This window comes from Sphaeramia orbicularis, chromosome 18 (assembly GCF_902148855.1).
Source record: "Sphaeramia orbicularis chromosome 18, fSphaOr1.1, whole genome shotgun sequence".
NCBI classification, from domain to species: domain Eukaryota; kingdom Metazoa; phylum Chordata; class Actinopteri; order Kurtiformes; family Apogonidae; genus Sphaeramia; species Sphaeramia orbicularis.
Window position 1 is genome coordinate 34,817,421 of NC_043974.1, and position 72,089 is coordinate 34,889,509.

A 72,089-nucleotide genomic window follows, 5' to 3' on the forward strand; every position below is an offset into this window, starting at 1 on the left:
AAAAAAAAGAAAACAGTGCTGTACAGAAGTATAAATAAAAAATAAATAAATAAAATATAAGAATAGATTAAAAAAAACATAGAAGTGTACAAAAAAAGAAAACAGTGCTGTGCAGAAGAAAAGATAAAACCTAAATAAAATAAAATAAAATACAAGAACAGATTAAAAGACATAGAACTGTACAAAAAAAAAAGAAAACAGTGCTGTACAGAAGAAAAGATAAAACCTAAATAAAATAAAATAAAATACAAGAACAGATTAAAAGACATAGAACTGTACAAAAAAAAAAGAAAACAGTGCTGTACAGAAGAATAAATAAAACCTAAATAAAATAAAATAAAATACAAGAACAGATTAAAAGACATAAAACTGTACAAAAAAAGAAAACACAAATAAAATACAAGAACAGATTAAAAGACACAGAACTGTACAAAAAAAAAAGAAAACAGTGCTGTACAGAAGTATAAATAAAAAATAAATAAATAAAATATAAGAATAGATTAAAAAAAACATAGAAGTGTACAAAAAAAGAAAACAGTGCTGTGCAGAAGAAAAGATAAAACCTAAATAAAATAAAATAAAATACAAGAATAGATTAAAAGACACAGGACAACAAAAAGGAACTTTAATTAACCATTCAACCACAGTGCAAACTATATTAATGTAAATATTTTTAAAATAACTTTATTTTTAGCGCACTGACCTGCACTTCTGGTGGGTTACTTCGTTAGCATTAGCCACATTAGCTGAAGGCCTTAAAAATGTTCAGCCTATGCTTTTATTTTTGTGGTGGCCGTAATTTTAAAGCAAGAGACCTTTTGGGTAAACAGCGCCCCCTTAACTGAAAAGATGGATGATGTTGTTTTTTTCTTGTAGTAGATAATTTTTTGGGCTGTTGTCTTTTTTTCTTATACTGTATAATTTTTTGGGCAGTTCTCTTTTTTTCTTATAGTGTATAATTTTTTGGGCTGTTGTCTTTTTTTCTTATAGTGTATAATTTTTTGGGCTGTTGTCTTTTTTTCTTATAGTGTATAATTTTTTGGGCTGTTGTCTTTTTTTCTTATAGTGTATAATTTTTTGGGCTGTTCCCTTTTTTTTCTTATAGAGGATAATTTTTTGGGCTGTTCTCATTTTATTCTTATAGTGGATAATTTTTTGGGCTGTTCTCTTTTTTTTCTTATAGTAGATCATTTTTTGGGCTGTTCTCTTTCTTTTTCTTATAGTGGATAATTTTTTGGGCTGTTCTCTTTTTTTCTTATAGTGTATAATTTTTTGGGCTGTTGTCTTTTTTTTTTTATTGTGGATAATTTTTTGGGCTGTTCTCTTTTTATTCTTATAGTGGATAATTTTTTTGAGCTGTTCTCTTTCTTTTTCTTATAGTGTATAATTTTTTGGGCAGTTGTCTTTTTTTTCATAGAGTATAATTTTTTGGGCTGTTGACTTTTTTTCTTATACTGTATAATTTTTTGGGCAGTTCTCTTTTTTTTCTTATAGTGTATAATTTTTTGGGCTGTTCTCCTTTTTTCTCATAGTGGGTAATTTTTTGGGCTGTTCTCTTTTTTTTCTTATAGTGTATAATTTTTTGGGCTGTTACACCTCTGGGCCACCGTATTAATCAGTGTGTTTTAGTAATAAAATAAAAAAACAGACTTGAAGTTTTTAACATATTTATCATCAGAAACAACAATAAATGTCCATAATGAAACTTTTTGAGATTACAAAAGTAAACTTTCAAGTATTTTACAAGTGCTCAAACATGCTTTTTGCTCCTGACCATTCAGTATTCATATTAAAACTTCATATTTATGTTGTTTCTGAGTGTTTTTTGGCGTGTGTTTAAGTCTCTTTCTACTTGTAACAGTCATATTGTGTCAGAAAAGTCAGGACCTGAGTTTTCTGATGCTGTTTGAATTCTGTGGATGCGGAATTACACTACTTACAGTAATTAAAGTAATCTGTATGTGGTAAAACACAGGTGTCAAACATGCGGCCCGGGGGCCAAATCCGGCCCGCCAAAGGTCCAATTTGGCCCCAGGGATGAATTTGTGAAATACAAAAATTACACTGACGATATTAACAATCAAGGAAGTTAGAATCATTTTAGGTCAATTCAATCTCAAGTGGGTCAGAACCAGTAAAATCCTATCAGAATAACTCATAATTAATGAAAACTACAAATTTGTCTCTTTTTTAGTGTAAACAAAAAAAAAAAAAAAGTAAAATGACACAAAAATATTTACATTTACAGACTAGCCTTTTACGAAAAATGTGAAAAATCTGAAATTTCTTAAGTTTTCTTAAGAATTTTCAGGTTCTTATTTGTTCACGTTATGTTCAAGTACGGTTCATAGATGTAAACATTTGCATTACGGAATTTGACTTTTTTTTCACTCAAAAGTAAAATTACACAAAAATATTTACATTTACAGACTAGCCTTTTACAAAAAATGTGAAAAATCTGAAATTTCTTAACAGAAATATGAGGAATTTTAAATAACATTCTGCCTGTTACTAAATGTTTTGTGTATTTGTAGATCCACTGTGATCTGTACGTTATAATGAACATGTATAAGGAGTAATATTGTTCAAATTGCACTAATTTTTCTTAAGAATTTTCAGGTTCTTATTTGTTCGTGGTACGTTCAAGAACGGTTCGTAGATGTAAACATTTGCATTACAGAATTTGACTTTTTTTTCACTCAAAAGTAAAATGACACAAAAATATTTACATTTACAGACTAGCCTTTTACAAAAAATGTGAATAACCTGAAATTTCTTAAGAGAAGTATGAAGAATTTTAATAATATTCTGCCTTTTATTAAATGTTGCGTGTATTTGTAGATCCACTGTGATTTGTACATTATAATGAACATGTATAAATGGTAAACTAAGGCGTAATATTGTTCAAATTGCACTGACTTTTCTTAAGAATTTTCAGGTTGTTCATATGTGTTCGTGTAACTTTCAAGTACAGTTCATAGATGTAAACATTTTCATTACAGAATTGGACTTTTTTCACTCAAAAATAGAGAAAAAACTTTGGAATGGACATTATTTATAAGTTCTTATCCTATTATTTATATTATTTTACTGGTCCGGCCCATTTTAGATCATATTAGGCTGAATGTGGAACTGAACTAAAATGACTTTGACACCCCTGCTGTAAAATGTAGCGCCGGTGATACTGTTGTTGTTAAAGGGTTAAGTGGAAGCCTACAGAGCTGAAGTGCAGAACTACAGCCTAAGAGGGTAAAGCAGAATGAAAGGTTGCAGAAAGGGGGTGGGGGGTGGGGGGGGTTAGGCGACGACCAGCAGGTTCTCCTATGATGAAATATTGATGTCGTTGACTTTGATTCTGCAATAGCTACTTTTGATCCAGATCTGTCACGGCAGAAGAGACACCCCCCCTCCCCCTCCTCCCCCTCCTCCCTTCCCTTGGTCTCTTCCTAATTCTTCCTCAGGTGGAGCTCTGGTCTTTCACTTTGGAAAAATGCCATCCACCCTCCTCTGGCTTTGATCACATGTGTACACTTTGAAGAACGTATAGAGATCAATGCGGTGTGTACCGAGGCAGGCGGACGCTGTAGGTCTACAACTCAATATGTTGCGGCGGAGGCTGGAGGAGCGCCAGTTTGTCAGGTGTTGACTTTTATTTATCACGACTGCTGCTCCTGAAATTGACGACTGAATCAACACAGTCTGGGGGAAGTCAGCGCCGACTTCTTTGCTTTTTTTTTTTTTTTTTTTTTTTGTAGTCGGCCTGATCACAATCAAGGCGTACAAGTATATTTGCATCAGTTATTAATCAGTTTTGCTAAAATATACCCCCAAAAATATTCCCAAAATGTTTCTTTGGCCATCTTATAACTAGATCTTGCAATCCTCCAAATTTGAAGAAAATCGGATAAAAACTGATAAAACGGCGACTCGTTGAGCGCAAAAACGTGCACAATTTTATTGTTATAAGAGAGCAAAATTATTGTACATATTCCATGCGTTTCCATGACAACTTTTCTTCCTGGTTTAACCCTTTCATGTGTAACAGAGTTAAGGTATATAGTGTAGGATTCCACTTGCCATTGCTGACTTTTGTTGTGCTAATTCCAATTTTATTTTGGGGACATGAACCCCACACCCCTTCAAACTGGGGTCGTGCACCCCAGGAGATAGCAGCAGTTTTGTCGTTCTTTCCTGGTGAGTGCACGCATGTTGGTCCTGTCTTTATTTTACATTTGTTGGTTTTCTTTATGTCATATTTGGGTGGGTGTTGTGTGCCGTTGTGTTGGTGTCATGATTGGCTTTCGGTTGAGTTTTTTTTTTTTTTAATTGCAATGTTCTTTGTGTGTGTTCGTGGAGTTAGCTAACTGTGATTTTTATTTATTTATTTTTTTTTATTTTTAGCCCAAGATGGACTGCGGGTTTTTCATTTGATGTATGTTTTTTTTTTTTTTTGTATGTGTGCCAGGTATGTATTTTGTTTGTATTTACAATGTTGGTTAAAAAAAACAGCGGCAGTTTGGTCGTTCTTTCCTGCCCAAGACGGACCGTGGGTTTTTCATTTGACGTATGTTTTTTTTTTTTGTATGTGTGTCAGAATAAACTGGTGAACAAGGAAAAAAAAGGATTGTGTGGAAAGAACTCTTTGGCAACGCATGTGTACAGCCGCTACACATGCATACTGGTCACTCCAGTGGACAGCAATTCTACAGCTGTTCTCTCATACATTCATGGATTTTGTTGCTCTTTTTGTTGTTTTTTTGTTTGTTTGTTTGTTTTTTACACATAGGTTTATTAAAGTTTTTAGACACTACATATCTTTTATGACATGAATTGGTCACATTATGTAGATCTCTCCTGAGGATAAACCCCCAGAATCACAAGCCCATAGTTTTCACACAATTTATCAGTAAATACATGTTTCTGTGCGTCAAAAATTAAACGTGTGGTGTCCAGCTGGGTGGACATTTTTGCAACTTCATGAAAAATAGGTTCATAAGATTTATTATTATTATTATTATTATTATTATTATTATTTTTGTAATGTATTTTTTACATTAAAATTATTCATTTTTTTTTAAATTTTTTTTTTCCCCCAAAAGAAAATTTTCAATCGCATTGTTTTTTTCATGCCTAAAGAGGAATAAAACCACTCAGGAAAAAAAATTGATTAAGGTTCTCATAATTCGTGCATGAAACGGTTAATCTGAATAAACATTAGATCCTATTTCAGATGCCCATGTAAACACCTTATTCCAGTTGAAAAAGAAAAGTTCGGATTAAAATTAAACCCGATTAAAGTCACTGGTTTAATCCACTTTTAATTCCGAACTAAATTCTTCCTGGGACATGTAAACCCTTTATTCCGTTTGGACTTTATTCCTGCCATTCTGCACATGCTCGTTGTCTTGTCCTGTCACGATGACGCACACATTCTGCGCTGGCGGAAGAATATCCAATGCAGTCTAGTCTTACCAAACCGTTCCAGTGGGCTGTTCTGATGGGATCTACCAGCCTGGAAAACCCTGAAGGAAGAGTTCACCACTTGTTTTTTTATTAATTCATTTGTCATGCACTAATGCGTTCGATAAGTGGGCAAATCAGTTTGCACTGCAGTGCACCGATTGCCTTGTTCTCGCAGCCCTTCCGTTAGCTTAGCTTAGCCTAGCTTAGCATAATCACTTCATTCCTATGGTCAGACGTAGCCAGGCTTTTGTAGGTGATTTGTAGTATTTTATGAGTGATTTTGTGAAATTCAGTTCTCCCTAATCATTCCTTTAGTCCAGTGGGGTCAATATTATTATTATTATTATTATTATTATTATTATTATTATTATTATTATTATTATTATTATTTTATTATTATTATTATTATTATTATTATTGCCATTATTATTATTATTACATTATTATTATCATCATCATCATCATCATCATCATTATTATTATTATTACTATTATTATTATTATTACTATTATTATTATTATTATTATTATTATTATTGTTATTGCCATTATATTATTATTGTTATTATTATTATTATCGTTATCATTATTATTATTATTATTATCATCATCATCATCATCATCATTATTATTATTATTATTGCTGCCATTATTATTATTATATTATTATCATCATCATCATTATCGTTATCATTATCATTATCGTTATTATTATTATTGCCATTATTATTATTATTATATTATCATCATCATTATCATTATTATCATCATCATCATCATCATTATTATTATTATTATTATCTAAGTTTGGGCTGAGTGAGTAAATATAAACTGCTGAGAAAAGCACCAGTGTTTTTGTTTTCCAGCCTAAATTAAAGTCTGCTATTTGTTTTGAAAAGCAAATTGCTGTGAGAAATGGGCTCCTCATTGTTTATCCTGCTGCTTTGGAGAATACACTATAATACACTAACCCCCCCCCCCATTCCCCCTCCCCCTTTTCTGATAACCTGTATTATGTAACGCAGAAATAATGACCCAGCCTGGTCACGTTATATGTTTGAAATGCAAAGCAGCGCCACCCAGACGGTGTTTGGTTAATAATTGCCATAATTGTATAAGTATGTGGAAAGTGCTACACAAAATGCACCAATGACTATTATCAGGTTGATAACGTATAATTACTTACAAACTCTGTGCTCATTAAGCAGCTCCTGTGGAGAAACTGAGCCCGATATAACCCCCCAGAATCCCCCCCTCCCTTCGCCCACCGCATCCCGCTGCTCTCCCTTTTCTTTCTCCCTCTCCGTACATTTCCCACAATCCCCTGTTTCTTCATCCCAGTCGTGCTTTTCATTCCATCTGTTCCACACCTTCTTCTGTTTCAGTCACTCTTCCGTCACTCGTCCGTCCACACGTCTCTCTCCCCTTCCTGGTTCGTTTGTGTTCTTCCTCCCTCCTCTTCCTCTCTTTCTCTTTCCCTACATGACGTTGTTTCTCTCTCTCTGACAGATTAACCATCCCCTTTGCATCTCTTCTCATCTATCATCCTAACAGAGGCTAGAAAAGGGGAAAAAACAACACTTTGTACAAAGAAAAACAGCCACTAAGAGCAAAGAAATCTTCATCTGCGGCTTTTGTTTCAGACGTTAACACTAAACAAGTTGTTTTTGAACCCAGCAAAACCTAAAAATATTATTACCCCCCCCCCCCCCCCCCCCTCCTCCCAAAGGGGAGGCAAGGGGTATTGTTTTGGTTCGGATTGTTTGTTTATTTGTTTGTTAACACTCTAGCAGCAAAACTATTGGTTGAATTCATATCAGATTGGGTTTATAGATTGCCAGTGACCCAGAATAGATCTCATTACATTTTGGGAAAAGTACGTCAAAATGAAAAAAATTTAAGAATTTTCAAAAAAAAAAAAAAATTTTCCCCCATTTTCTTATAATGGGCGAAATTTCAAATGTCTATAAAAACATCAATTTTGTTTCAATTTACTTCAAACTTGGCACATATATAAAGGCAACTGACATGAAAAACAGCCACTAAGAGCAAAGAAATCTTCATCTGCGGCTTTTGTTTCAGACGTTAACACTAAACAAGTTGTTTTTTGCGCCTAAATTGAACCCAGAAAAACCTAAAAATATTAGTGTCCTGTCTCCCCGCCCCCCCCCCCCCCCGAAGGGAAAACAAAGGGTATTGTTTTTGTTCAAGTTTTTTAACACTTTAGCAGCAAAACTATAGATTGAATTCATACCAAATTGCGTTTATAGATTGCCAGTGACTCAGAATAGAGCTCATTACATTTTGGGAAAAGTACGTCAAAATTAAAATTTTTTATGAATTTTCAAAAAAAAAAAAAAAAAAATGTCCCCATTTTCTTATAATGGGCGAAATTTCAAATGTCTATAAAAACATCAATTTTGTTTCAATTTAGTTCAAACTTGGCACATATATAGAGGCAGCTGACATGAAAAACAGCCACAAAGAGCAAAGAAATCTTCATGTGCGGCTTTTGTTTCAGACGTTAACACTAAACAAGTTGTCTTTGCGGCCAAATTGAACCCAGAAAAACCTAAAAATATTACCTCCCCCCCCCCCCCCCCCCGAAGGGGAGACAAGGGGTATTGTTTTTTTGGTTCAAGTTTGTTAACACTTTAGCAGCAAAACTATTGGCTGAATTCATACCAAATTGGGTTTATAGATTGCCAGTGACCCAGAATAGATCTCATTACATTTTGGGAAAAGTATGTCAAAATGAAAAAAATTTAAGAATTTTCAAAAAAAAAAAAATTTTTCCCCCATTTTCTTATAATGGGCGAAATTTCAAATGTCTATAAAAACATCAATTTTGTTTCAATTTACTTCAAACTTGGCACATATATAAAGGCAACTGACATGAAAAACAGCCACTAAGAGCAAAGAAATCTTCATCTGCGGCTTTTGTTTCAGACGTTAACACTAAACAAGTTGTTTTTGCGCCTAAATTGAACCCAGAAAAACCTAAAAATATTAGTGTCCTGTCTCCCCGCCCCCCCCCCCCCCCGAAGGGAAAACAAAGGGTATTGTTTTGTTCAAGTTTTTTAACACTTTAGCAGCAAAACTATAGATTGAATTCATACCAAATTGCGTTTATAGATTGCCAGTGACTCAGAATAGAGCTCATTACATTTTGGGAAAAGTACGTCAAAATTAAAATTTTTTATGAATTTTCAAAAAAAAAAAAAAAAAAAATGTCCCCATTTTCTTATAATGGGCGAAATTTCAAATGTCTATAAAAACATCAATTTTGTTTCAATTTAGTTCAAACTTGGCACATATATAGAGGCAGCTGACATGAAAAACAGCCACAAAGAGCAAAGAAATCTTCATGTGCGGCTTTTGTTTCAGACGTTAACACTAAACAAGTTGTCTTTGCGGCCAAATTGAACCCAGAAAAACCTAAAAATATTACCTCCCCCCCCCCCCCCCCCCGAAGGGGAGACAAGGGGTATTGTTTTTTTGGTTCAAGTTTGTTAACACTTTAGCAGCAAAACTATTGGCTGAATTCATACCAAATTGGGTTTATAGATTGCCAGTGACCCAGAATAGATCTCATTACGTTTTGGGAAAAGTAGGTCAAAGTTACAATTTTTTATGAATTTCAAAAAAAAAAATTCCCATTTACTTATAATGGGCGAAATTTCAAATGTCTATAAAATAATTAATTTTTTTTCAATTTACTTCAAACTTGGCACATATATTTTTAAATCTCTTCTTAAAATCCACTTGGTCAAGGTTAAAATATTTAGGAATCATAAAAAACTTCTTTTTTTTCCCCATTTACTGTATTTATAATGGGAAAAATTTCACGTCTGTAGCAACAAAACTATTGGTTGAATTCATACCAAATTGGGTTTATAGATTACCAATGACCGAGAATAGAACTCATTACATTTTGGGAAAAGTAGGTCAAAGTTCAAATTTTTTTTATGAATTTTAAAAATATTTTTCTACTCCCATTTCCTTACAATGGGTGAAATTTCACATGACTATAAAAACTTGTAAAAATTTGTTTCAGTTTACATCAAACTTGGCACATATACAGAAACAACTGACATGATGACATCAGCTGGATTGATGTCAAGTACGTGTGAGGGGCGGAGTTTGTTGCACTTGGCACCACTTGTTCACATTTTATTGTTTTTTTCCACATTAAATCATGAAGAAAATTTTGATTAATAATTTACAAGTTCTTATGTTCTTACTTTATGTGAGATCATATTGGGCTAAATGCCTCCCCCCTGAAGGGGAGGCAAGGGATATTATTTTTGGTTCCCTTCGTTTGTTTGTTTGTTTATTAACACTCTAGCAGCCAAACTATTGGCTGAATTCATACCAAATTGGGTTTATAGACTGCCAGTGACCAAGAATAGACCTGACTACATTTTGGGAAAAGTAGGTCAAACTTGAAATTATTTATGAATTTTTTGTTTTTCATAATTTTATTCATTAAGAAGGTTTTCAACAGAAAGAAAAAAAATAAAATAAAATAAGAACATTTAAAGATCAATTTTGTTTCAATTTACTCCAAAGTTGGCACATATATAGAGGCAACTGATGTGCTGACATCAGCACATTTATAGACATGATGACATCAGCTGGATCGATGCCAAAATAAGATACAATATGTGCGAGGGGCGGGGTTTGTTGTGCCTGGAACCACTACATTATATGAATGAATGAATGAATGAATGAATGAATGAATGAACTGTTTGTTTTGGTTTTTCACATTAATTATTGCACACAGCACAACAATTATAACTAGAAAAGCACTCGGAGAGCACAGACCTCCACCAAGGCACATCAGCCCCCCCCCCATTTAATCATTTGTTCCTTTTGCCAGTATCAACATTTTCTGAAAATTATATCAACTCCCCCCCGTTACCACCTACATTTTATAATTTGTTCCTTGTGCCAATATTTCCTGAAAATTTCACCAAAATCTGCCCCCCCCCCCGCCCAATCACCACCAAAATTTAGTCATTTTTTTCCTTGTGCCAGTATCAAAATTTCCTGAAAATTTTATCCAAATATTTCCATAACTTTTTAAGTTTTCTTGCTAACAGAAAAACAAACAAACAAACCCAGATGAAAACATAACCTCCGCCGTTCCTTGTCGGAGGTAACAAACACAAACACCAAAAAAGGAATAGGCTAGAGGCAAAAGCCTATTTTTTGCTTCTCTTTTCCCCTCTGATCCACTGCTGACATTAAATTAAACGTGTACAGCATCGAGCATTCTCATTATAACATACAACAAATTATTATTTATTATTATTTATAATGTACTGTTATAATTTTGGGTCCATCTTATTGTTTTTTTGGGGTCTTGAGAATGTATTAGGTGATAAAAATCAGTCACAGTTTGCAGTAAATACAGAAGAAAAACCCAGATAAACGGTTTAAGGCAGGGGTGTCAAACTCATATTAGTTCAGGGGCCACATAAAGCCCAATATGACCTGCAGTGGGCCAGATCATTAAAATAATAACATAATAATACATAAATAATATCAATTCCAAAATTTGTATGTCTAATTTCTATGTTTTAGAGTGAAGAAAAGTGAGATTATATTATCAAAATTTCTACATCTACAAACTATCTTTTAAAAAGTATAGAAAAACATGAACCATGACCAAAATGAAATTTATGAAGAAAAAAAGTGCAATTTTAAGAATTTATGCCATTATTTGGCCTCAGCTTGTTATTTTCACATGTTCATTACAATGTACAGATCACAGTGGATCTACAAATACACAAAACATTTAATAACAGACAGAATATTGGTACAATTACTCTTAAATCTCGTATGACATTTCAGGTTGTTCATATTTATTCAGGTTTTTCACATTTTTTGTAAAAAGCTAGTCTGTAAATGTTAACATTTTTGTGTAATTGTACTTTTTTTTTTTTTTTACACTAAAACAAAGAGAACTAGAAAAGCACTCTGAGAGCGCAGACCTCCGCCAAGGCAGATCAGTGCCCCCCCCCCCGATCACCACCAAAATTTAATCATTTGTTCCTTGTGCCAGTATCAATATTTCCTGAAATTTTCATCCAAATCTGTCCATAACTTTTTGAAAGATCCGGATCAGTCTTTGCCATTTGATAGAACACCCCATTGTAAATCCCTGAGTCAAATTGCATGAGATTTGCACAATTCCCCCATATTGTGATTTCCACCATAAATATTAGTCCCATATTTATTTTACCTATATTTTAAGATTCCTTGACCATGAAAACATACCATTAGCAACTGGATTCATAATTATATCCTTATTAGTTCAGTAGTTATTCACGAAAATCACATTTCTCGTAATGGCGGTTTTCTTCTGGATCTAGCTCCTTAAGTATTAAAGCTACATGAAATCCAGTGGCATGCTCCCGATGCGGAACTGACTGAGCTACATGATGGCGCTTGTCAGAAATTTCTACCTTTAATATTAAAGGCACAGTAGGCCAAAAAGTAAGGGCACCCCCATTTTTTATATAAATTGAGATAAAATCCACCTTCTGGATCAGATCCGGATCAGCCTTTGAAATGTGATAGAGGACCCCATTGTCAATTCACAAGTTTAATTTCATGAGTTTTGGTCAATAATTAAGCGAGATATTGGGAAACAAAAATTTTGGCCCCATTTACCACAATGTTAACGAAAATTTCAAAGTGATCCAGAATCCAGGATTTCTTCCGGATCACCCCCAAAAGTTAATCATTTCTTCCTTATCCCATTTCCAACAAACCCTGAAAATTTCATCCAAATCTGTCCATAACTTTTTGAGTTATGTTGCACACTAACGGACAGACGAACAAACAAACAAACAAACCCTGGCAAAAACATAACCTCCTTGGCGGAGGTAAAAATATGTGGTTTTAATTATTTCTACTTTATTATGATAGTATTTTACTGGTCTGACCCACTTTAGATGGAATTGAACTAAATTTATTTTTGACATCCTTGATTGTTAATATCTTCAGTGTAATTTTTGTATTTCACTAATTCATCCTGCAGGCCGGATTGGATCCTTTGGTGGGCCGGTTTTGGTCCCCGGGCCGCATGTTTGACACCACTGGTTTAAGTTGAACTCTGAGGAACCCCGTTATAAAGTACGACATTCATACCTAATAACAGTGCGATCAACATTTGTGCATTTCTTTTTTTTTTTTAGCCTTTCTTTCCGATGCAGGCGCAGACAAACGGCTGGGTTTCGTCTTCACCCACCGACCTCCTCCTGCTCCATTGACTCTAGGGTTTCATTAACTCAGTGTCATTCAGCCTTTGGAGAGGATTCCCTTGACCTATTTATTCTCGTACCATTTCATCCCCTCCTTAAGAAACTCTTAAGGCTCTTCAACGTCCTCCTTCTACTCTCGGCAGTTTTTCACCCTCGCAGCTCGTTTAAGGCTGAGGTGCTTTGTGAAGAACTTTTATCTTCACCAGGATCTAGTCTTAACCTTCTGGGGGAAATTCTTAGACGACAATGTCATTCTTTTGGCGCTAAGAGAAACGAATAGGACGACGAATACGAGCTTCGATTCACAGACTTAAAGCAGGGACTGGAAACTGTCAGACTTATTTAAAACCCTCAGATCTAAAGGTATTCCATGGATTTACACATAAGACCTGAGCCTTTAGGTCAGGGGTGTCAAACTTATTTTAGTTTAGCCAAATTTGATCTCTAGTGGGCTGGACCAGTGAAATAACAACATAATAATATAGAAATAATATCAATTCCAATCTTTCCTCTATATTTTAGAGCGAAAAAAGTAAAATTATGCAATGAAAATGTTTACATCTACCAACTATCCTTAACCCTATAACGCCAAATGTATATTTGATACATTTTTACATGCGTTTTTTTAACTAAAAAACCTGATGTATACAATTAGATACATGCAATACACAGGTAACCCACCAGGGGGAGGGATTCATTCACCAGAGGCCTTTCCAGTGACACTACAAGACTGTAATGAGGAAGGAGGAAGAACTTTGGCAATTTAGAAAAGGAATTACCAATTTGTTAAACATGTTTGTGTTATATCATGTTTTTGTTTGTTCAAAAGTAATATTTGAGCACTGAGACCTGATGTATCAAATATGAAACAAAATTAAAACTCATACATGGAAATTGATATTAGAAGAACATTTGGTCTGAATTTCTCGTGATTGTTTTGTTGTTTTTTTTGTTGTTGTTTTTTTGTTGTTTTTTTTTTTTACCATGGCTATTACTTTAAATGTTCTACCTCTAAATTTCTACAATATTTTTCATGCTCTGATTGTAAATAATAATTTTCTACAACTATGGTTAATTAGGAATGTTCTATTGCTGTTATATACTATATAACAACTACTATATATACTTTGCTGTAATATTTTTTACTTTGGTCTTGCTTTTGAAATTTTCAAAATATTAAAAAAACATTTTAAGATTGTTAAAAATGTTTAAAAATCTAAATTATTTCACACATGAAATCAATCTCAGTGATGTTTTTTTTTTTTTTTTTTTTTTACTTAATTCCCGTTAACACTGATTTTTTTTTTTTTTTTTTAAATCCATGACTATGACTTTAAATGTTCTACTTCTAAACTTCTGAAATATTTTTCATGCTCTGGCTGTAAATACTAATTTTCTACCACAATTAACCATCTACTTTCTTCACATCTCACTTAAACTTTAAGGAAACATGAATATTTTTATCTCAAATCAGCATGAACAGGACATGTTACAGATGTAGACTTGATGTGTCCCTATATTTTTGTCCATATAGTTTATATCTGTGTTTAACTGACTCCATATTGTTCACATGTCATTTTTTACCTCCGCCAGGAGGTATTGTGATGACTTTGCTTTGTGTGTTTGTTTGTTTTTTAGCAACTTTACAGGAAAACTATTCCAACCATCTTTACCAAATTGTCCCCACAGATAGGCCTAGGCCAGGGGTTGGCAACCCGCAGCTCCGGAGCCGCAAGCGGCTCTTTCATCCTTTTGTTGTGGCTCTGCGTGGCTTGGGAAAATAAATTATAAGTGTCCGATTGAAGTGTATGTTATTTGTCTCAAAAACGTGTATCATGTCTTCTTATTAAGTCAAAGTTTTTAACTTCTTTCTTCAGACCTTGTGCAATTTCAGTGATCAGCATTCGCCTTCTTCAGAGACGTTTGACAGCACTTGACGTGTCAGCCAGCATGCGCGGAATGCCCTGCGACACCAAAACTGCACAGTATCTGAACAAAGTATTTTATTTGTGTTTGTTCGTTTGTTTAATTGTAGTTGTAAATTGTAAGATTATTATGATCTCGAAATATTACAATAAAATTATATATATATATACATATATATATATATATATATATATATATATATATATATATATATATATATATATATGATTATTTTTCATCGCTCAAAATATGCGTCACACTCTCCGACAGCCCGCCAAAACGCTGTACTTTTATCAAGACTTTCAACCCCAGGTAGGCCAAGTATGGAGAAATCTAAGAAAAGAAAAATTATCTGAAGAAAATAGAACATTTAATGATGCCAGGTGCCATGGCACGACCAAGGTGCTGCGGCACCTCAGGGCCAACGCTAGGTGCCGTGGCACTGCAGTACTACGGCTCAGTGCCAGGTGCCGTGGCACCGCGGTACCAGGGCTCGGTGCCGGGTGCCGTTGCACCGCAGTGCCACTGCTCGGTGTCAGGTGCCATGGCACCACGGTGCCACAACTGGGTGCCACCGGTGCCGCGGCACCACCAGCACCTCGAGCCGAGGCACCACTGCGGTACCACGGTACCTGGGACCGAGCCATGGTACGGCGGTGCAACGGCACCACCGAGGTGCGCCGCAGCAGGCACCACCGAGGGCAGGCACCACCGAGGTGCGCCGCGGCAGGCACCACCGAGGTGCGCCGCAGCAGGCACCACCGAGGTGCGCCGCGGCAGGCACCACCGAGGGCAGGCACCACCGAGGTGCGCCGCGGCAGGCACCACCGAGGTGCGCCGCAGCACCAAGCCGTGGTACCGGTAAAATCGTTGTATAAGCCGCGTCGGAGTATAAGCCACAGTGTTTAAAGTGTGGGAAAAAAGTAGCGGCTTAGGAATTTACGGTATATATAGGCTAACATCTTCATTTCAGATATCAAAAAGTGTTTGCGGCTCCCAGTGTTGTCTTTTCCGTGGAAACCGGGTTGAAATGGCTCTTTGAGTGTTAAAGGTTGCCGACCCCTGGCCTAGGCCCTGGGACCAACCCATTACATTTTGGGCCAAGTAGGCCAAAGTTCAAGGTCACAGCAAGGTCACAAAGTCTCAAATTTTCCTATCTCTCATCATTGAGCAATTTTTGAAAATTCATAAAAAATTCAAAACGACTCTGATTAGCCTCCAATTTGATCCACACGTAGCTTAGAACAATATCTTGTTACCTCCACCAGGAGGTACTGTGATCGCTTTGCTTTCTGTGTTTGCGTGCGTGCGTGTTTGTTTGTTTGGTTGTTTGATTGTTAGCAAGATAACTCAAAAAGTTATGGATGGATTTTCATGAAATTTTCAAGAAATGTTGATACTGGCACAAGGAAGAAATGATGAAATTTGGTGGTGATTGGGGGTGGGGGGTGGGTGAGGAGGCCACGGGAGCCCACTGATCTGCCTTGGCGGAGGTTTGTTTTGTGTGTGTTCGTGTGTGCGTCTTTGTTTGTTTGTTAGCAAGATAACTCAAAAAGTTATGGACAGATTTTCATGAAATTTTCAGGAAATGTTGATACTGACACAAGGAAGAAATGATTAAATTTTGGTGGTGATCAGTAGTGGTGGTGGGGCAGATCTGTTATGGCGGAGGTCTGCGCTCTCCGAGTGCTTTTCTTGTTACCTTATGTTTTTGCAAGGGTTTGTTTGTTTGTTAGCAAGACAACTCAAAAAGTTATGGACAGATTTTCATGAAATTTTCAGGAAATGTTGATACTGGCACAAGGAACAAATGATTAAATTTTGGTGGTGTTCGGGGTGGGGGTTGGGGGGCAGATCTGCCTTGGCGGAGGTCTGCGCTCTCCGAGTACTTTTCTAGTTTGTGAATAAATTGGATGTTATCTTCTCATTTGATGGATGTATTCATTTTTTTAAGACTGATGTGAAGCTTCAGCGAGTCGTGATGATCAGTGTATTCCACTAATATACTCTGACAATGGTCTAACACTGTGTTTTTACAACAGTGGATTAAGATCATTTCATGGGAAACTTCAGAGTCTATTCCTGCTCTCAACACTGTCTCCTCCTCCTCCTCCTTCCCCTCCTCCTCCTTCCCCTCCTCCTCCTCCTCCTCCTTCCCTCCTCCTCCTCCTTCCCTCCCCCTCCTCCTCCTCCTCCTCCTCCCCTCCTCCTCCTCCTCCTCCTCCTCCTCCTTCCCCTCCTCCTCCTCCTCCTCCTCCTCCTCCTCCTCCTCCTCCTCCTCCTTCCCCTCCCCTCCCCTCCTCCTCCTTCCCCTCCTCCTCCTCCTTCCCCTCCTCCTCCTCCTCCTCCTCCTCCTCCTCCTCCTCCTCCTCCTCCTCCTCCTCCTCCTCCTCCTCCTCCTCCTCCCCTCCTTCCCTCCCCCTCCTCCTCCTCCTCCTCCTCCTCTTCGTCTTCGGCAGGAGGCCTCTGGTAACCACATGCTATCACAGCTCGGCCTTCCAGCCTCCAACGGCGACACGCTTCCACTCATCCACTCCACAGGGGAAGTGTTGAGCCTCGCTCACCAACGTGAGAGCACAAACACAGAAACTAACCCCCCCCCCCCCCCCCCCCCCCACTTCCACCTCCTGGTTCCATTTCTCGGGCTGCTCCTCCCATTACTGTTCTGCGCTCCGTTTCCCCTCCAGCGTCGTCCTGCTCTGTCGTCTCTGCTGCTGTTTATTTGTCGGTTTCATTCTCTTCCTCATGTCAATATTAGTCTTTGTTCATCTACATCCTGGAATCTCTCACTTCCCCCTCATGTTCATATGTCAGTATGTGAACTTTAACCCAAAAACACCCGGTTTAACCTTTCTTCAGCCATTTATTATAATATTATCTTCTGTAATTTTGTATTTTTTCAGTGATAATCAAGTATTTTCCTATATTTAATTCACTGATCATGTAGATGTTCATTAAAACTCAGATTAAAGTTGAGGGTTATTATATAAAAAACAGAGAAAACTGTTGAAAAACTGACTTTTTCCAGCAAATTTATCATTAACAACATAATCCAAGCATCTCCATCCACTGTCATTGATCCAACTCCATGGGTTTTACTGGTGAATCAATGTTGTAGAAGATGACGGTGTTTCCATGGTAACTACAGAGCCTCTGAACATCCAAATGAGTCTCCATATTAAATATTTCTTAAGGGATTTTTCACAATTTATTATGAAATATTCCTCATGTTTATATGTCAGTATGTGAACTTTAACCCTGAAAGACCCAGAGCTACTTCTGTGGCAGTTCCTGAATTTATCTCTGTTTATTATAATATTATCTTCTGTAATTTTGCATGTTTCCAATGAAAATCAGGTATTCTCCAATATTTAATTTACAGATCATGTAGATGTTCATAAAAGCTCAAATTAAACTTGAGAATTATCATACAAAAAAACAGAAAAAGCTGAGAAAAAATAGACTTCTCAGTCCATCCATCCATCCAAATGGTAGTAATTACAGCTGATTGTTTTTTTTTTATGTTCAGTTAATGATGAAGTTGTTTTTTCGTCAGTTTTCTCTGTTTTTATATAATAAACCTTTGAATTTACTCTGAGGTTCTATAAACAGCTACATAATCAGTGAATTAAACATAAAAAAAACAAACAAAAAACTGAATTTACCTGATTTCACTGAAAAATGCAGAGGATAATATTGTAATAAATGGTGATAAACGGCTTGGGAAAGACAAAAAAAACCTGAATCATAATTTGGAAGTTATGACAGAAATAGTTGTGGGTGTTTAAGGGTTAAAATACTACTAGAGTTCCCAGTCGGACTTCTTCACTATGATAATGTTAACCTTCTTTTGCACGGTTAAAGGTTTTCAGAAATATCTTACAGTAAAAATATTATCTATCTGGTAGAATTTTTATGCTTAGTTTAATTAAAGCACAACTTTAAGGCAGATATTAAAACTTTTCTGCAAATGAAAAGCTGGATTCATAAGAAATTAAAGTTGGTCCGTCTCAGTGTGAGACACTCAGAGCAGCTTCTGCCTCATAATCACTTCATCTTAAATGAGTAGAAGTTAATATTAGTGAACTCTGGAGGGATATTCATGATCCTACCATCCTACCAACCTCCTCCTCCTCTTGTGTTACTGCACATCAAGTATTTTAACCTGTGGTCAGAGACGTTTTGAGCTCGACTTATTTTTAAACTAAGTTATGTTTGTGTTTAAAACTGGATTTAGCTGAAGAATAAAAGTTGAAAAGTAATGTTTAGTCGTACCAATAGGGATTACATTTGAAGACACAAGTTAAAGTTCAGAAACCTGAGCGTAAATTTTGGGGGGGGGGGGGGGGGGGGGGAGTTTAACGGGCCCAGAATTAAAACAAAACAAAAAAAAAAACTATGTGAAATGGTTCTTTACTGTGTAATGCAGTGTTTCTCAACATTTTGTGAAGAAATGGCTTTGTTGGGGGGGGGGCGGGGGTACTTTCACTGGAGGAGAACTCAATTAATTAAATGAAAGTCCATATGTGACTGACTAAAGGCAAATTTTATTATGTTAAATATTCATCAAAATTAAAACAAAATCTAAATGTCTCAAAATTATGAAAAAACTTTATAGACACTGTCCCAAGGAACACACACACAAAAAAGCAAATGAGTCCGACCAGTAGTTTCAGAGAAGACAAAAGCTAGACATTAGTGACCTTGTGTTTGACCCTTCAAGGTCAAAGGTCATGGACCCAAATGAAAGTCCATATATGACTTCCTATCAGTGCTCAGTAGTAACTATGTTGATATCTGTAACTATTTACATGTTGAAAACCATCAATATATGGACCATTTTGCATAAACACACATTTTTAATGTTTCAAAAATTCATCAAAAATTGAAAAATTAAAATTTCTCAAAACTCTGAGCAAACTTTGTAGACATTGTCCCAAGGAAACTACATTTTAAAAAAATCATGAATCCAAACAGTAGTTTCACAGAAGATTGTTGAAATCTGGACATTGGTGACCTTGAGTTTGACCCTTAAAGGTCACTCAAGGTCAAAGGTCATGGACCCAAATGAAAGTCCATATATGACTTCCTATCAGTGCTCAGTAGGAACTACGTTGATATCTGTAACCATTTACATGTTATAAACCATCAAAATATGGACAATTATGAGTAAACAGACATTTTTCATGTTTCAAAAATTCATCAAAAATTGAATAAATCTAAATTTCTCAAAACTCTGAGCAAACTTTGTAGACATTGTCCCAAGGAAGCTACATAAAATTTTTTATGAATCCAACTGGTAGTTTCGGAGAAGAACATTGGTGAAATGTAGACATTGGTGACCTTGTGTTTGACCCTTAAAGGTCACTCAAGGTCAAAGGTCATGGACCCAAATGAAAGTCCATATATGACTTCCTGTCAGTGCTCAATAGGAACTATATTAATATCTGCAACCATTTCCATGTTATAAACCATCAAAATATGGTCCATTATGAGTAAACACACATTTTTAATGTTTCAAAAATTTGTCAAAAAATTGAAAAATTAAACTTTCTCAAAACTGTGGATACATTTTGTAGACAGTGTCCCAAGGAAGCAACATTTTTAAAAAATCATGAATCCAACCAGCAGCTTTGCAGAATATTGTTGAAATCCAGACATTGGTGACCTTGAGTTTGACCCCTCAAGGTCACTCAAGGTCAAAGGTCATGAACTCAAATTAAAGTCCATACATGACTTCCTATCAGTGCTCAATAGGAACTATGTTGATATCTGTAACCATTTCCATGTTATAAACCATTAAAATATGGACCATTATGAGTAAACACACACAACTTTAATGTTTCAAAAATTCGTCAAAAATTGAAAAATCGAAATTGCTCAAAACTTTGACCAAACTTCATAGACATTGTCCTAACAAAGCTACATTTTAAAAATTTCATGAATCCAACCAATAGTTTCGGAGAAGATTGTTGAAATCTAGACATCGGTGACTTTGAGGCTGACCCCTCAAGGTCACTCAAGGTCAAAGGTCATGAACTCAAATTAAAGTCCATATATGACTTCCTATCACTGCTCAATATTATTATCTGCAACCATTTCCATGTTATAAACCATCAAAATATGGACCATTTTTAAAAGTTTTAAAAATTCATCTAAAATTGAAAATCTAAATTTCTCACAAGTCTTAACCAACTTTGTAGACATTGTCCCAGAGAAGCTACGTATAAAATTTGAAATGAATCCAACCAGTAGTTTCAAAGATGTCCGAAGAAACTGCTAACGACGACACAGACCAACAGCTCATTTCCTATTGGTCATTGAGTTCATGGTCCGTCACCTCTTGTCACTTGTCGTTTAGACTCGTCTTCTCGTCCCCACTCTACTGACGAAGAAAAAAAATATTATGGATAAAATTGCCTTCGTTTTCATCTTTGTCGGATTGATATGAAATCAATTTATTTTCCTCGGGCAATTTTAGCTAGCATCACCATACAACACTTCAAGGTCCGTCACTTCTCATCACTTGTGTTTTGACTCGTCTTCTTGTCCCCACTCTACCGAGGAAGATAAAAAATATGAAAAAACTAAAACTACACTAAACTGAACTAGAACTAAGCATTTAGAAAAAAAACCCAAAAACTAATAAAAAACTAGCAAACCTGCTCTAAAAAAAGTCAAAACTAAATAAAACTTAACTATAATGAAAAATCCAAAACTATTATAACCTTGCCCCTTACATACAGCAACTAAAGTGAAGTGTGGATCCTGTAGTCACACAAAACAAATGCGTTGAAAACAGGACATTGTTAACAGCAGATATGTGTGGCAGAGGCTGAACGCTGCTTCCTGTGAGTATCGTGACTGAATATATTGGAGTTAACGTGAACGCTAGGGATTGATGGATTTGACTGTCGCGCAACGACTCAGTGCTCTCGGCCCTCGGGCTAAAACCGGCCTCTGTTAAAAGAACGAAACTTAAAAACAATCTCTAAAAAGAGCGAGAGCGGCGCCGGGTTGTGGTGGGCGTCAGTCAGTCAACCAGTCAGTCGGTCGGTCGGTCCGTCCAGAGAGCAGGTAGTCTGAACTAGTTTCTCCAAAGCTGAGTCGGAGGTTTAATGCAGTAGAAAGCCTTCGGGCCCTTTTAGCAATTTGGAGTCAACACACAAACACGCCCACGCTCAACTGGAAACACTCTCCATCGCTGCCCCTTCATGTGCAAATGTGCCGAACAGAGGTGCGTTAGTATGTGTCTGCGAAGGCTCGGCTTCCCGACTGAATCCTTCCCACACCTCCATGCTTCCTTTTTCTGATCTGTAGTAACACATCCACGGACCGTCCTTTAATCACCACGACTCACCGCTATCAAATCGAGTATCTGAGTACAAATATTTGGGTATTTTAACCGACGACTCACTGTCTTTCACACCTCACCGAGGTTATTAACGAAAACTAATGAAAAGTCGAAAACTAGAATTGAAAAAAATTATCCAAACGACGCAGCGTTTAGCGACGTGTTTGACAACGTTTTTGAACAAACGCCCCTTTATGTCATCATGAGACTCCTGCACCCTCCCCCCCCAAAAAAAATTGTGCGATGGGGGTGGGGTGGGCGTTATTTTGGTTTGTAACAAGTTGTCAAGCGTGAGGGGGTGGGGGGTGGGATAGGTTCAAGGTTATTATCGTTATCGAAAACTAACGAAATGACGAAAACTAGAATTGAAAAAACATTTTTGTTAACTGAAATAAATAAAAAGTGTAATTAAAAGAAAAAAAAAAAAAGACAACTAACTGAAACTGTATCGTGTGTTTACAAAACTAATTAAAACGGACAAAAAATTATGGATAAAATTCCCTTCGTTTTTGTCTTGGTCAATGTCGGATTGATTTATTTTGCCCGGGCAATTATAGCTAGCGGCACCATACGACACTTCATGGTCCATAACTTCTTGTCACTTGTTGTTTAGACTCGTCTTCTCGTCCCCACTCTACTGAAGAAGATAAAAAATATTATGGATAAAATTCCCTTCGTTTTCATCTTTGTCGATGTCGGATTGATATGAAATCGGTTTATTTTGTTCGGGCAATTTTAGCTAGCGGCACCATACGACACTTCATGGTCCGTCACTTCTCGTCACTTGTTGTTTTGACTCGTCTTCTTGTACCCACTCTACCAAGGAAGATAAAAAATATGAAAAAAATAAAACTACACTAAACTGAACTAGAACTAAGCATTTAGAAAAAAAAAACAAAAACTAGCAAACCTGCTCTAAAAAAAAGTCAAAACTAAATAAAACTTAACTATAATGAAAAATCCAAAACTATTATAACCTTGTCCCTTCACGTACAGCAACTAGTAATGAGACTGAAACAAAAATTGGGTTTTTATTTCCGGATAAAATCTTGCTAAATCTTGATAAAATCTTTCTTTTGAGGCTAAGAAGTGTTTACGTTTGTACTTAATTACGGGGACATTATTTCTCTGAATGTGTCGTCTCAGTTTAACCCTTTCATGCATAGTGGTCACTGCAGAGGACAGTTATTCTACAACTGTTGTCTTGTTTATTCATGGATTTTGTTGTTTTAGTTGCATATCAACCAACACAGTGGATACTTATGCACCATCCCATAATACACTGCATTCATACCGTTACTGTAACTTTGCAGTTCTTGAGAAACCTGATCTATAGCAACAGATTTTAGTGTAAATCAATTGCTAATTGTTATTAGACTGTAATTAATATTAAAAAAAAACAAAAAAAAAAAACAAGAAGTTGTTGTGTTTTGTTGTTTTTTTGCATATTTTTTGAGTGCGCAATAACTACTATTATAGTATGTTAAAATGTGAGAAAACATCAGATTAGCAACATTAAAAAAACATTTATTTCATAGTTTTCACACAGTATATCAGTGAATACATGTTTCCTTTCTTCAAAAATTAAACGTATGGTGTCCAGCTGAGTGGATATTTTTGTAACTCCATGAAAAATAGCTTAAAAAAAAAAAAAAAAAATCTATTGCATTGTTTTTTCATGCCTAAAGAGGAATAAAAACACTCAGGAAAAAAATTTGATTAAGGTTCTCATAATTCATGCATGAAAGGGTTAAATTCTGTTTGTTAGATTCTGTTGGGTTTCTGTAAATTGACTTAGAGTCTGGTTTTGACCAACTCTATATATAAAATCTCAAGAGATGACTTTTTTTTGTGATCTGGCGCTATATAAATAAAATTTGATTGAGTGATTTAATTGGTTTTCCCCTGTAAGTCGCTTTGGAAAAAAGCGTCTGCCAAATGCGTAAACATAAAACATAACATAACATAAATGTGCTTGATACTGTTTATCCCGGTGCACCGAGGTTTATTACAGGCAGTGTTGGGCAAATTACTTTTAAAAAGTAATTAATTATAGTTACTAGTTACTTTCCCAAAAAAGCAATTGAATTAGTAACGGAATTACTCCTTCATAAATGTAACTAGTTACCAGGGAAAGTAATTATTGCATGACTTTTTTGAAAAACCTTCAAATATGTAAAAGGAAACTGAATTTTGAGTGTGTTTCATGGGTCAGTGGTATAGAGTAGAACAGCAGACAGGTACTGAAGACCAGGACTGTGGTGAGGCTGGGGTCCACCTGGGCCCAGCTTTTCCACCCCATAACTACATATCTGCATTTATAGGAAGAAGATGCTCCTCCAGTTAATCCCACATCTCCAGTTTTTACGGTCATTCCTCCCTGATCCAGCGGTAAATGTCTTCAGTCCAGTCAGTCAGACTCATGGATAACTCCTCCCCTAAATTAGCTTCGCACATAGCTGCGTTCAAGTGAATGTGGTGTGCTGCGGACAACTCAAACTCGTAGATGTCATTAGTCGTTCAGGTGAAGGCAGCGTGGACAGCTCAGACTCATGGACACACAGGTGAAGCATGAAGACAGTGTGGGTGATGTGAATATAAGAACGGCTCGCAACGAATCGGTTCTTTTTTTTTTTTTTTTTTTGTAACTTATATTTTATTACTTTTAAAAGAACAACAACAACAAAAAAAACACAACATAAATAAATAAGTCTGGGTAGCACAGTCTTATCAATTATTTTGCTTATATAATGTCCATTTTTTCCACTTTTTGTTCGTTTGTGGTTCTTGTAGTCTCAATCTGTGTGTTAGTTTTTCCATTACAAATATGTCCTCGATCATTTCGCTGGACCCTAAGCTTTTTCTGCTGGGCTTATATTCAGAGACACAGAATTATAGTAAAAATGAACGAACCTTTATAGACCTCAGCTTACTGTATGCCAAAAAATGTATTGCACAGTTATGGAAAAATGTTCACAGACCAAATACAGCTCATTGGATGAGACAAATGCTATCAGACCTTCCATTAGAAAGGATCACTTACATATTGAAGGCTAAACAGCACATATTTGAGAATATATGGAGACCTTTTATTAATTATGCCAAGAATCTTGATTTAACAGATGTTCAAGTTGACTGATTGCTGTAGGCAGTACAGTTCCTACATTTTTACAAGTTTTACTTTTTTCTGAAGTATGCACTACATTTTGTATTTACTACAATTTAAAATCCACTTAGTATAGATTACCATTCATTAATATAAGAGAAGCAAATTGTTGTTGAATCTGTGTTCATTTGTCGGTTTTTTGTTTGTTTTTGTTGCTTTTAGAGCTAAAACAGTTTTTGGATAGGCTGTTAACTGTCGAATTGATAGTTACTGTTTTTTGTTTTGTTTTTTGTGATCAATTATCAGTTTGAATACTGTCCTTCAAAAGATCAGCGCTGGATCTTGGTTGTGAACAGGGGGAGACAACTGAGGGCGCCATTTTGGACCTTGGTATACACTGAAAACTTTTCAGTGTTTTCTGACATCTAATGGACGGTTCACCTGATTGGGGATTAGGAAGATAATCAACAGGATTATTGGACAATATTTGGACTTAGATTGCAGCCGTCTTATTTATTTATTTTTGTATTTGTTGTTTTTGAGTTTAATGAAGCAAACTGACAGCATACATTGATTGTAAGTGCCTGATTTTATGCTGTTAAAAAGTTAATAAAAAATATTGTGGAAAAAAAAAAAAATGTCCTCGATCATAGTTATCCATTGATCCTTTGATGACATGTTCATCTTCCCCCAATTCCTTGTTATACACTTTTTTGCAGCTATCAACATCACCTTTACCAAATATTTATCATATTCACGTATAGTGCCATCACCAAAGTTGCATAAATAAAGAATTTCAGCTTTCTTTGGAATTGTGTATCCTAATACTTGACATAGGACATTGCAGATCATTTCCCAGTATTCCGAAAGTTTTGAACATTTCCAAAAACACATGAGAATGGTCAACATCCATCTCCCCGCATTCTCTCCAACATTCCTGATGCCTCTGTAACTGTTTACTTTTAAACTTGGGTGGAATAAAAAATCTTATAAGGTTTTTCCAGGCAAATTCCCTCCATGTCTGAGAGCTAGTAGTTGTATGATGTAATTTCCACATGTTTAGCCGATCTATATCATCAATTTCTATGTCAAATTCTCTTTCCCATTTCACTTTTACATAGCGAGTTGTTTGCTTATCGGGATTTATTAAGGCTTTATATAATGCTGAGATTATCCTAATGTACGAATCGGTTCTTATCGTTCACTGAAAAGAGCCGTTCAAAAGACTCGACTCATCCGTGAACGTCACACCTCTCCTGCCTGGCTGAACCAGGACAGATAACAGCTGCTAGATATCAGTGCGTAGTAACGCACCACATTTCACTGCCGGTAACGGTAACGGTGTTGTAACGTTTCAAATAGTAATTCATTAGATTACCCGTTACTGGAAAACAATAACGGTGTTAGTAATGTCGTCATTTTTAACACCGTTATTCCAAACACTGATTACAAGCCTCAGTACGGGCGGAGTGACTGATTGTGAGATTTGGGAGGATGTCAATCTGGAGTTTGGGCCGTTTGGATGGGGAAAAGAATTCTGACACTGATCTGTCACTTCTGTAATTTTCTTCTTGCATTCATCTGACAGCGTCATCTACCATCTACCGAATGTTTGAGATCGTTGGGCCCACGAGTCGTCTTTTCTATTGAATATACCAACAGAAGATTGTGAAGTGTCAGTAGGTGGTGATGGAGGGCAGGAGGTCACCAGAAGACCAGGTTTAAGAAAAGTGAAGCTACTGAAGAGTTTAGTGTAAACCTGGTGGATTTACCTACCGACGCCCTCGGCATCGCGCCCCCCCCCCCGTTAAAAAATCTGCAGAAAAAATTGCTGCTCTGGAGACAAAACTAGTACACTACTGGCTCATCAACTGCGTCAGATATCCTCATCCCAGTTAATCCCACAGATTGAAACAGGTTCAGGTACAGTCTACTCTCGTTATACCGCCAACTTCCGTTCACGGCCAAATTGGCGGTATAGCGAAAATGGCGTTACAACGGGTTGCGTCCATAATGTGCATGTCTTTACTATATGATGTCTATGCTGCCTCCGTTAACCCGTTCTAATCGCGTTCTAAATAAATCTTGATTCTATTATATTGTAAGGGATCATTTAAAGTGGGGAAACATTTTAAGCATTATTATACCGTGTCGGGAAATGACACCCCATCATCTTGAGGCTTTGGCTTAATCCCACGTCCTCTTCCCGACATCCTGACCTACTGAGTGTTCTGCGATAAATGAACGGTGGCCGTTCCGTAGACCTACTCGTAGCTTGTCGCGATCAGCGTCTGGCGCGTTTGTTTCAGTGCATTGTTAAAATTTATGTGTACTCGATGACAATCACACTGGCGGTATAACGGTCGGGAAATCAATGGTATAAGTGTTGTTTGTGCATGGAACTGGGCTGGTGGATGGCGATAGGCGGAAATAGTGGTAGCTAATGGAATAATGCATTGGGGATTTTTGTGCAATGGTTTTGGTCGGTGGTGAGCAAAAATGGCGGTATAACGGCGGGCGGTTTAACGAGAGTAGACTGTATTACATCAGATCCACTGGAGATTAATAAAACTTTTATGGAATTCTATAAATCACTATATTCATCTGACCACTCCCATGTTCCTGCAGATCTGACCTCTTTCTTTGATAATTTAAACATCCCTTCTTTAGATCAGGGTGTGGCCGGGGAACTGGAGCGTCCAATTACTGCAATCGAACTTGAGGCGACAGTTAAATCATTACAAAGTGGTAAGAGCCCTGGTCCAGACGGATTTCCTTCCGAGTTTTATAAAACCTTTTGGAAACAGTTAGCCCCGTACATGTTAGATATATTTATTAAAAAATTGCTGCTCTGACTGAGAATAGAACTTCTGCAATACAGTCCGAAGCACTTCCTGTTGAGCCCAGTCTCCGTTTACCGTTGATTGACCTATTTTCTATCTGATTGTCTTGGTACTTTTCAGACTGTGACGTTTATATTTAAGCTTCAGGGTTCGTTAAGACTGAAGTGTAAATTATGTTGTGAAATATGACTGTAGTGCACAGTATGTTCTGTAAACAAAGCAGGAACATAACAATTCAGAGAAGGATATCATAAATGTATGTATATGTCGAGGCCCAAAACAGAATCTGGCCCGATTCAGAATCAGGCCGGCCCAGAATGGAATTCTATTCTAGGCCGGCCTAGAATGGAATCCTGCTGCTATAATGTTATTTTTATACCATGTTTAATGCAAATTATCTAAATTATTACAAAAATCAATACATGGAATTTGCAAATATGTGAAAAAAAATGAAACAAACAACATTTTAATTGTAAACTATAATACACTTTATTTACAAATAGAACCTAGTGGTACTCCCCACCAATATATGGTACAGTGAAATCGACTGAAATTGACAATAGTTACTCAAGGTATGTAAGACCGAAAATGTAAAATTATGACAAATTATGGAATTATGGATCATTTGCATTAAACATGGTATAAAAATAACATTATAGCAGCAGGATTCCATTCTAGGCCGGTCTAGAATAGAATTCCATTCTGGGCCGGCCCGATTCTGAATCGGGCCAGATTCCGTTTTGGGCCTCGACACATATATACCCTGAGCACCTCTCTGTTGGGAATAAAAATGCAATTTTAATTTCAATTCATTGCTCCTGTACATAAGTAAATATTGTTAAAGTGAAGGTTTTTCTGTGAACTTAACAACATATACCTGAGCTTAAAACCAATGAAAAGGCATTGGAAGAGCTAGCTGCTGTTTCATTTATTCAAAAGTGGTTTGGGCATGAAACTCCCGGGCTGAAAAAGGGGTCCACTCCAGTCCTGGACCTCAGAACTCGGACTCATCATTGTCTTTTATACGCTCGAGTTGGATGGACAGGCTGAAACACGAGTATTCTAATATTGATAAATGTATTTTAGGTCCACTTCCATCATATTTATTGGTCTACGTCTGTTGGAATGACTTAAATAATTACAGTCTCCGGTCCCAGAATCTGTTATCTGTATCTGAGTTTCAAAAGTCACAACTGAACCGGGAAAGAAAGATTTTTAAAGGTTCTGGTTCTACTGCCTGGAACAACCTACAGAAGGAACTGGTCTCACATTCAAAGTCGTTTTAAATAAATGGGCAAACCTGGATGTAGATGTTTTTCTCATTGATTGATTCGGGTTCTGCTTTGAGATGCTTTTGTTTTACATGTATGTTCTTCTTTAGTGTTTTATGTGTGGTTTTAGAACTGACTGTTAATGTGTTTTATGTACACTACAAACGAAAAGTTAAGGATATTTCTTTTTTTTTGGGGGGGGGGGGGGGGGGGGATTTGTTTTGTAATTTTTGCCATTTGGAAATAAAACTGTCTGTCTGGTCATTACAGAAATGTGTTTTAATTCAATTCACACACAAAAAAAGTAAAAAGCCCCGTGCAAGAATCCCAACTGAAAAAAAAAAAAAAGCCCAAAAATTAAAAATATCCTCAACTTTTTGTTTGTAGTGTGGATTTTTTAGTGTGGATTTATGGCTGGGGTTTTTATTTTGTGTAACTTCTGCTGCTGTCTTGGCCAGAACACTGTTGAAAAAGACATTTTTCATCTCAATCAGCTTTTTCCTGATTAAATAAAGGTTAGAATAATAAAATGCCCAGTCGGCGCACAAATCCACAACGCTAGCAGTTTCTTTTCCCTTCCCTCCAAATAAGCGTCCAGTTCAAACTGCTTCTTTTCCACCCACGCTGTGTTGGGTGAAGCATGTGAGTGATTTAACACACGATGATCGTTGAGTAAAGTGAGGAGTTGTTGATCCCCTGCAGATTGTCCGACCGCTCCCTTTGCGGATGCGGGTTTTGTTCAAGTCTCGAACAGGAAAAGCTCTTTACAGTCGCCATATGGCAGTGACGCAATACAAAGTTTCCTCCAGATGCCTGTGATGCGGCGCTGTCTTGTGAGGCGTTCAAGTGCTGCTCTCGACACTGTCTGCGTGATTGGCAGGATTTCCAGCTGTTGTGAGACTTGGAGCCTACGAGGGTTTGCTGTTTTTTGCTGGCATCAGCTTTGGCATCTGTTGCTTAAATTAAAATGCAGAACCAGGGAGAGATCAAAATAACACTGGTATTGTTTTGTTCCCTTTAGATGCAAAGCCAAAACGGATTTTAGACATAGAGGGTCAGCCTTTGTTTAAGCAGCTGATCAATTAGGACAGGGGTGTCGAAAATATGGTTCGCAATCCAAAACCGGCCCACCTGGGTGTCCAATCTGGACCTTCGATGCAAAACTTACACTAAAGATAGTAACAGTCAAGGGTAGGGGTGGGAATCGAGAACCGGTTCTTTTTCTTCCTTTGTCTTTCTGTTTTTTCTAGAGTGCTGATGTCAGTGCGTCGTCCTTGTGGAAACAATCTGGTACTACACAGATTGCCTCAAAGCCCCGCCCCCTACTCCCCTTTTTTTTTGGACAGCCAATCAAAACCAGAGAGCAGCTGGATAGGACACGCCCCCTGAAGCACTTTGACTGATGGAAGATGTGTTGGTTTTTTTTCTCCTTCTTCACTTTCATCTTGTTGGTTGTGGAAAACCAACGGGGATGTGTGCCAAATGACATTCACGAAAAGCTATTTGCTGCTCTCATTCCTGGAGTGAAAACCAATCAGAGAGTGGTACAAAGGACATGGAGATCAGTGTTTTATTTGTTGTATTTTCTTAAAAAAAAAAAAAAAATCACAAGAATCAGTGATTCAATGAGTACGATGATGGCTGATTATTGAGTGTGTAAAATATATAGAGTTATATATCTGCTCAGAAAGTGCCTCATTTTCAGATCGTAGCCATTTTACAACAATCTTTTACTTAGCCTTGACCAGGGATGGGAATCGAGAACCGGTTCTTTTTGAGAACTGGATTCCAGTAGCTCGATTTCTTGGAATCATTTGCCTGCCTGCTTAACGATTCTGCTTATCGATTCCGCCTTCGTTGCGCATGCGCAATGACGTCACGTGTACGCTGCATTGTTTTGGTCAGAGCGTAGCCAACATGGCATTGAGGCGGAAACGGTCTAAACAGACGACACCAGGTCCACTGGAACACTGTCAAAGCTTCCATGTCTTCAAAAGGGTGGAATTCCTCCAATATGTTCAAACATTTGTCCACAGCATGTGATTCATTTACAGGAATGTCACATATTTGATACACTACTTAGCGGCGCTTGTGAACGTAGCGGCAGAGTGAATACCGGGCCTGGTTCTGGTGCGGGCAACAAACGTCGTATCCCCTCAAATACAAGTTTCTGAAGGTAGGGGAAAGGACATGAGGTGCACAACAACGGAAGACGAGCAGAGTCGAACTGGTTCCATGTAGTGGAAATGTGGCAATAGAGGAATTAGTAAAGTGTCTTTAGTTTTACTTTCACTGCATGCCTGCCCCCCCCCCCCCCCCCCCCCGAACCAGACCCGCCGTCATCTGTTATTATTATTTGTACATACTGTATATGGTGTATTTTTTGCGCAGAGATGGAAATATAAAAGACAGCTAATGCAAACACACCTGTTTGTACTCTTTTATTCCCTCACCCAATGAGAATCGATAAGAGAATCGATAAGGAATCAGATTGATAAGCAAAATCAATAATGGAATTGGTATTGTTAAATTCTTATCGATTCCCATCCCTAGTCAAGGGTGTTGAACTCGTTTTATATAATATCATTCATTCATCTTCTGAACCGTTTTGTCCTCAAGAGGGTCATGGGGGTGCAGGAGCCTATCCCAGCTACCTACAGTCCATGAAAAAATGATGAGACCATCAAAAGTCATCAAAAACAATAGTTATGCAATCCAGTCCTAACTCCTGTGTGTATCATGTGACTAAAACAGACAGAAAACATGGAATGCCTAAAAGCACTGTTTTTGTCAGTACAATTCCATAGATATTGATGTAAGAACTTAAAGCTGTGTATGACTTCTGTCACCAGTTTTTCATCAAATCTGTAAAACCCCAGTCATAGTCTAAGTGTCATGAATCTGTAAGTCTTTCTGTGATTACGCATCTGGATCTCTTCCCTCACTGTGAACAATTTCAGAGTGTATTCCACCATAAACAATCCATTTGTTTACAAACAGAGCCAGTAGGTCACCCAGGCATTTTTGGAAATTTGCCGTGACGTGCATTTTGGGAAGTGGAGTTCCATGCACTCACTTTCACTTGGTCGACATGTTTGTTGTTGCTGCTACTGCAGCTGCGTAGAGGTCTGCTTCCCACTATGCATGTCACGACAAATTTCCGAAAATGCCCAAGTGACCCACTGGCTCTATATTCGGCTATACATATATACATATATATATATATATATATAAACAATTCCCAGTCCGGCTTTGTCTGCAGGCCTCACTGTTGAATGTTAACTGGAGTGATGTTAAATCATGGTTAAGAAAACTGAATTGTTTTTATGGTCTTGGTCTCGACTCGGTCTTGAATCCTGAAAGACTCGGTCTCGACTGCATTTGAAAACTGACAGTCTCTGTCTTGACTTGGTCTCGACCTTTCAAAGACTCAGTCTGGACATAGGTGGTCTCGTCCCCATCACTAAATTTTAATAATATTCTGCCTGTTACTAAATGTTTTGTACCTTTGTAGACCCATTCTATAATACACGTGTATAAATGATAAGTTGAGGTTTAATAATTTTTCTAATGAAATTTAAATTTTTTCAGGTTATTAAATTTTCTTTGTTTGGATAGTTTGTAAATGAAAATATTTTCATAAGTTAAAGGGTTTTTTTTGCACTAAAACAAAGAGAAAAACTTGGAGTTGTCCTTAATTATTGACCCTTTGCACAAACATCACAGTTATCACGTGACTAGGGGTTCAGCCCATGGTGGACGGCAAAAACAACACAACAAACAAACAAATGAGCAACAGATTATGGCTACCAGCACTGAAAATATAGTTTTGAAGTTGTCCTGCGAAGTGACTCACCTTACTGGACAGCAGAAAGAATGCTATTTGGAGAAGCTAGCAATAGCAGGGCTAGCTACAGACCCATACCTTCTCCCTCCTGATGTGTTTATGGATCTAGCAAAATCCTCCAGTCTACTGGAGTTTAAAGCACACGGTCTGTCCCATTCTGTTCTACATGGAGTGTCCCCATACACGGTGCTGATCTAAAAGCAGACTGAAGTCTGGATGATACCATTTCTTAGTCTCAGGTTAGATTACGGAGTCGCTGTACTGCGCTCACGGCAGAGGAATGTATCTCATAATGGTAAAGGAAAGATACAGCTAACGTTAGCTAGCTAGCTGTGTATGTTTTCAACATGTTTCCCCCATCATGCCATCCAAACTCAAACAGACTGGAACCAAAAGCAGCTCTAATGAACGAACACTGTGTAACAATGTCAGTGGCTATCATCAGTATCCTACAGTATTAGCTCTGTTGTTGAAGTGTCTGCCTTTCTACTATCTACACACAGTTATATATACAGTTCCACCACTAGAACATATGGAACAGCAGAATGACAATAACAGTATTTCATAGAACATAGTGGAGCTGGTACAAAGGCAGCCACTACAACAGCAGAGCTAATATTGAAGGTACTTATGACAGTAGTAGTTAACCCAGTCTACCACCTAGCTAGCATTTGGTGGAGCTAATATGCTATGGACACAAACAGAGCCTGTTCTATCTGTAATATCAGGTCCATCAGATCCAGGTTCTGTTTGGAACCAGCTGAAACCATGGGTGGAACTGTTGTGTGGGACCGCTGGACGTGTAAAGCAGGGTAAAAAACGAACAAAAACGAGAATGTTCAGATTAAATATTAAAGTTAAATATTAGCCGGTTTGCCGTCCAGTGTACAATCCGGCACTTCCACCGTCCGTCATGACGCTCGTTTGCGGCACGAACAGAGCGTGATGTAATGTGCAAAGGGTCAATAGACTACTATGCAAGGTTATAATAGTTTTGGATTTTTCATTATAGTTTAGTTTTATTTAGTTTTGACTTGTTTTTCTCTAATTCAGTTCGTTTTAATTAGTTTTTAGAGCAGGTTTGTTAGTTTTTATTAGTTTTCGTTTTTTTGTAGATGCTTAGGTTTAGTTTAGTTTTAGCATTAATTTTATTTTTTCATATCTTTCTCTTCTTCTCCGTCGTATTCAAATAAATCCCAGACAGGACTCTGCTGCTTTAGTCTCCATGTTTCCAGGTAGAGTGGGGACCAGAAGACGACTCTGAACCACAAGTGACGAGAAGTGACGGACCGTGAAGTGTCGTATGGTGCCGCTAGCTAAAATCGCTAGAGCGAAATAAGTTGATTTCGTATCAATTCAACATTGACAAAGACGAAAATGAGGGGAATTTTATCTTTAATTTTTGTAAGTTTTAGTTAGCTTTTTAAGCACACAATACAGTTTCAGTTAGTTATCGTTTTTTTTCTTTTAATTATAGTTTTTATTTATTTCAGTTGACGAAAATGTTTTTACAATTCTAGTTTTCATCATTTTGTTAGTTTTCGTTAACGATAATAACCTTGCTACTATGCTATTATTACCCTGGCCCCCAAAAGGTAGGCAAGGGGTATTGTTTTGGTTCAGTTTGTTTGTTTGTTTGTTTGTTAACACTCTAGCAACAAAACTATTGGTTGAATTCATACCAAATTTGGTTTATACGTTACCAGTGACTCGGAATAGATCTCATTACATTTTGCGAAAAGTAGGTCAAAGTTCAAATTTTTTATGAATTTTCAAATCTTTTTTTCTCCCATTCACTTAGAATGGGTGAAATTTCACATGTCTATAAAAACATCCATTTTGTTTCAATTTACTTCAAACTTGGCACATATATAGAGACAACTGACATGATGACATCAGCTGGATCGATGCCAAAATAAGCTACAAAACATGCGAGGGGCGGGGTTTGTTGTGCCTGGCACCACTTGTTGACATTTTATTGCTTTTTTTTTTTTTCACATTAAATCAAGAAGAAAATTTGGAACAAAAATTTATAGATAGAACATCAATTTTACTTCAATTTACTTCAAACTTGGCACATATATAGAGACAACTGACATGATGACATCAGCTGAATCGATGCCAACATAAGCTACAATATGTGCAAGGGGCGGGGTTTGTTGCACCTGGCACCACTTGTTCGCATTTTATTGTTTTTTTTGGTTTTTTTTTATATTAAATCAAGAAGAAAATTTGAAATCATCATTTATAGGTTATTATATTCTTACTTTACTTAAGATCAAATTGTTCTGAATGTGGCCCCTGACCTAAAATGAGTCTGACGTCTCTGAATTAGGCCTTTTGATGCTAAAACGCACTCAGGACGATTGTCGCCGTCTGATTGGTTGGCGTCTTGAATGAACCTGACCATCATTCTGAACGCTGCATGTGAAAGCAAACAGATAGATTTGCCATCAGATCCAGAGTGTGGATGGGAGCTGAAGTGGGATAAATAAAAAGCAGCAGTCCCTGGGCTACAGGGCCTCAGGCTATTGCATCGCTAGCAGGCAAACAGCCACCCAGCTGCCCCAGCAGGGTAGGAATATATCAGGCAGCCTATTGGATACCTGACAGCTGATTTAGCTCCCCCTTAATGAGCACAGGGCTCTGCTGCAGAAACTCCACAATCTGTTACATAACAACATCACAGATACTGAGCTCAGTTCGAAGCAGACTGCGAACGCTGGCAGAATGTTGGGAAATCAAGAAATGCTGCACTCAACTATACAATGGTTTTCTAATAATAGTTGAAGGTGTAAAAATATCGCTAAATTGCCGCAAGCCTTTATATAATTGTAGCTGTAAGTGTACAAACATGTTATGGAGAAACACAAGTGACACTATTATATCAAGTCTGTTCTTTTAGCTTTGAAAACACTTTGGTTTTTTTTACTGTGTGCTTGTTATGAGAATTTTACATATAGATGCGTAAAAAATTATTAGACCACCCTTGTTTTCTTCAATTTCTTGTTCATTTTAATGCCTGGTACAACTAAAGGTACATTTATTTGGACAAATATAATGATAACAACAAAAATAGCTCATAAGAGTTTAATTTCAGAGCTGATATCTAGTAATTTTCCATGGTTTTGTTGATAATAACCAAAATCACTTCAGTACTTACATCAATAGATAAGATAAGATGAGATACTTTATTGTCTTTATACAAAATGTACAATGAAATTTAGGTGCACTATCAGGATACGGAGTCAAAAATAGTAATAGTAATAAACAGTAATAATAACTATAAAAGTATATAATAAAAACAAAATATGCATCTACGGATGGGCATCAAGAACCGGTTCTTTTTGAGAACTGGATCCCAGTGGCTTGATTCCTTGGAATCGTTTACCTGCCTGCTTAATGATTCTGCTTATCAATTCGGCCTTCATTGCGCATGCTCAATGACGTCACACGTACGCTGCATTGTTTTGGTCAGAACGTAGCCAACATGGTGTTGAGACAGAAACGGTCTAAACAGACGACACCAGGTCCACTGGAACACTGTCAAAGCTTCCATGTCTTCTAAAGGGTGGAATCCCTCCAATGTGTTCAAACATTTGTCCACAGCATGGGATTCATTTACAGGAATGTCACGTATTTGATTCGCTACCTAGCGTCGCTTGTGAATCTAGCGGCAGAGTGAACACCAGTTCCGGTTCCGGTGCGGGCAACAAATGTCGTACCTCCTCAAATAAAATTTTCCAAAGGTAGGGGAAAGGAAATGAGGTGCACAACAATGGGAGATGAGCAGAGTCGAACCAGTTCCACGAAGAAGAAGTGCGGCAATAGAGGAATTTGTAAAATGTCTTTAGTTTCACAATCGCTGTAACACCCCCCACCTCACCAAACGATGGAAATATAAAAGACCGTTAATGCAAACACACCTGTTTGTACTAAAAAATGTTTGGGAAGGAATGCTTCTCACTGGTCATATCTAAACCTAACCTTTAGGTCTAGATATGACCATGCCTTGCTAATAAAGGCATTTTAATGTTTAAAGAGAGTGCCTTGGATTTTTACACCTGTTTGTACTCTTTTATTCCCTCACCCAATGAGAATTGATAAGAGAATCGATAAGGAATGGGACTGATAAGCAAAATCGATAATGCAATCGGAATCGTTAAATTCTTATTGATTCCCATCCCTATATGCATTGCTCACATATCAACATCCATTCATTCATTTCCTCACACATCAACCTCCTTCTTTATCACACAGTAATACGTCACACATATCTATGGCATTGTACTGACAAAAACAGTGCTTTTAGGCATTCCATGTTTTCTTTTCTGTCTGTTTTAGTCACATGATACACTCAGGAGTTAGTACTTGATCGCATAACCATTGTTTTTGATGACTTTTGATGGTCTAATAAGTTTTTCCGCGACTGTAGTATCAAGCAAAACTGTTACTGCAGAAAAAAAGAACGAGGGTCTTATATGTGAAGAAATGTACGTTCAATGTGTTTTTATTTTCAAAGTGTGAACACATTGTAAAATACCTTAAAAATGAACACATTCTTTGACTTGTCCATGATAACATACTTCTACGCAGAGGATCTGGATTCAATTATTTCTGTTTTCGCAAAAAAAATCCAAAGGGCGCCATTTCTGCTCCTCTACAGCAGCAACAACAGCTAGCACTAACTTAAGAGAAGCTAAAAAGATTCACATGACTTATAATCACATAAGAACGCTCAAATGTCACATTAGACCCGTAATGTTCATATATTCTCGTGTTCTTATGTGAAGTTTGTTTCGGAGTCTGTTTTTGTGCTCAGAGCTGGTTAATTATTGACGTTAGCTAACTCCTTGTTTAAGCTAATAGTAGCTAATGTTGCTGCGGGGGACATTAATTCACTCAGGAGCAAAAATAAGGATTTTTTGGGGGAAAACTGAACAAAATCCTTTACGTAGAAATCAGTGAATTGGCTCTAATCATGGATAAAACCAACTCAGATGGTTGTTCATTTTAAAGATAAAATAAACAACCACCTCCGACTGCACCACACATGTAACGTAAGCAGTAAAAGATTTTAAGTAAGGCTTTAATAAAATAGCCATGGTCCTAATATTTGTGCTTATGAAGTAGTTATTATCTACAGTAGATACATTTACTGCATCTGATTTGTACTTAATCTAGCTGCTCTTCATCTACGTAATAATCTATCGGGGCTTTAAATGCAACACCTGACACTGTAACGAATATACTGTTGTGTCAAATACTTACCACAAATGGAGAACGAAAAAGTAAACAATTCAATAAGACTTAAACTTTGATATATTTACCTGTCGCATACGCTCTAAACCAGTGATTCTCAACTGGTGGGTCGTGACCAAAAAGTGGGTCGCAAACCTGTTTTCAGTGCGTTGCGGACCTTTGGGCAAAAAACAATGTTCGGAAACTAACCCTGTGCTTTATTTTTTATGGAGTTGATTCCCACTCCCCAACAGTAGGTGGTGGTAATGCGCTGTAATGATGATTAACATCAGATATTTCACAGAACAAAAGAAGACCTAAAAGATTCTATTTCTATCGCAGTGAAACTCAGCCATGACAACGACAACATCAGATATGGTTTTACCGACACTGACGAAAAAAACCTCAGTAGTCGCTTTTCCATTGACCCTCAAATTGCGCAAGTTACATTACGTTAAAAATTTACCTTATGGAAAAACGACAATTTCGCCAAAAGTCTCATTTTGTGCTGGCAAGAGGTGGTTTTTCGGGCATAGTGCAAATGGTATATCACGCAAAACTGTAATGGAAAGACCTTTGTTCGCAGCTAGAGTCAGGTGAATTAAAAAAATGGATGTTGATGTACGTTACAACAAGCGAAGAAGAAGAAGAAACATGTCGCGGTATGTGTGGACACACCAGGAAACCCAGTCATTTTTTTAATTTAGTACGAAATAGAGGGCTAATATATAATTATAATAATAATAATAATAATAATAATAATAATAATAATGATAATAATAATATATCTGTAAATCAACACCATATTTATGATTGTCAACATCTTTATGGAATGACTTGTCGTGTCATCTCACAATAATAAATAAACAAATCATCGCATTTGTGATTTAATGGAAAACCGACATCACGCACTTCTGTTTTGTCGACGTTTAGTAAGTATCTGTAAACTTTTGCGCAGATGTCCAACGGAAAAGCGACTCTTGTGCTTAATTCTTGAATAAGTGCTAAAATGCACTTTTTATTTTTAATCGAGTGCACATTTTTGGTTTTGGTTAAAATGTACCTAATCTATTGTTAAAGGGAATATTTCCCTCTTTAGCGTCGCCACCTGCTGGTCAGTTTGGTTCATTATTAAACTCGTCTTCTGTGTTTTCATACTGTGATATTCTGTATTTTTTTTTTAACCCATAAAGACCCAGTGCTACTTTTGTGGCACTTGCCAAATTAACTTTCCTCTATTTTAACTTTTTTTCAAGTGATAGTTCACCATTTTTTTATATTATCCTCTGTATTTTCTGTTATTTCAGTGTAAATCACGTATTCTCCATATTAAATTTACTGATCATGTAGATGTTCATAAAAGCTCAGATTAAAGTTGAGGATTATTACATGAAAAGCAGAGAAAACTGAAGAAAAAGTGACTTTTTCGCAAAGATACCTACAACAGAATCTAAAAACAGGCATCTCCATCCACTGTCATTGATCCAACTCCATGGGTTTTACTGGTGAATCAGTGTTGTAGAAGATGATGGTGTTTCCATGGTAACTACAGAGCTTCTGAATGTCCAAATGGGTCATATCTGATGACCATGAAAAGATGATGAACTGTATTTTACACCAATTATTTACATGTATTGATAGGATTAATGGATCAACAGGTATTAAACAGTTTAGATCAGTTGATGGTTTTGGTCGATGGTGTGTGTTTGGGTCTTTATGGGTTAAATTTGTCTTGTGTTTTCATACTGTGATATTCTGTATTATCTCAAGTTCAAAATAAATCATCTTTTTTTTTTAACCCATACAGACCCAGAGCTACTTTTGTGGCACTTTCCAGATTTATTTTCCTCTATTTTAACTTTTTTCAAGTGATTTTTCACCATTTTTTAAATAATATTATCCTCTGTATTTTGTGTTTTTTCAGTGAAAATCACGTACTTTCACTGAAAACAGAGAAAAACTGAAGAAAAAGCGACTTTTTCGCAAAGATATCAATAACAGAATCTAAAAACAAGCATCTCCATCCATTGTCATTGATCCAACTCCATGGGTTTTACTGGAGAATCAGTATTGCAGAAGATGATGGTGTTTCCATGGTAACTACAGAGCTTCTGAATGTCCAAATGGGTCATATCTGATGACCATGAAAAGATGATGAACTGTATTTTACACCAATTATTTACATGTATTGATAGGATTAATGGATCAACAGGTATTAAACAGTTTAGATCAGTTGATGGTTTTGGTCGATGGTGTGTGTTTGGGTCTTTATGGGTTAAATTCGTCTTGTGTTTTCATACTGTGATATTCTGTATTATCTCAGGTTCAAAACAAACCTTTTTTTTTTTTTTTTTAACCCATAAAGACCAAGAGCTACTTTTGTGGCACTTTCCAAATAAATTTTTCTGTATTTTAAATTTTTTTCATGTGATTTATCACCATTTTTTAAATAATATTATCCTCTGTATTTTGTGTTTTTCAGTGAAAATCATGTATTCTCACTGAAACAGAGAAAAACTGTGAAAACTGAAGAAAAAGTGACTTTTTCGCAAAGATATCAATAACAGAATCTAAATTAAAAAAGCATCTCCATCCACTGTCATTGATCCAACTCCATGGGTTTTACTGGTGAATCAATGTTGTAGAAGATGACAGTGTTTCCATGGTAACTACGGAGCCTCTGAACGTCCAAATGGGTCATATCTGATGACCATGAAAAGATGACAAAATGTATTTTACAACAAATATTTACACATCTGATCATCAACTGGAATTGTCGGTTAATGTTTTATAAAATTAATCTCAGCTCAGATTTTTTTGGCTTGAATTGAAACATTTCTAAGTTGTATGTCTACGTCTAGTTGTGTTGTCACGCACAAATTCGTGTGTTTTCAGGTCTTAGTTTTAGTATTAGTAATTACAGCATCTTTTATGAGTTTGTTTTAAGTTAATTTTAACCCAGTCTCACTTTTGTGTCAGTTCCCAAATGAATTTTTCTCTACATTGAACCTTCCTTAAGTGATTTGTCACCATTTATTGTAATATTATCTTCTGCATTTGGTATTTTTTCACTGAAATCAGGTATTTTCCTATATTTAATTCACTCATTATGTAGATGTTCATAAAAGCTCAGATTAAGAAGTTGAGGGTTATTATATCAAAAACGGAGAAAACTGAAGAAAAATGGACTTTCTCAACAAAATATATCATTAACTGAACATAAACCCAGTGTCTCCATCCACTGCATTGATCCAACTTCATGGGTTTTACTGGTGAATCAATGTTGTAGAAGATGACGGTGTTTCCACGGTAACTACAGAGCCTCTGAACATCCAAATGGGTCATATCTGATGACCACGAAAAGATGACAAACCGTATTTTACACGATTTTTTTAAAACGCATTAATAGGTTTAGTGGTTTAGAAATTATTAAATGTTTTAAATTAGTAGATGGTTTTGGTCTTTATGGGTTATATACACTTGAGAAGTTTAACTGTAATCAGTTTGGGTTGTGGCCTGTGGGTCCTGAAGCCGGACCAGTTGAGAACCGCTGGTCTAAACCACGGCGTCACCGACTGAAAACAGAAGTGGATTTTAAAACAGTGTGTGAACATTGGAGTCCGGGCCTTAGCTGGACTTTTTTTTGGAAGCGTATATGTTCTGACAACACAGATGTCAGAGGGGACCCTCAGGACCCCGGCCTGTCACCGCAGGCGAGCCGACGGGGGGGGTGTTTAATGTAGGGTAGAGCAGTGAGGATGGGTCACAGTTCACTGTGCACGCCCCGCTGCTTCAGCACCGGCTGACAGGCCACAGGAGTCTGGAAGTCCATGATGTACTGGCATTTACTGGGCTCCTTCACCGATCGCAGGCCTGTCTCCGTTCCACATGTCAGAGTGACCTAGAAAAGCACAAAGACAGAAAAGTTGTGGTGGTGAGTGAGGAGAGGCCCAGTCCAGAGACGTTTCAGTTTTATCCGACTAAACAGAGACGAGGGAAGACGCCGACGCAGCTTTGACTCAGGTCTGATCCAACACGTGGAAATAAAGTCTGAAGGAGGAATTATCCGAACGATGCAGCGATCTAATGAGTATGTGTGACATGTTAACCCTTTATAGACCACTCATAGAAACACTCTGGAGATTCAGAACTTCAACCTGAGTGTGATACGGGAGGACAGAACAAGGCTTTATTATGTTTGTGAAAGTGTTCGAATTTGTATTGTCATGTAGAAAATCAAGGTCAATGAAGTTACCATATTTGGTTCCTTACCCATAAGAGGCAATCAATCAATCAATCAATAAATCCAGGAAGTATATATAAAAACCACATGTAATGGAAAGGGAACATGTATTTCAGAATATTAGAACATCACTTTTAGGACATTACAACAACATAAGTGCAGATCCAGACACAAAAAACAACAAAAATGGAACAAATAACGAAGGAAATTAAGGAAAATGAACAAAATAAACATCAAAACAACACAAATTAAGTAACTATTGACAGAAATTGAGGAAAGTTAACAAAATAAACACCAAAAACAACACAAATGAAGTAACTATTGACAGAAATTGAGGAAAGTTAACAAAATAAACACCAAAAACAACACAAATGAAGCAAATATTGAAAGAAATGGAGTAAAATTAACAAAAATAAACATAAAAAGGACAAAAAAGGAAACAAATAATTAAGGAAATTGAGCAATAATGAAGCAAATAATGACAAAAATTGAGGACAATTAACAAAATAAACAGCAAAAAACAACACAAATGAAGCAAATAATGAAGGAAATTGAGGAAAATAAACAAAATAAACAGCAAAAACAACACAAATGAAGCAAATATTGAAAGAAATGGAGGAAAAGTAACAAAATAAACACTAAAAGGACAAAAATGGACGCAAATAATGAAAGAAATTGAGGAAAATTTAAAAAAATAAAACACCAAAAACACTAAAAAAATGGAGCAAATAATGAAAGAAATTGGAGAAAATTAACCAAATAAAAACCAAAATGGACAAAATGACATAAATAATGAAGGGAAACTGAACATTAATGAAGCAATAATGAAAGAAATTGAGGAAAATTAACCAACACTAAAAAGGAGAAAAAAAAGACACAAATAATAAGGAAATTAAACAAAAATGGAGCAAACAATGCAAGAAATTGAAGAAAATAACCTAAACACCAAAAACAAAAAAAAAGAGGCAAAAAATGCAAGGAAATTGAAGAAAATTAACTAAATAAACACCCAAAAACAACAAAAATCAGTAAAGAATGAAAGAAATTGAAGACCTAGAAAAGCACAAAGACAGAAAAGTTGTGGTGGTGAGTGAGGAGAGGTCCAGTCCAGAGACGTTTCAGTTTTATCCGACTAAACAGAGACGAGGGAAGACGCCGACGCAGCTTTGACTCAGGTCTGATCCAACACGTGGAAATAAAGTCTGAAGGAGGAATTATCCGAACGACGCAGCGATCTAATGAGTATGTGTGACATGTTAACCCTTTATAGACCACTCATAGAAACACTCTGGAGATTCAGAACTTCACCCTGAGTGTGATACTGGAGGACAGAACAAGGCTTTATTATGTTTGTGAAAGTGTTCGAATTTGTTATTGTCATGTAGAAAATCAAGGTCAATGAAGTTACCCTATTTGGTTCCTTACCCATAAGAGGCAATCAATCAATCAATCAATAATCCAGGAAGTATATATAAAAACCACATGTAAGGGAAAGGGAACATGTATTTCAGAATATTAGAACATCACTTTTAGGACATTACAACAACATAAGTGCAGATCAAGACACAAAAACAACAAAATGGAACAAATAACGAAGGAAATTAAGGAAAATGAACAAAAATAAACATCAAAAACAACACAAATTAAGTAACTATTGACAGAAATTGAGAAAGTTAACAAAATAACACCAAAAACAACACAAATGAAGTAACTATTGACAGAAATTGAGGAAAGTTAACAAAATAAACACCAAAAACAACACAAATGAAGCAAATATTGAAAGAAATGGAGTAAAATTAACAAAAATAAACATAAAAAGGACAAAAAAGGAAACAAATAATTAAGGAAATTGAGCAATAATGAAGCAAATAATGACAAAAATTGAGGACAATTAACAAATAAACACCAAAAACACACAAATGAAGAAAATAATGAAGGAAATTGAGGAAAATAAACAAAATAAACAGCAAAAACAACACAATGAAGCAAATATTGAAAGAAATGGAGGAAAAGTAACAAAATAAACACTAAAAAGGACAAAAATGACGCAAAATAATGAAAGAAATGAGGAAAATTTAAAAAATAAACACCAAAAACACTAAAAAAAAAAATGAGCAATAACGAAAGAAATTGGAGAAATTAACCAAATAAAACCAAAAATGGGACAAACATGACATAAATTAATGAAGGAAACTGAACATTAATGAAGCAAATAATGAAGGAAATTGAGGAAATTAAAAAAAAAAAAACAACAAAAAACAAAAAAAACAACAAAAAATGAAGCAAATATTGAAAGAAATGAGGAGGAAAAGTAACAAAATAAACATTAAACAGGACAAAAATGACGCAAATAATGAATGAAATTGAGGAAAATTTACAAAATAAACACCAAAAAACAATTTTTTAAAAAATGGAGCGAATAATGAAAGAAATGGGAGAAAATTAACCAAATAAACACCAAAAAGAACAAAAATTAAAATAATGAAGGAAACTGAACAATAATGAAGCAAATAATGAAAGAAATGGAGGACAACTAACAAAAAAACATCAAAAACAACATAAATGAAGCAAATATTGAAAGAAATGGAAGAAAATGAACAAAATAAACATTAAAAAGGACAAAAATTAAACAAATAATGAAGGAAATTGAACAATGAAGCAAATAAAAGAAACTGAGGAAAATGAACAAAATAAACAGCCAAAAACAACACAAACGAAGCAAATATTGAAAGAAATGGAGGAAAATTAACAAAATAAACAGCAAAAACAACACAAACGAAGCAAATATTGAAAGAAATGGAGGAAAATGAACAAAATAAACAGCAAAAACAACACAAATGAAGCAAATATTGAAAGAAATGGAGGAGGAAAATGAACAAAAAAACATAAAAAGGACAAAAATGAAAACAAATAATTAAGGAAACTGAATAATGAAGCAAATAATGAAAGAAACTGAGGAAAATGAACAAAAAAAACATAAAAAGGACAAAAATGAAACAAATAATAAGGAAACTGAATAATGAAGCAAATAATGAAAGAAACTGAGGAAAATGAACAAAATACATAAAAAGGACAAAAATGAAACAAATAATAAGGAAACTGAATAATGAAGCAAATAATGAAAGAAAACTGAGGAAAATGAACAAAATAAACATAAAAAGGACAAAATGAAACAAATAATTAAGGAAACTGAATAATGAAGCAAATATTGAAAGAAATTGAGTATAATTAACAAAATAATTAATGCTAACATCGAGCATAAACGAGGCTACGTTCAGGTCTGTCCCACCCATGAATGACACTAACCCTGCTTCCACTTCCACCGTTTGTTTCCAGTTTCTTCTCAAAAACCACTGTGCGCTGAATTAGTATTCAACCAAGAACCCGAAGTAATGCCATGGCTGCTGGACACCGTGCATTATGGGACATGGACGTCGCTCCACGCGGTGCGAACAGTACACAGGAGGATGTGATTACCATTGTCATGACTTTAATGGGTGACTTTAACGCCCTCTGTGAGAGTGTAGAAGGGAAAAAGCAACTTATTTTACTTCTAGGCGGTTTCCATAGCAACCTCTCACATCACACGGCACCCTGTAAAGAGAATCCTTCTGCCGAACAAAGGCACCTGGAGAGGGAGGGAGATGGGAACTTGACAGGTATTATTGTGCTAAAGTTTCAGTTTGGTACAACTGGTGATTTGGGTTCATCCTGGACTGGGATTAAAAATGCAGCCTTTTGTTCCAGCATTAGTGTCTAATGAAATCTGTGACATATTAACCTTTATAGACCACTCAGAGAAATCAGGAGATTCAAAACTTCAACTGAGAGTGGTTTGGAGGATATAACAAGACTTGGTTACTTTTGTGAAATTTTCGAATTTTTCATTGTCATGTAGAAAATCAAGGTCAGTGAAGTTACGTATTGGTTCCTTACCCATAAGAGGCAAAATAAATAAATAAATTAATGAAAATCAATCACTCAATCAATCAATCAAGGAGGTATATATAATAAAAAAACCACATGTATTTCAGAACAACATAAGTGCTGATCCAGACACAAAACAACAAAAATGGAGCAAATAATGAAGGAAATGGAGGAAAATTAACAAAATAAACAAAAAAACCCCCACAAATAAAGCAAATATTGAAAGAAATTGAGGAAAAGTAACAAAATAAACATCAAAAAGGTCAAAAATGACATATATAATGAAAGAAATTGATGAAAATCAACTAATAAACTATCTGGTCCATGTTTTGATGGGTTATAACATGTAAATGGTTACAGATGTGAACATAGTTCTGTTGATCACTGATGGAAGACAGATATGGACTTTGAATGTTGAGTTCTCCTCCAGTGAAAGTACCGCCCACTTCTATATCTCACTGGCCGATAGGCTATGAGCTCTGACCATCATTGCTGGATGATGGGTGGATGGAGGAAGGAAGGGGAGGGAGGGAAGGAAGGAAGGAAGGATGGATGGATGGATGGATGGAAGGAGGGAGGGAAGGAAGGTTGGATGGATGGATGGATGGAAGGAAGGGAAGGAAGGTTGGATGGATGGATGGAAGCAAAGAGGGAGGGAAGGAAGATTGGATGGATGGATGAAGGAAGGAAGGAAGGAAGGTTTGGATGGATGGATGGATGGAAGGAAGGAAGGTAGGTTGGATGGATGGAAGGAAGGAAGGAAGGAAGGAAGGTTGGATGGATGGAAGGAAGGAAGGTAGGAAGGAAGGTTGGATGGGATGGATGGAAGGAAGGAGGAGGGAAGGAAGGTTGGATGGATGGATGGAAGGAAGGAAGGATGGATGGATGGATGGAAAGGAAGGAAGGAAGGTTGGATGGATGGATGGATGGATGGATGGAAGGAAGGAGGGAGGGAAGGAAGATTGGATGGATGGATGAAAGGAAGGAAGGAAGGAAGGAAGGAAGGTTGGATGGATGGATGGATGGATGGAAGGAAGGAAGGTAGGTTGGATGGATGGATGGAAGGAAGGAAGGAAGGAAGGAAGGAAAGAAGGAAGGTTGGATGGATGGATGGATGGATGATGGAAGATGGATGGATGGATGGATGGATGGATGGAAGGAGGAGGGGGAAGTAAGGATGGATGGAGGATGGAAGGAACGAAGGAAGGATGGATGGATGGATGGATGATGGAAGGATGGATGGATGGATGGATGGATGGAAGGAAGGAAGGAAGGAGGTGTGGATGGATGGATGGAATTGTTCTCTTTTTTTCATGATTTATTCTGATACTATCCTCTTTGTTTTGCATTTTTCGGTGAAAATATTCCATTTTATTTACCGACGGTGCAGATGTTCTTCAAAGGCCATTTTATGAAAACAGAAGTTCAGAAAAAGTGTCTGATCAGTACAAATGAACCTGCTGTCACTGATCCACCTCCACATGTTTAACTGGTGAATGAATGTTCCAGAGGATGACGTAGTTGTGAGGCTGCTTTAGACATGAACCAGCGATGTGTTCACTGTCCGCGTGGAATCGTCACAGTCCTGAACTTTGAATTGAATGAATAAGTGAAAGGATTTGGCTCAACCTTCCCCGAACACTCCCAGCATGCACTGCACACGGCTACTCCAGTCTGGATTAGTTGGAGATCCAGCGCTGAAACAATAGATCAGAGGTAGTTGGAGCTGAAGTAAAAAGAGAAGCAGAGGAGTGTTTTCACCGCAGAAGGAGAGAGCGCTCAGCCAACGCCGGCTTCAGCATCTCAAATATAATGAGCGTCAAACTCTGACGAGCCTTCATTTATGCCCACTGCGTGCGGTTAGGAGGTCGTATCAAAGGAATTCAATTTAGTCTTTTCAAAGCTTCCCCTGGATGGACGGAGGACGCACATTTGCAAACGACATTTATTTGACTCTGTTGAAGGAGGAGGCCCCGAAAATGACACCATTAAAAGTGCTGCATTTTTAATTGAGCAAATGTTCGCACAAAAAAAAAAAAAAAAAAAAAAAAAAAAAAACAAGAAATGGACCGCGTAAATGTGACTGGAAGAGGAAGGAACGCTGGGAAGATGGAGTTGATTAACAGAACGCGCAACCGAAATGGGATTAGGGATGAGATTCACACAGTCCTCTGATGTCACGACCAGAGGTGAACAAAGGATCCTGGGAAATGAGCGTCAAATTACAGCACAACAATGTTTACACCTTCAGCTGTAATACTGTTTATACACTATCTATCTATCTATCTATCTATCTCTATCTATCTATCTATCTATCTATCTATCTATCTATCTATCTATCTATCTATTAATTAGCATTAATCATCTACCAGAAATAACGCTAATGCTAATGCTACTTTCAATTATAGCTGATTTCAAGCTAATGAAAAAGTTTTATGACAGTAACAAAAGGCTAAATTAGCTATTAGCCACGTTAGCTACTATCTATCTATCTATCTGTCTGTCTGTCTGTCTGTCTGTCTATCAATATCATATTATATTAGCATTAATCATCTACCAGAAATAATGCTAATGCTAATGCTACTTTAAATTATAGCTGATTTCAAGCTAATGAAAAGCTTTATGACAGTAGCAAAAAGCTAAATTAGCTATTTAGCCACGTTAGCTGCTATCTATCTATCTATCTATCTATCTATCTATCTATCTATCTATCTATCTATTATATTAGCATTAATCATCTACCAGAAATAACGCTAATGCTAATGCTACTTTCAATTATGCTGATTTCAAGCTAATGAAAAAGTTTTATGACAGTAACAAAAGGCTAAATTAGCTATTTAGCCACGTTAGCTGCTATCTATCTATCTGTCTGTCTGTCTGTCTGTCTTCTGTCTGTCTGTCTGTCTGTCTGTCTATCTATCTATCTATCTATCTATCTATCTATCTATCTAATCTATCTATCTTATCTATCTATCTATCTATCTATCTATCTATCTATCATATTATCATATATATTAGCATTAATCATCTACCAGAAATAATGCTAATGCTACTTTCAATTATAGCTGATTTCAAGCTAATGAAAAAGTTTATGTCAGTAACAAAGGCTAAATTAGCTATTTAGCCACGTTAGCTGCTATCTATCTATTATCTATCTATCTATCTATCTATCTAGCTATCTATCTATCTATCTATCTATCTATCTATCTATCTATCTATCTATCTATCTATCTATCTATCTATCTATCTATCTATCTATCCAACTGTAATGCATTACACGACTCCTGTACTTCTGAGCTTCATACAGACTCTCATCATAAATGGTGCATGTGCAGTAGACACCCCCCCCCCCATTGTGCAAGTTACTTCCAAAGTGTAATACATTACAGATTACTTGTTACTGTTATTTAAAAGTAATTCCTTATCTTATAATATTACTGTCTCAGAATTGTAATGTGTTACATGACTCCTGTATTCCTTTTGAGTTACATACAGACTGTCCAAAGTCAAAAAATACCCCCCCCCAGTACAACAAATATGAGAGCCTTGGGACACATAAATTTGTGCCACAAATTACATGTGGACGGATGGCGCAGTAAGTAACGCAACAGTCTCTGATGTTTGAATTCCAGCAGGAACACTTGCATTTTTTTCAACATTTTCCATGTTCAAATAGGGGGCGTCGTCACCCTGGTTGAACACCAACAGGGAACAGAAGTTTCCTGCTGCATTTTTGATTCCTTAAAGTCTCATGGTCTTGCTGTTTTTTTGGGTATATTTTTTCATTTGAGCAATTAACCCTATAAGGCCAAAAGTATCATGTTTGATATATGAGTTTTGAAACCCTCTACATGATCAGTGTGATATTTTTCTTTCTTGAAAAACCTGATGTATACAATTAGATACATGCAATACACAGATAATCCACCAGGGGAGGAATTCATTCACCAGAGGCCTTTCCAGTGACACTACAAGAATGTCATTAATGAGGAAGGAGGAAGAACTTTGTCATTTTTGAAAAAGAATTACCAATTTGTAGACATGTTTGTGTTATATTATGTTTTGTTTGTTCAAAATAACAATGTTTCAGCATTGAGACCTTGTATCAATATGATACAAAATTCAAGCTCATACATGGAAATTGATATTTGAAAAAACATTTTTTTGGTTGTCAGAAGGACCAATAAAGGCTCCAGTTTCAAAGAACTGGAATTTTGTGTCAATGATTTAACGGTTCAGGCTTTACAGGGTTAAACTATGGGTGAAAAGTGTGTTGTAACGCAAATGAACATGTACCGAGTAAAGATGACTGAAAATTGATTAGTAATGCCTTACACTACTGTGTTACAGCAAAAGTAATCTATTACTGTAATGCATTACTTTAGTAACACAGTACTCCCAACACTGGTTGTGTTGTACTGTGCTGCGTTGGATGTGTTGTCTTGTCAACAGGGTTCTCCGTTCTCATAGACCAGGTTCTACTGGTTCTTTGATGTGTGTTGTGTTGTGTTATGTTGCCTGATGTTGTGTTGTGTTGTGGTGGTTCTCACCGTGGTGCTCCGTGAACCCCCCTGCCAACAGGGTTCTCCGTTCTCATAGACCATCTGACTGTACTGGTTCTTGGGGGTTCCGTCCCACATGCCCCATATTCTGGAAAAAGCAGAACAGAACCTGTTTGTAGGTGCAGTGTAAACCTAATGAACCACCTGTAAGCACAAACATCTACTGCACAAGTCAGAACCAAAGCCTTTCTATTTCTAGAACCGGTGCCGATCACTCAGTTGCTTATTAAATCCGTCTCCAGGGTGGACGTTCTGGCAGCGTCTCCTTCGGTTCCTGGCTCTGGAGCCCCCTCTCGTCTTAAACAATGGAGGGGAATATTAATTACCATTTTGTCGGAGTTGACTGTGTGCAGGAACACACGAGGGAAGGACAGAGAACAGACGAACGTGTCGCCAGTGAAGCCCGTCTCAGACGAAGCCCAGCGCCGCTAATTACAGTCTCACCAAACATTTCAAGGGGACTTTGGACAAACAAAGCCCCCAGAGCCAGTGGACCCCGTCCAACAGACGCAGACCCAGACAGATGCCAATTCATTACACGTCCGCTCGGAACGTTCCTCTGATCTGTGCTTCAACTTTGAGGTGGCGTGGACCGGGTTGTCAGTACGAACACTGAGCGCCTTTACATTCACGCTAACACCATCATTATGGGATTTATGGAAACATCAGGTTAGTCAAGTCAGAAGATTAATCCATTTAAAAATTATTCGATGGCAATTTTCAAAAATCGAAGCTTCGTTTCCTTAATTCCGGTGCCGTTAAACATTGGTTCCACTGTTGTGTTTCACACGGACACTTATTGTGACACACATGAGTTTATTCTATTCTTATATACTAATATACTTCTATACAGTTAATATTGTTATTTATACACCGATATTTCTATATACACTTTTAAACAGTTAATATTGTTGTTATATTTATATCTCTATCTATCTATCTATCTATCTATCTATCTATCTATCTATCTATCTATCTATCTATCTATCATCTATCTATCTATCTATCTATCTATCTACTACTATCTATCTATCTATGTGTTTATACAGTGAATATTGTTGTTATTTCTATGTAGATATTTCTATATGCACTTCTATATTGTTAATATTGTTGTTATTTATATATCGATATATTTACTTCTATAGAGTTAACATTGTTATTTATACATAGATACTTTATATATACTTTAATATGTGTTTATAAAATATTTTTATATATACTTTTAATATTGTTGTTTATATAGATTTAAAAAAAAAAAACTTCTGTACAGTTAATATGTATTATATATAGATATTTATGTATACACTTTATACAGTTAATTGTTATTTATATATAAACATTTCTATATATACTTCTATACAGTTAATATTGTTTATTTTCATATAGATATTTTATATATACTTTTATACTGTTAATTCTTATTCATACTGTATATAGATATATTTATATACTTCTATAGAGTTAACATTGTTATTTATACATAGATACTTTTATATATACTTTAATATTGTTATTTAAAGGATATTTATATATACTTTAATATTGCTGTTTATATATAGATTTTTAAATATACTTCTATACAGTTAAATTGTTGTTATTTATATATACATACTTATATTTACACTTTTATACAGTTAATATTGTCATTATTTATATATATTTCTATATTTACTTCTATAAAGTTAATATTGTTTTTATTTAAATATAGATATTTTTATGTATACTTTTATACTGTTAATATCTTTGCAATTTATGTATAGATATATTTTATATACTTCTATAGAGTTAACATTGTTATTTATCCATAGATACTTTTATATACTTTTAATATTATTTATAGATATTTTTATATGTACTTTTGATACTGTTGCTTATACAGTATATAGATATTTTTAAATATACTTCTACACAGTTATATTCTTGTTATTTATATAGATATTTTTATATATACTTCTATACAGTTAATATTGCTTTTATTTATTTATAGATATTTATATATATACTTTTATACTGTTAATATTGTAATTTATATCTAAATATTTGTACATATACTTTTACTTTTTATATTTTTGTGGTTGTTTCAGCTATTTGTCATATTCCGACATGTCTCTTTCAAATTTTTCCTTTTTTTAAAAAATAAAAATAATCATTTAATCAAATCGAATAAAATAATTAATACATTAATCGATGACATGAATAATTAACAGCTGTAAGTGATCATGTAAACAGTATAATCTGATCTGTTTTGTCAGGTTAACACACCATGTCTTCAGCATGTATACCTGTTAATCTGGTTTATTTTATTCTTTTACATCTGCACATGTTGACAAATAATTAAATGGTAGAAAACTCAGTTAAACATGAGACGATTGTTTCTCCCATACTGGACTGAAGCGTCTAAACCAGAGTTTATCAATTATAAAACTCAGTGGATTCCATGTTTATTCTGTGCTTTTCATGGATGATTGAACATTTTATTCAAATGCGTTTTTTTTTTTTCTTTAAATACTAACTATTTAGGACAGAGGATAAACAGCCAAATCCCATCCTAACCTTTTAAGGGAAATGTCAAGCAAAAAAAAAAAAAAAAGAGCAAACCTGAGAGTCTGAAAGCTTTTTTGTTAAGACACTGTCAATATTCTGTTAATCATTCAGGATAAAGAGCTACAAGGAGCAATAAATGGAGCGTGTTGTTCTTCTAATCTGTGGAAGTGCTTTCGTCGGCGGTGCCAGCTCCGTCACAACCCGACAACACTTGATCAATGCTCCTACTTTGACCTTTGAACGGCGGATTAAAGCCCAAAGATCCGCTTTGTTCTTTGACATCTGCTTTTAGCGTCAGAGGAGCTAATCCGAAGCCTTTGAGGCATTTTCTGATTTTTTTTTTTTTTATCACTTAAGTCAGGGATGTCAAACTCATTTTAGGGTTAGGGTTTGTCAGGACAAGCAGCGGTAGCAGCTAGCTTCAAAATGTTAACAATATTAGCTAAATGTTTGTGTCACTTTGTGTGTAATGCATGTGTATCGTAAGTTGAGGCTTAACCCTATAACACCAAACCATCATATTTGATGCATGAATTCTGAAGCTCCTAAAATTCCTAAATAAAATCATATATATAAGTCAGACTGTTGTAGCTACTTCAGTTCAGTGAGTAAATGTGCTGTTCAGTGTTTCAGCTCTTCCAAAGCCGCTTCGCTCTTCAGTCCCTGGTGTCTTTTCCGTCACCTGTGATGCTCGTGGTTTATTTACGAAGCCTGAGCGGGTCAGTCGTAGGTGAATCGCTCAGACGAGTGGAAACCAAGCGGACCTGAGAGTCTTTCCTTTGATTGGGTGTTAGCGCCCTGTTAGCACCGGGAGCCCCTCAGATGGATTGCTGTCAGGGTCTGCAGACGTGGAAGGTGCGACGGCGCTCTGGCTCGTGCTGCTCGTTGACCGCCGATCCCCCTGCCCGTCACCTCTGCGCCTCCTCGTTTATCAGGACCCCCTGGTTCCTTCACCTGGCCTTCGTTCACTTCTTAATCTCCATTCCGGCTCCGTCAGCCCTCCCGTGGCCCAGGAGGCGGCGGAGGTCCTGTCAATTAGACTTGACTTATCTCTGAGACGTGGTCGACACTCCAGTCATTTGGACTCACAGGCGTCAAGAGATGAAATCTTATTGACAGATCATTCCCTGTAATAATACCTACTTGTACTGGGTATTGGCAGGCCATTTCTACAGTCGGTCTGCGGTTATCGGACTACCAGACTGGTATTCAGACCAGTAAAATAATATAATAATAAGAACTTTCGAGTCAAAAAAAGTCAAATTCCGTAATGAAAATGTTTACATCTATGAATTGTACTCGAACATAACATGAACAACTATGAACCTGAAAATTCTTAAGAAAAATAAGCGCAATGTTAACAGTATTACGGCTTAGTTTATCATTTATACATGTGAATCACAACTTAGAGATCACAGTGGATCTACAAATACAAAAAACATTTAATAACTGGCAGAAAATTATTAAAATTCCACATACTTCTCTTAAGAGATTTCAGGTTATTCACATTTTTTAAATAAAAGGCTAGTCTGTAAATGTAAATATTCTTGTAATGTAACTTTTTTTTTTTTTTTACGCTAAAACAAAGAGAAAAATTAGCAGTTTTCATAATTTATAGGTTATTATGATAGTATTTTACTGCTCGGATCATTTTTAGATTGAAACCTAAAATGATTCCAACATCCTTAATTGTTAATATCTTCAGTGTAATTTTTTGCTTTTCACAAATTCATCCCAGGGGCCGGATTTAACCCTTTGGCCCCTGGGCCACATGTTCGACACCTGTGCTGTACAGGGTACCTGCTCTGTATCTACAGAAAAAATCCAGACTTTTTCAAATATTGCTATTTCTTCCCCAAGACCTTGACTTGTAATAACTCTGAGGTAAAGTAATAACTGTTTTTTTTTCCTGTTCGCCTGCTTCCCTCAGTGCAGCCTCAGAATCACATCCCATAATGTGCAATAATCCCTAAAATGTGAATTATGTGCAATAAGTATAACACTAATCTAATGTCCTGCAAGAACAATCCAATATTTATTCAATATTTGTCAAAAATAAATGCATTATTTTTATACAGACCTGGTTCATAGGTATATATACTTTTTAAATTGGAAATACATACTGTTAATACTGTTAATTGTGCCTATTCATATTTTATACAGTTTCATTTTATTTATTTATTTTTTATTTTATTATTTATTTATTTATTTTTATTCAAGTTTTTATTTGATTTTGTAATGGAGACTTGACATGTTTTACATTCACAAAAATACAAGTAAATAATTATGTAAATAAATAAAAAAAGTCATAAAAACAAATAGATATATACATATATTAGTGCTGGGCAGCGACTAAAATTTTTAATCGCAATTAATCGCGTGGATTTCTGTGATTAACCCTTTCATGCACGAATTATGACAACCATAGTCGAGATTTTTTTTCTTCTTCTTGTTTTTATCCCCCCTTAGGCATGAAAAAAAAAGCAATTGAGTTTTTTTTTATGAAGTTACAAACATGTCCATGCGTTTAATTTTTGAAGGAAAGAAATGTGTTTAAAACCCAATATCAGAAAGTGAGATAAAAACAAATGAAAAAATTTTAATCCTACTAATCTGATGTTTTCTCACATTTTAACATATTCTACTGCTAGTTATTACTCACTTCATGGAGGTAATATGCAAAAAAAAAAAAAAAACTTTTTGTCCAACAAATAGCAATTGATTTACACTAAAACATGTTTGTGCAGATCAGGTTTATCCAGAACAGCAAAGTTACAATAATGGTATAAATTGCAGTTTATGGGATGATGCATAAGTGTCCACTGTGTTGGCTGATATGAACTAAAACAACAAAACCCATGAATATACAAGAGAACAGCTGGAGAATAGCTGTCCACTGTAGTGACCACTATGTATGAAAGAGTTAATCACGATTAATCGCATAGTTATGGGAGTGGTGGTGGTACCAGCATTAAGAGTGTGTATTGCCTTTAAGTGATATTTCAGACTGGAAGTACTCCGGTGACAAAAAATAATTCCACATGTCAGTGCTTCCAAACAACTGTGTCCTTCTCAACCCCACCATCTGAAGACATTTAAAATGAAAATGTCCATGGAACAGACCAGTACTTTTTTCCATGTTTATGTCCACACCAGTTTATTTCCGCTTGTGAGTGATTGACAGGAGTCTTAAGCCCACTAATAAATACTAATACTAATAAGCCCAATAATATGTGGTGTTCAGTTGTTAAACGCAAGCAAAGGGGGCCCTCTAGTGGTCAGAATAAATTGCACTAACATATTTTTTGTACTTGCAGTGTTCCCGTAGCCAGTTTGGACATAAGAAGGAACTAACAGACACGTATTTCTTTTCTTTTCAGAAAAGAACAAAACAATCTATCTGTACAATTGTTTTTCTGTGTATATCTCCAGTGATTTCACTTCTTGACCCCCCCCCCCTTCCCCTTTTTTTTAAACAACAAAACATTAATAAAAACTAATGATAACAAACAGTAGCTAAACAATGTGGGTTTGTCCCTTTTGCGTGTTCATAAAGTCCATCTATGGTTTCCAGCATACCTCAAATTTGTCATGTTCAAGTCTCAAAGCAAATGTGAAATGATTTTTTATTTTTTATATTCTACAAAGTTCTATTCTTATGTTACTTCATTCAATTGTAAAATTTTACGATATTTTCTTATCTTAGTTGTTAGTTTTTGTAATTTACATTTGCTCTATTCTTATTTCTGTGGTAGTGGTGTTGCACTCCTAATTTCATTGTACACACAATGACAATAAAGGCCATTCTATTCTATTCTATTCTATTCTATTCTATTCTATTCTATTCTATTCTATTCTATTCTATTCTATTCTACTCTATTGCATGGCTACTTTTTTGGTTGAGATTGTACCTGTTGTTTGTAGTAGAAAAGTTCATTAAAACAAGTGGTTCCAGGTACAACAAACCCCGCCCCTCCCACGTATTGTAGCTTATTTTTAGCATCGATCCAGCTGATGTCATCATGTATATGCATGTGCTGATGTCAGCATATCAATTGCCTCTATATATATGTGAAATTTGAAGTAAATTGAAACAAAATTGATGTTTTTATAGACATGTGAAATTTCGCCCATTATAAGTAAATGGGAGAAAAAAAATTTAAAAATTCATTAAAAATTTTAACTTCGACATATTTTTCCCAAAATGTAAAGGAATTTATGCTGGGTCACTGGCAATCTATAAACCAAATTTGGTAAGAATTCAACAAATAGTTTTGGTGCTACAGACATTCGAAATTTCGCCCATTATAAGTAAATGGGGAAAAAAAGATATTTAAAAATTCATAAAAAATGTAAACTTTGACCTATTTTTCCCGAAATGTAATGACAGTTATTCTCGGTCACTGGCAATCTATAAACCCAATTTGGTATGAATTCAACCAATAGTTTTGCTGCTCCAGACATGTGAAATTTTGCCCATTGTAAGAAAATGAAAAAACAAAAAAAAAAAAGATTGCAAAAATTCCTCAAAAATTTTAACTTTGACCTACTTTTCCAAAAATGTAATCACATCTATTCTGGGTCACTGGCAATCTACAAACCCAATTTGGTATGAATTCAACCCATAGTTTTGCTGCTAAAGTGTTAACAAACAATCAAACTAACAAACCAACCAAACTGAAAACAATACCCTTTGCCTCCCCTTTGGGGGGCGGGGCAATAAATGTATGAATAAATACATAATTTGCAGTAAATTATGTTTTACTGACAGAAACCTTTTCAAAACATATAAAATCACAAAAGTGCACGAATATCACACAAACAAGTTTCACTAGAATCATTCCAGTACTGACCGGTTAATGAAATCCTATTAGGTTTGTTTTGTTTATACTTTCCTCATGTATTTCTATTATGTGCCTTTGTACATACTCTAAAATTCTACTATGAGAAACTTTTTTCATTATTCATTAAGATTTTCACACAAAATTCCAGAATTGTCAATGTTAAAATTCCATATTTCTTAAAAGACTTTGAAGACCTGCACAAACACCTCCAAACAGCAGCATACCGGGCCTTATTCTTTCATTTCATGGCACTAGAATTCATAAAAATGACTCTGTGTTACTCTGACCCTGTGATAGGCAATACATCATACTCTAAATGTGCCAAATGGACCTCACTGAAACAATGACAACTTCATTTTCCATCCCAATTCATCACAGTTTGGCTTGAAGCTGCAGCCATGATGCAGCCCATGCTCTCCTGCACTGGCAGCAGCAGGGCCTGTCTCCTGAAATTATCTGGGTTACTGTATGTATTTTCTCCCATCTACATGTTGGATGATGTGCTGCACCTGTTTTCTACTGCCGTTTGCTTTGAACAAAATGGTTCACAGCCAAACATTAGCATTCAGAGCACGACGACGCTCGGACAAGGAAAACAAACCGGTTCCTGCTTTCAGTCAAATGAAATAACATGAATGAACGCAATTAAAGAATACAAATACAGCTGACAGAGGAAATCACCCCTAAAGCTTTTTTCTGATTTATATTTCCAACTCAAATTTAACCCATAAAGACCCAGTGTGACTTTTGTGTCAGTTTCCAAATGAATTTTTCTCTCCATTTAACCTTTCTTAAATGATTTATCACCATTTATTGTAACTAGTGCGTTGACCTGTGGGGATCTACAGGTTCTAGACGTAGTAGTTTTTATTCTGTTATAATATCATTCAGTTGAATAACCTCTCAGCTGACATGTCTGTTTCTGCACATGTATTTGACACCATGGCAACGTGGCCCTATAGTTTATCTGTTGCTAGGCAACCCACTTCAATTCTATGATTCTGATTCTGATATGATTGTAAGGCTATTGTATTCCAAAATTACCAGTATCTCCCAAAATATATCAATGGTCTGTTCTTTGACCAAAAATACATAAGTATGCCAAACTGCAGCAGTTATCTCTTTCCAGATCTTGTATGATACCCGAGACACACAAAGTCCACCTTCCTTTTATAATATAGACTAGTGCGTTGACCTGTGGGGAACTACGAGTTCTACATGTAGCGGAGAATAAACTCTGATCCAGTTCATTCCTTTACTTTCTTGATAAATTCCACTGGCATTTTCAGTTGAATAACCTCTCAGCTAGGGATGGGAATCGATAAGAATTTAACAATTCCGATTCCATTATCAATTTTGCTCATTGATTCTTGTTGGGCGAGGGAATAAGAGTACAAACGGGTGTGTTTGCATTAACTGTGTTTTATAGTTCCATCTCTGCACAGAAAATATAGCATATACAGTATGTACAAATAATAATAACAGATGACGCCAAGCCCGGTTGTGGGGGGGGGCAGTGAAAGTGAAACTACAGACGCTTTACTAATTTGTCTATTGCCACATTTCCACTACGTCGGACCAGTTCGATTCGGCTCGTCTCCCATTGTTGTGCACCTCATTTCCTTTCCCCTACCTTCGGAAACTTGTATTTGAGAGGGTACAACGTTTGTTGTCCACACCGGAACCAGAACTGGGCCCAGTGTTCACTCTGCTGCTACATTCACAAGCACTACTAAGTAGCATATCAAATACGTGACATTCCTGTAAATTCCTGTCACTTTTTCTTCAGTTTTCTCCATTTCTAATCTAATAACCTTCAACTTTAATCAGAGCTTTTATGAACATGTACATGATCAGTGAATTAAATATAGGAAAAAACATGATTCTTACTGAAAAAACATAAAACAGAGGATAATCTATATTCTAAAAGGGAAGTGCACAAGTCCGAAAGAGCTGACTGCTGCAGTTTGGCATATTCATGTATTTTTGGTCAAAGAACAGACTAGCAAAACGGCAAGTTGATAGGATTGATATTTTGAGAGATATTAATCATTTTGGAATACAATAGCCTTACAATCATACCAGAATCAGAATCATAGAATTGAAGTGGGTTACCTAGCAACAGATAAACTATAGGGCCACGTTGCCATGGTGTCAAATTTCATGTGCAGAAACAGACATGTCAGCTGACAGTAGGGATGGGAATCGAGAACCGGTTCTTTTAGAGAACTGGATCCCAGTAGCTCGATTCCTTGGAATCGTTTGCCTGCCTGCTTAACGATTCTGCTTATCGATTCCGCCGCCTTCGTTGCACAAGCTCAATGACTCACGTGTACGCTGCATTGTTTTGGTCAGAACATAGCCAACATGGTGTTGAGGCAGAACGTCTAAACAGACGACACCAGGTCCACTGGAACACTGTCAAAGCTTCCATGTCTTCAAAAGGGTGGAATCCCTCCAATATGTTCAAACATTTGTCCACAGCATGTGATTCATTTACAGGAATGTCACGTATTTGATACGTACTTAGCGACATTTGTGAATGTAGCGGCAGAGTGAATGCCGGGCCCAGTTCTGGTTCTGGTGCGGGCAACAAACATCGTATCCCCTCAAATACAAGTTTCCGAAGGTAGGGGAAAGGAAATGAGGTGCACAACAACGGGAGATGGGCCGAGCCGAGCCGAACCGGTTCCATGTAGTGGACATGCGGCAATAGAGGAATTAGTAAAGCGCCTTAAGTTTCACTTTCACTGCCCCCCCCCCCAAACCAGGCCCGCGTCATCTGTTATTATTATTTGTACATACTGTATATGTTATATTTTCTGTGCAGAGACGGAAATATAAAAGACAGTTAATGCAAACACACCCGTTTGTACTCTTTTACTCCCTCACCCAATGAGAATCAATAGGGAATCATTGATAAGCAAAATTGATAATGGAATCGGAATCGTTAAATTGGTATCGATTCCCATCCCTATCAATTTCATAGCCGTATTATGCATATAGATAGACTTCACTTCAAACATAAGTAGGCAAAAACACTCCAATACATAGAAATAAATCAACCAAAAAAGAAAACAAATCGCACAAATGTACATTTATTAAACGGATAAATAGGTTTGTAAAAGAACAGATTTAGCCAATTTGAGCAAAGTATATTAAAACAGATGTATATTTCAGCACATGGATTGAAACTCCGGATGATTACGATCAGTACTTAAGATAAAAACTGGGTAAAAAAACTAAACAAAAGCACAGACGTCTGTATTTTTGAGTTAATATTAATAGAAGTGTCAGATTTTCTGTCTTTCTTGCTCCTTTTTGGTCGTATTCATTATTTAGTAAATCTGGCTCTGGAAATCCTCCGTACATCCTACCCTTTAGAACCGCCCCACATGGTTGTACAAACTTGAAGTCCGTGTTCCACATGAAGTCCAGATGCTTTACAAGGTTAACTTTGCTCCCTTGTTGACCCGAATCGGGGAAGACTATGAACGCTGCTGTGCTCGCTCTATGTTTGGTAGTGGAAATCAATTCTACGGGAAAAAAAAAAAGAATATTCCTTCACAGTTCTTGCTCATGTTCGACTACGTTACCACTTATTCCCCCGTAGACCTGCTTCCCTAAAGTGGATAAGAAGCTGCTCAAACAGGATTTACAAAGACCCGGACCACATAGAGCGACGGCTTTACCAAATCGTATGTTTTATTACCCTGGCTTCTATAGACGTCTTCGATCGTCTGACCTCGCTGTTGCAGAAGTCGACTCGACCAAACCTGTATCACCTTCGATGCTTCTACGTTTTACAGTTAAAACCTCTGATCTGGGTTTTCTTTACATTCTCTCCCCAGTAGTAGTGTTTTTTTTTTTTTTTTATATGGTCAAATATCGGTATCAATACTTGTATATTGATAAGGCTTCTTTTAAACAACTCTGACTTTTTCCGATATTCACAGGCCCGTAGCTTCATTACCGTGTTTCCTGGTCTACCTAATGATTCCGTTTTAGATGGTTTCCTGACACCGATCCCCGCTGTGAAAGCCTCAGGTTCACATATCTGCAATCAATGCCCATCCTTTGGGAGACGATACCAGGGGAAGTTGAGGAGGAGATTCTGTTTTCTAGACGTGGCTTTATTGGACGTAAATGCAACACCAAGGCTCAGATCTGTGACTGTAACACTGGTCAAACACTGATCATGACATTAGGAGAAAAACTGTGTGATTGTACCTTTACCCAGTCCACTTTAACCAAATATGAGATTAGAATAGCTCTAGAATGTCAGAATGTTGAGTTATCAGTTACTTCCAAATTGTAATCCATTACAGATTACTTGTTGCTATTATTTAAAAGTAATTCCTTTCCTTACAATATTACTGTCTCAGAATTGTAATGCGTTACATGACTCCTGTATTACTTTTGAGTTACATACAATCAACCCCCGCCCCCAAATACACAGTATAAATTTGTGTCCCGAAGTAAATGTGGATGGATAGCTCAGTCAGTAATGCTACAGTCTATGACAGGGTTTTGCCCCGTCTATGCCTGGAAAAATTTGTGGGACCAGAGGATGGTACATAATTCTAAAAATAACATGACGGACCTGGATGCACCCACCCCCGCCCGTATAATTTTATAGTTTTCCATAAACTAGCATTTAGCATTAACTCACCCATGATCCCTAGCACTTATGAGTGTAGTTATAGTAGTATAACTATATATGTATGGTTATACTATATGTAGCTATATGTAGCATAGTTTTATAGTATTCTAAAAGCTAGCATTAACATTAGCTCACCCATGATCCCTAGTAGTTATGGGTGTAGTTATAGGTCATTATACAGTACGTAGTATAGTTTTATAGTTTTTCCATAAGCTAGCATTTAGCATTAGCTCACTTATGACCCCTAGCACTTATGGGTGTAGTTTTATGGAGTATAACTATATATGTACAATTATACTATGTAGTTATATGTAGCAAAGGTTTATCGTTTTCCATACGCTAGCATTTAGTATTAGCTCACCCATGATCCCTTGCACTTAAGGGTGTAGTTACATACAGTATGTCTCTATAGTTATGTCTCTATAGTTATACTACAGGTAGCTATATGTAGCATAGTTTTATAGTATTTTAAAAGCTAGCATTAACATTAGCTCACCCATGATCCCTAGTACTTATGGGTGTAGTTATAGGTCATTATACAGTATGTAGTATAGTTTTACAGTATTCCATGAGCTAGCATTTAGCATTAGCTCACCCATGACCCCTAGCACTTATGGGTGTAGTTTTGTAGAGTATAACTATATATGTACATTTTTACTACATGTAGTTATTTGTTGTTATATGTAGCATAGGTTTATAGATTTCCATAAGCTAGCACTTAGCATTTGCTTACCCATGACCCCTAGCACTTATGGGTGTAGTTATATTTGTTATGTGTAGTATAGTTTTACAAAAGCTAGCATTTAGCATTTAGCATTAGCTCACCTATGACCCCTAGCATTTACGGGTGTAGTTACATAGAGTAAAACCATATATCTAGTTATACATGTAATATATGTAGTATAGGTTTATAGTTTTCTATAAGCTAGTATTTAGCATTAGCTCACCAATGACCCCTAGCACTTATGGGTGTAGTTATATGGAGTATAACTATATATGTATAGTTATACTACATGTAGTTATATGCAGTATAGTTTTATAGTATTCCATAAGCTATCATTTAGCATTAGCTCACCCATGACCCCCAGCAGTTATGGGTGCAGTTATATGTAGTATAACTATATACTGTATGTATAGCTCTACTACATGTTGTTATACGTAGTATATTATTATAGTTTTCCATGAGCTAGCATTTAGCATTAGCTCACCCATGATTTCTAGCACTTATGGGTGTAGTATATGTAGTATAACTATATATGTATGGTTATACTACATGTAGTTATATGTCGTATAGTTTTATAGTTTTCCATAACCTAACATTTAGCATTAGCTCATCCATGATCCCTTGCGCTCCCACAGGTCTTGCCCAAATATGGTCACTTCTGAGTCAAAAATGGCAAAATAGCAACAACAAAAACACAAAGTACTGCCTTCAAGACAGAAGTTCAGCGATAAACGAGTGTTTAGATCTGTGATGCAAAACAGTGCAACACTAGCCACCGTTAGCTAAGAAATGGACTTGGCTAAGGCACTAGCAGATGTTACATGTTCAACTTTTAAGCGTCTCCTCCAATAAACCTGGGAAATTATAAGATTTGTCTCTCCAAATCTGATTGAAGGCACATGTGAGGTTTGAAGGGGCATCGATATTGCATTTATTGCTGCAGTTATTGTTTGTTTTGGCGTACAATAATATGTCAATTGCAATAATAAAAGAATAGAGACCTTTATACTTCTTCTAAATGCTCTATGGGCACAATGTTCTTGCAAAACCCAACAAACACAAATAAATACAAAAAAAAAAAAGAAAAAGATTAATGGTGGAGATAGAGTGCCTGCTGCTTTTAAGGCTTAAAACGTCTGAAATCCTATTTACAGATATGTGGATTATGATTCATTCTATGTCTGGCCCTTCTCTAACACCATAAATGCACCTTCCATCACAGATAAACCCCTAAAAGCATTAGATCTACTCCGCTAAAGTTATTATCCATACATTTACTTTGCATTGTGGCTGAGATAGTGGTCCGTCCATGAACCACACACACGAGAGAATCAATCTCATTTCATTTTCTCTGTGAATCACCAAGGTGATTTCTATTGACACATGGAAAAGCAGATGGAGTTGTGACTTAATTGCATCCACTAGCCACAAAAATAGCATAAAAGCTCCATCTCATCTGTATAGTGTGAATTTACTGTAACATGAAATAATCACCGGTAGATTGTGTTATAGATCTGGTAATTTTAGATTTTGGAACTTTTAGGCAGTGTCAGAGTACCTATTGTTTTTAATGATTTCTATCATTTAATCCGTATTAAGAATAATTAGCTTTTAAAAAGAATGTTTAGCCTCCTTTTCTTCTTCTGATAATGGCTTGAGCTGATATAAGCTCTTCTTATTCTTTAAAATGATCCGTCGCCAATGATTTCTGTTTTAAACTTCATCACGGCGTTAATCCGTACGCCTCGAGTGATAAATCCCGCAGATCCACAGCTAATCTCGCAGAGCCACCCCCCCCCCCACCACCACCACAATAAACCACAAATCAACCTTTCAGCAGCAATTATCATTTAGACAACTCTACTGTGGTGTTCAACCCTTTAACAACAGCTATCTCACCGGTGCTGCATTAAAAAAACATTCCTGTAACTCCTGAACCGTTTGCGCTATCTACAAAATTCAAATGGCATCGGAAAACTGAGATCCTGAACTTTCCAACACTATATAATACTTTACAGCAGCAATGTGGGACTGTAGACAAGTAGAAAGGAACTTCCACACAGAGAGAAAATGAGGGTGTGAAGGCAACAGTGGTACCAGTAGTGATGGGGGCGCTAGTGGCAGTGACCCCCAGCTGAGAGGATGGCTCCAGCAGATACCAAGAACAACATCTGAGATCTGAGTCCAGAAGAGCACAGCACTAGGAACAGCTAAGACCCTGTGCAGAACCCTCAGGCTCCCAGGCCTCTGGTAGAGGACCCAAGTCTGAAGAAGACACCGCCCAGGCGGGCGAGAAGATATATATATATATATATATATATATATATATATATATATTAGGCCTGTAATGGTACACAAAATTTTCGGTTCGGTCCGTTTTTGGTTTTCAAAGCCACAGTTCTGTTTTTTTCGGTTCGGTACGGGAAGAAAGAAAACCCCTCAAAATGTCTATTAATGCATTTAGTAATTTTTTAACATTTTTCCCCCAATTTTTGGACACAATAGAATATAGAAAAACAGGAATAATATAATTCTGCTGCTACAAATCAAATAGAAAATAAATTATTAATATTACTAAATGTATTTTAAACATTAGTATTGCACTTTTCCCCGAAAGGTAGTTTCGAACAAACAAGAAAAATCCCTAATCACAGTTCTGTCAGTTCACATTCTGCATAAAAATAACAAAAAATTTCACATGAAGTGCAACATTAACAAGAGGGTAAACTGGTATTCTGTTGAAACAAACTGAAGAGCAACACTGACAACACAATGAAGCAAATTATTTATTTTAGGACAGAGAACAAACTGTTTAGGACACTGTGTGTGTTTGTGTGAGCCTGTGTGCACGGGGGATTTATTTATTTATTTATTTTGTCGGAGCCGGGGGGTAGGGGGGGCGTGCAGTTATATACCTGGGGTGCGGTCCATAAATAACGTAACGAACGCTGTCGTGAAACGAAAGTGAAACTTTACATACTTTCAACGTTCTATTTATTCCTCTATTATACAGCGTGCGTGACAGACAGACAGACAGACAGACAGACAGACAGACAGAGCAGGTGTAAGTGTTTTAGAACTACCGTAGTTCCTAGGGGCCAAACAACGTCCGTCTTATCTCCGTCTTTTTCCTCGTTGTTGTCTTTCACCTGGACCTGAACTGATCCAAACTGGACTGTCCTGATGGTGGAGGGTCTTCAGCCTCTTCCTTCCAGGTTCACATCATATTTGTTGGTTTTTTTTAGCCTTATATCAGCTGATATTTCATATTTTGGGTCAGTGTGTGCTCCTTCCATATGTCCATGTGAAACTTGCGCGGATTTAAATTTCCACATCGAACGACATCTTTCGTTCCTTTTTCTTTTCTCATACTGTGCCGTTTCGGGTACAGCTGTGTACCGAAACGGTTCAGTTCGGTACATGTACCGTTATAGGCCTAATGTATACATAGCTGGTTTAGACAAAGGGGTGAGAACTGATAAGCTATGCTTCTTCTCACTCCTTTTCAAATATGACTCTCTTTTTTTTTGTGTATATTATTATTTTTGCTTCCTTGAATTTTCATTTCTATATTATGTTGTGCAAAGAAGTCAACTAGTAGCAATCGGGAAGCTTGTACCATTTCCGTATTTGAAATAAAGTAATAAAAAAAATAAAAAAAAAACCAAACAGAAGTGTTCCTGACCCAAAACCCCGTACAGCTGTTATGGGTCAAGTCACGCTGTTGACTTTGAATCAAAAAATTAGTATTGAGATAATGATTTCAAACTTTTTGCAGTTCAATAGTATAACATCTTAAGTGTCTAAATCCATTAAGATTTTTGCCAAAAACAGATTTTCAAGGAAATTACAGAACTTTTTATACAAACTAAATTCAGTCCCTCGGACAGTTCTCTAAGAATGAATAATAACAGAACTTATCACTGCTATAATTAGAAATCTCAATCTTATATTTCTGTTTTCAGTATAGTTTTATGACCTTTTACACACCCTTTTATCATTATAAAAATCATTTTGTCTGAAAAATTGGTGTGAATTGCTTTTTTAAGTATTTTAATATCAGATGGTGCCGGTTATGTAGGGAATTTCACTTTTCTCAAAAAACATGTTTTTTTAAAAATTACTCATTAATCAAATGAGCTAAACCAGTGAAAATTTCTGAAAGAAAGCATTTAACCCTCTACTTAAGCATGGCTTCATTGGAATTTGAGATTGTTTTGTCATTAATCTAAAAAAAACTTTTTTTTTTTCCCCTACATAACCAAAAATAGGTCTCGACATGAAATAGCTAGCTTCTGAAGGATTTTTTTTTCTTTCACTTTCTATAGATTTAACTTTTCAAATCAATAATTATGATATTCTATTGTCTTCATATGGATTTGGTGTACATGATTACATTCTACATTTGTATCAATACAAATCATGTAAACTCTTTATTTTTGTGGATAAAACCCCATGTCTGACTATTAACTCATCTGAGAATATTGGAATACGCTGACTACAACAGGACTCAGGAAAAGAAAATGAAACATTGTTAGATAGATAGGCAAATTTTTAAAATATTTGTAGTTATTTAGAACATTTTGATTTATTAAAGATTATAATCATGTCTCTTATTACACCTTTTACGTCCTGAGACCCAGGAAATGTCAGCAAAGTACCAGCTTTTTTTGTCTTTTATTAAATAAGGGCCAAAAATGTATTCATGCTTGTGTTGATGTGTGACTTTGAGCCTTCGATACATAAACTAAACCAACAGGAAGATACATCGGGGGTTTTTCCACGTCTGCTTAAACCAAATACATTAACTCCGATCCCCTACAGTGTCTCATTTGTATGTATTCAGTCTATAGAAAAGCTGATGTCAACACCACTGATGCCTAAGTCTGTGTTCAGGTTCACCACTTTGTACAACTTAGTAAATTATTTACTGATTTATTCTAATGATATTTACATAATTAAAGCTACAGGAGCTAAATGGAAAATGAAAAATGGAAAATACTCATCTTCATTATGCAGCTCTGTAGCAACCGATAATAATGTAATGACACATAAACAGAATTGCACTTTTTTTGTAAATAAAATATTATTTTTTGCAGCTTTTGTGCAGTTTGCTCATCTAAAACAGGTCCAGTGGATGGTATGGTCATAGTCATATTCATTCATCAAAGCAAGTTCATTTGAGATTTATTTGTGTACAAAATCAGCATTTAGAATAATGTCGATTTGCTGAGATTTGTAAATTCATAATTTTATTTCAGGGTCTCTGTTGGATGTTGCGTGCTTCTTCTTTTCATCTTTTCATTTATTATTATTATTATAGTATTTTAAAGCATTTCTCAAGGAAATTGTTCCAAAGGTTCAGTCCTCTATTAAAATTGTATTTAAATAACAGGACTGGCATTGAACTCAACATACACACACTGTAAAAAAAACTGTAATTTAACAGAATTTTCACTGTTTATTTAACAGATTTTTCCTGTATTTTTTAAGATACAGGAAAATATCAATGAAACGAAAATATGGCCCGTTATAAGTAAAGGAAAATTATAATCATTCAAAAATTTCAATTCAAAAATCCAAATATCTCAAAACTGTGAACAGACTTTGTAGACATTGGCTAAAGCACTATTCGGACTGGATTAGTATTACCTGCACTGTAAAAAAATCTGTAATTTAACAGAATTTTCACTGTTTATTTTACAGATTTTTCCTAATTTTTAAGATACAGGAAAATATCAATGAAATTTCAAAAACAGACTGTGATTTTACACGTCAAATGTAAAAAACATGAAAAAACTGTAACTGTGAATAACCAAAAATTTCAGTTTTTTTAAAAGAATTTTTTTTCTTTTTTCCCAGAAAAATACAGTTAAAATACATTTGCAAATGTATTGTAATTTCACAAATATTTATTTTCTATTTATAGATTAAACGGTTAATTTAAAGTTTAATACTGTAAAAAAAAAATAAAACGAGATAAAATTACTGACAATTAACCGTAAAATAAGGATTTGTTCTGTAAGTTTAACAAGACTTGTTTGTTAATTGACAAATATCTTGTGTAATTACAGGAGGTTTCACAACAGAAATGTTGAATAAATGTATTTTGTGAATGTATAACATGTATAAACACTGATAAACTGTCCAAATACAGTTTTTATCAGTGGATTGTATAACTTAGTCTCATTGAAATTAATATATATATATATATATATATTTATGTATAATTTGATTGTTTTAATACATGAAAATATTCTTTATTAAACATTAAAAAGTCAAAAAGTAAAAAAAAAGAAGAAGCAAAATCTCATGTAAAGTTAGGGCAAAAAACTGTATTTTAATTATGAAAAATTACCGTATTTTTATGAGATGGTTATTTTCCGTTATTTAACAGTATTTTTTTGGCACCCCTGCTATGAACAACATGAAATGTCTAAGAAAAATTAATCACAATTTTAACTATTTTTCTTCCTGTTCCTCAGTGTTTAGTGTCTTTGTAGATCTGATCCATAATGCACATGGACAAATGAGAAGTTGAGGAATAATATTGTTAAATTTGCACTAAATTTTCTTACGATTTTTAATTTAAACTTCAGTTTTTTCAGTTTTTTTATTTGGTTTTTTTTTTGATAGTTTATAAAGTAAGTATTTTCATAATGTAATGTTTTTTTTTACTCTAAAACAAAGACAAAAATTTGGAGTTGTCATTATTTACAGGTTATTATGTTATTATTTTACTGGTCCGGCCCACTTCAGATCAAATCGGACTGAATGTGGCCCCTGAACTGAAATGAGTTTAACACCCCTGACCTAAAACTAAACTTAAAACTAAGCATTTAGAAAATCACAAAAACTAATAAAACTAGCAAACCTGCTCTAAAAACTAATTAAAACGAACTGAATTAGAGAAAAAAAAGTCAAAACTAAATAAAACTAAACTAGAATGAAAAATCCAAAACTATTAGAACCTTGCTTAGCACCGAGGCTTGGTGTTTTTGAGCGCGGACATGTTAGCAAACACATTTGAAAGGATTCAGCGACTTCAGCCTGAAACCTGGTCCTGAATGCAGAGTCCAGCTGTAGGTGCGTGGTCAGATTAAGAACCACACTGCATTAAAGCAAAGCAGAGCTGCACTGGTTCAGGTTGTTCCAGGAACTAATGGTCACTCATTTGGAGACTCCTGAGGGTCTGGTTTATTAGATCCACGATGCTGAAAGCGTATCAAACACAACACTGCACGGTGGAGTTAAATTCTATAACGACGGCTTTTACAGCTACGAAAAGTCACAATGAATGACACGGAACGTAAGGTAAAAATACACCGCTTATTTTAACGTAAAATCAGTTTCTTTTAGAAAGCGAATATAGTCACTGAAAAAATTATTAGACCACCCTTTGTTTTCTTCAGTTTCTTGTTCATTTTAATGCCTGGTACAACTAAAGGTACATTTGTTTGGACAAATATAACACTGGGTTACAAAAAAAATATTTTTTGCAAGTTGTCTAGGTTTTTTCAACTGAATTAGGACCATTTTGCACCGCTAAATCCAAAAATGACATCTGTTTTTCTCAATCAGGTCAGGGTTTTTTTGCTAATTTGATTTTGAAAAATTTGATCTTCTCACAAAATTGATTACATTTTTGTACTTTATCTTGGTCACCAAGTTTAATACCAAAATAAGATTTGGTAAGCACACTTTATGAAACTTGTGACTTGATTCCTGTTAGGTACAATGGTGTATTCACTGCAGATGTAGCAGAATACGTCAGGCTTATTTTTGCCAGATCTTCTAGTCGAAGCCATTTCATTCACCTGTAATATTAAAAAAAACATTAATCATAAATTGGCAAAAGTAAAATCTTCAGAACTCGTTTATTGCAAGAAATATGAAAGAATTTTGTATCATATGATGTGAAAATGCCCATAAATGTAAGCAAAAATGTTAAAAAGCCAATATGTAGCATAGTTCAGAAAGTTGACCTGATTGAGCAAAATGAATGTGATTTTTGGATTCAGCACACCAAAATGATCCTAAATCAGCTCAAAAACTGAAACAATACATTTGTTGTTGACCAGTGTAATTAGGGGTCTAAAACTCTTTTTAGTTCAGTTCCACATTCAGCTCAATTTGATCTGAAGTGGGCCGAACCAGTAAAATAATAACAGTGAAAAAGTAAAATTCTATTATGATCAGGTTTACATCTACAAAGTCTCCTTAAAAATCTGAATAACATGAACAACTTGAATTGTCT

At 36.1% G+C, this 72,089-nt stretch overlaps 1 protein-coding gene across 1 annotated transcript; it reads right to left on the minus strand.

Moving 5' to 3' along the window:
• Nucleotides 1-41,942: 41,942 nt before the first annotated feature.
• On the minus strand, nucleotides 41,943-51,140 carry LOC115438251 (glucosidase 2 subunit beta-like). The gene is made up of 2 exons (XM_030161699.1): nucleotides 51,046-51,140; nucleotides 41,943-42,226 (listed from the first exon to the last, which is right to left on the minus strand). Exons 1-2 carry the CDS (start codon nucleotides 51,133-51,135, stop codon nucleotides 42,089-42,091), a joined length of 228 nt encoding a protein of 75 aa, XP_030017559.1. The 5' UTR covers nucleotides 51,136-51,140; the 3' UTR covers nucleotides 41,943-42,088.
• Nucleotides 51,141-72,089: the final 20,949 nt, after the last annotated feature.

Excerpts from the sequence above, each read along its gene's own strand:
- LOC115438251 (XM_030161699.1), bottom strand. The coding sequence starts at position 51,135 with ATGTGGGACGGAACCCCCAAGAACCAGTACAGTCAGATGGTCTATGAG. Across the intron at positions 42,227-51,045 it reads GGGGTTCACGGAGCACCACG|GTCACTCTGACATGTGGAAC; the intron begins GTGAGAACCACC and ends GTGCTTTTCTAG.